The sequence below is a fragment of the Calidris pugnax genome, unplaced genomic scaffold, assembly GCF_001431845.1.
Source record: "Calidris pugnax isolate Ruff unplaced genomic scaffold, ASM143184v1 scaffold55, whole genome shotgun sequence".
Lineage (NCBI taxonomy): Eukaryota > Metazoa > Chordata > Aves > Charadriiformes > Scolopacidae > Calidris > Calidris pugnax.
Window position 1 is genome coordinate 4235263 of NW_015090832.1, and position 62299 is coordinate 4297561.

General features: G+C 49.2%; 2 protein-coding genes across 2 annotated transcripts; both read left to right on the forward strand.

Annotated features, from left to right (window-relative positions):
- The first annotated feature begins 3604 nt into the window (after positions 1-3604).
- On the forward strand, positions 3605-26261 carry ZNF341 (zinc finger protein 341). The gene is made up of 14 exons (XM_014941224.1): positions 3605-3717; positions 5445-5632; positions 7089-7241; positions 7873-8112; positions 10302-10497; positions 12272-12356; positions 13380-13570; positions 15186-15379; positions 16781-16989; positions 18931-19027; positions 20605-20737; positions 22991-23102; positions 23986-24056; positions 25172-26261. The coding sequence occupies exons 1-14, from the start codon at positions 3609-3611 to the stop codon at positions 25684-25686; spliced, it is 2493 nt and encodes an 830-aa protein (XP_014796710.1). The 5' UTR covers positions 3605-3608; the 3' UTR covers positions 25687-26261.
- Positions 26262-32052: 5791 nt separating this feature from the next.
- Positions 32053-60503, forward strand: CHMP4B (charged multivesicular body protein 4B). The gene is made up of 5 exons (XM_014941298.1): positions 32053-32248; positions 54351-54528; positions 55265-55379; positions 55934-56060; positions 59673-60503. The coding sequence occupies exons 1-5, from the start codon at positions 32053-32055 to the stop codon at positions 59738-59740; spliced, it is 684 nt and encodes a 227-aa protein (XP_014796784.1). The 3' UTR covers positions 59741-60503.
- Positions 60504-62299: the final 1796 nt, after the last annotated feature.

Here is a 62299-nt window from a genome sequence, read left to right on the forward strand (position 1 = left end):
AAAGGACACTGTAGAGAGGTTGGTGCTGGTCTCTTCTCACAGGTAATTAACAATAGAATGAGAGGGAACGGCTTCAAGCTCCAACAGGGGAGGTTTAGATTGAACATTAGGAAAGAATTTTTCACCGAAAGAGTGGTCGGGCATTGGAACAGGCTGCCCAGGGAGGGGGTGGAGTCACCATCCCTGGCTGTGTTTAAGGGCCGTTTAGATGCAGTGCTGAGGGACATGGTGTAGGGGAGGACTTTGTAGAGTAGGGGAGATGGTTGGACTCGATGATCCCAAGGGTCTCTTCCAACCTCAATTATTCTATGATTCTATGATTCTATGACACTGAGCTCAGGGTCACCCCCTTTGGAGAAAAAAACAATTTCACAAGGCATTTCTTTCCTAAATTGGATCCCACCTATTTTCCTTTCCGTGGGGGAACAGCACTGGCTGGGGAAGGCCTTGCATCAGGCTCGTCGCTTCGTAAGCAGCACCCGCCAGCGCAGCGGTGGAAAGAAGAGCAAAGAAGAACTGTTTCTCTCTATTTTGTCAGGTTCCTCGGTGCATTTGACAGCACCCTGTGTGTTATCAGGTTCCCTTGTTTCCTCTTTGCAATCAGCTCCTATTGTGTGGGTTTCCTCGCAGAATTCAGGAGAGCAAAAAACATTTTAGCAAATTAAGAAAAAAATACGTGTTTTTTTTTTTCCTTTAAGCCCATGATAATTGGCAGCTTCCAGTAGCTGAGTTTGTTTGTTTTGCCTTGTTGATTTGATTACAAGTCGATGGGGACTTGGGGTTTGTGTGTGGTGCTGAGAACAGCCGTGTCCTCTGTGGGGGCTGTGGGGCAGAGGTGTATTTTTGCCCGTCACTAAAGCACCTCATGTCAGCAGAAAAAAAGACTCAGTGCATGAAAATCAGGGCACCAGCGAATAGTAGCATCTGGGTGAAAGGGACAGTTGTGATTCCTTCTCTAAAATGAGAGAAATGTGAAAGGGGGGAAAAAAAAGCCCAAATCAGTTGTCTTGTACTTTCTTCCTGGCTTCCCCAAATTGCCTTGTTTTTGTCATGTTCTGGGGAAAAACTCCTGCCACCAGGAGAGAAGAAATGGCTTTTTTTTTAGGTTTCATGACTGTGAAGAACATCCTGCTGGCTGTAATCTGTGCAGGATCGATCCAAAGCTTTCTCCTGGTGTCCGTGGATGGTCAGGAACGCCATCTGTGTAACCAAGTCACTCTGCAGCTTGTCTCCATGGCTTACTGAACCTTCAACTTGGTCATTTCCCTGGCTTGGTGCCACACATTTACCTTCTGAAACTGCAGGGACTTGCCAAATGAATGAAGAGCCACATGTTTCTGTTGTCCCGGGCCACTGTTCTCTGGCAGAAGGCTGAATGTCACACCAACGTCGCTGCTGCGTCCTTGTCACCTGTCCCTGGTCCACCTGGCCACCTGGCCTCTCCTCAAGCTTCTTGCTGCTGTTGGGATCAAGGCAATCACCTGGCTCTTTTCCTTGGAAGATCTGGCTGTGGGAAACCTAGTTGTCCAGTGCTGGACACACGGAGTGTGGCATTCCTGATGCAAGCTGTTCTTAATTATCCCCATAATCTACTAAACCTGAATTTTTGATCTTTTTTTTTGTGCGTGTGTGTCCTGCTGGCTTTCTTCTGCCGGAGAAGGGCTGCTCCATTTCACTCTCTGGTTTAGATGTGCCAAGGAGAGCCTGCAGCGCTGCCTTTGCGCTCCACCAGGAGGTTGTTTGTAGAAGAGGAGGTGTATTTGAAAGCAGGGCTTCTGTTGGTGGGAGCAGATCCAGGCAGGAGCAGGAGTTTCTGCTGGCGGGGCTGTCCTGCGGGGCTGGTTGCAGCTCTCCATGCGAGCGAAGGCTTGTGGAACAGGACCTGCAGCTTGGCTCTTGCCTCCGTGGGATTTATGTGATTTATGCCCATAGGCACGGTGGTAATTCCATGGTAGTGTGTGAACTGGTGGGATCTGCTGCTTTCCAGTAGCTCCTTGTGCCCTCCACTCCCCAGCTCTCCCGGGCGGCACATTTGCAACCTCTTCTTGGGTTCGTGGAGTTGTTGCGTTGTTTGTTTCACTCTAGAGATGCAGGAGAAAGGAGTATTTCGAATATCTTTGAGGTGCTGGGCGTTACACGGGTTCTCGATGGTTGGACTCGATGATCTCAGAGGTCCCTTTGGTGGGATCTGCTGCTTTCCAGCAGCTCCTTGTGCCTTCCACTCCCCAGCTCTCCCGGGGGGCACATTTGCAACCTCTTCTTGGGTTCGTGGAGTTGTTGTGTTGTTTGCTTCACTCTAGAGATGCAGGAGAAAGGAGTATTTCGAATATCTTTGAGGTGCTGGGCGTTACACGGGTTCTCGATGGTTGGACTCGATGATCTCAGAGGTCCCTTCCAACCACTAAGATTCTGTGATTCTGTGATTCTCCCCGTTGGGAATGCAGCGTCCTGGTTGTCCGGGAGAAATTTGAAGACAAGAGGAGCTTGGAATGGGAAGATGAGGTGGTTGGTTCTGCTGCGCTGTTCCTCTTACGGCATTTCACTGTCCTTCTTGGTGCCATTTGCTGAGTGACCTCTGCTCAGGAAGTGTCCTCATCCCTGCAGGGGTTCAAGGCCAGGTTGGACGGGACTTTGAGCAACCTGGTGTGGTGGGAGGTGTCCCTGCCCAGGGCAGGGGGTGGGACTAGGTTGTCTTTAAGGTCCCTTCCAACCCAGACTATTCTATGATTCTCTGATCTCACTGCTTGGAAATGATCAGACCAATAGATTTTCTTTCTGCTGTGGCACAGAATTCTGAGTTCAGACTTTGACGCTTTTGTTTTGCACGGATCTTGAAGAAAAGTGAAAAGCAACCCAGGAACCCCCCACTTTTTTTTCCTCCCTTAATCCACAAAATAAAACATCCAACCTTGGCATATCATTTGTGTTATTTGAGGTTCCCTTGTCATAAAGGAATGGTGGGGAGGAGTGGTGCATAAAAATCACCCCTTTTTGTTATTTTTTCCCCGTAATCTGATTCTTCTACATGTCTTTATGTCTGATTTCTAACAAGAAAGAGTGTATTGGGCTTGATCTGCTGGTTGTGTGCTGCTGGCCAGGTTGTTTCCCTAGAGGAGCAGTCCCCATCTCCTGTATTTATCTGGAATATTTCAGAACATTTTAGCTGTAGGGAAAATTATTTGTGCCAAAGCAAGTGAGCTGATTCTGAGAACAGATCTGGCTGGGTGTGTGTGCTCTCCTGGAGTCCCCAGGGAAATGGAGCTGAGAGAGAGCAACCGGCAACTCTTCCTTCAGAGGAGCCCGTGGAGGAGCAGAGTCCTGGCAGTGAGGGAGACCATGGTCTTGTTCTCCCACATGTTCGGGGTGGCAACTGATGGCTGAGCAGGTCACCCCAAAACATCTCTCCCAGGAACCCACGCTTCATATTTCCTACTTCAAGCTGTATCTAAATCCACCTGTAGTTCACCCTTGTGTGGGTGACTATTTTTGTCAGTTAGTGCTTCATATTTCCTTCTTAAAGCTGTATCTAAATCCACCTGTAGTTCATAGCCCCGTGTCTGTTTGAGCTGTGCTTGATGTCCTACCCACGCTTGTATCTCCTTTCAGGAATGGACAATCAGACGGTGCTGGCTGTGCAGTCCTTACTGGATGGGCAAGGAGGGGTGACTGATCCGTCTGCTCAAAATGTCAACTCTTCCACTGCCATCCAGCCCATGGGTGAGTCCTGGTAGCACCGGGAGAGAGGGAAGAGGGGCAGGGACTGTGAATTTCTTCCTACAGTGTGCACTTGTGACTGTTGGAACAGCCAGCAGAGCAGCTGTACTTGTAGGGCTGTGTGTCTAGGGTGCTGCTGCAGGTGTTGTGAGCCCTCAGAAGGAGCAGGAAGGAGGAGTGCATCAAGAAGAGTGTGGCCAGCAGCTCAAGGGAGGTCACCCTCCCCCTCTACTCTGCCCTGGTGAGGCCCCATCAGGAGCACTGGGTTCAGTTCTGGGCTCCCCACATCAAGAAGGACAGGGAACTGCTGGAGAGGGGACAGCAGAGGACCACAGAGATGATGAGGGGCCTGGAGCATCTCTCTTAGATGGAAGGGCTGAGGGACTTGGGTCTTAGTTGTCTGGAGAAGAGAAGGCTGAGGGGGGATCTGACCAACACCTGTCAATACTGAAAGGGTGGGTGTCAGGAGGATGGGGCCAGGCTTTTTTCAGTGGTGCCCAGGGACAGGACAAGAGGGAACGGGCACAAACTTGAACACAGGAAGTTCCACCTAAACATGAGGAGGAACTTCTTTCCTGTGAGGGTGGCAGAGCCCTGGCAGAGGCTGCCCAGGGAGGTGGTGGAGTCTCCTTCTCTGGAGACATTCAAACCCACCTGGACACATTCCTGTGGGACCTGCTCTGGGTGGCCCTGCTCTGGCAGGGGGTTGGAGGAGATGATCTCCAGAGGTCCCTTCCAACTCCAGATCATTCTGTGATTCTGTGAGAGAAGTGTCCAAGCGAGCAGAGATGCTTTTGGAGATAGTAATAAGAAGAGACTCAACTGTGCATTTCCAATAAAGGCACGAAGGGAGGGAGCAGTCTCTAGTGCTTGTTACTGTTCACATTTTTAATTTAATGAGCCATTCCTCATGCTCTGGGGATGTCCAACTGCTCCAGTCACTGAGTATCTCACCTGTGTGAATGAATACGGGAACTGGTCATTCTTGAACACTCACAGTGCTTTACTGGGACTCGCTGGGTGGACACCGAATTATTCCCTGGAGAAGTTATAGTCTTTGTGTCCCCAAAAACGTTCTCCTTCAGGCTGTGAGTCAGACGGGAGGTGCAGCCTTTGAGTCCATCTGGATTGAGGGCAAAATGGCGTGTACTTGTGTGGTTTGCTCACGCTGCAAATTTCATTTAGGATGTGGTAACTGGGTTGTCTTCTTTCTGCTTCTAACACCGAGCAGAGGCGCCAGAAACCAGCAGTCTTGTGGGTGGGTGGCTTTTGGACTCAAGCTGTTGTTGTCTCTGTGCCCTGACCCAAGTTACTTCTCTTCCTTTGTGCAACCTGACTAATAAAATCTGCCCCAGCTGGCATAATGCAGGTCCTTTGGAGGAGGCTGCTCTGACTAAAAGCAGAGGGTGCTACAAGAGCAAAGCTGGGTTGCTTGTTCGTGTCTTTGGGATGAGGATGTGACAACGGGATTCAGTTTGTCACAGGAAAATGGGGTTTGTACACGGGAGCAGGGCTGAGATGGGCTCAGTCCCATCAGCTGGCTTTAAGGAGAGCATGGGATTGGGAAAGAGGGACAGTTTGGCTCTTGCAGCTGATCTCTCCTGATGATGATGTCCTTGAGGTGTTGAGATCCAAAAGGTGTCTGTTTCCCTGCGGCTGTGGTTTTTAGGAGTAGCACTGGGGGATGCAGAAGAAAGCCTGGAGCAGTGATCTGGTCCTTTTGTTTGCAGATGACGAAGACGTGTTCCTCTGCGGGAAGTGTAAGAAGCAGTTCAACTCACTGCCTGCCTTCATGACCCACAAGAGAGAGCAGTGCCAGGGGAACACCCCTTCCCTCTCCACGGTCTCACTGGCCACCAACAGTGTGTACACCCCCTCCATCACGTCGGTGCAGCAGGCTCCGAGTGCCAGCCGGCAGGTACCGGGCTGCGGGCACGGGCTCTACTGCCCTGTCACCATGGGTTTGGGAATGGGGGGACCTCCGGGTGATGCTTTTGGATCCAGGACTGCCTCCTGACTGACCTCTCTTCTAGGAGGCTCAGTTGTGGTCCTGTTGGGTTTTGACCAGGTGCTCTCTACAACTCCCTGAAAGGAGGGTGTAGAGAGGTGGGGGTCGGTCTCTTCTCTCAAGTCACAGGTGACAGGACGAGAGGAAATGGCCTCAAGTTGCGCCAGGGGAGGTTCAGGCTGGATATTAGGAAAAAATTTTTCACTGGAAGGGTTATCAGGCATTGGAATGGGCTGCCCAGGGAGGGGGTTGAGGCCCCATCCCTGGAGGTGTTCAAAAGAGGGGTTGATGTAGTGCTGGGAGGTATGGCTTAGTGATGATGCTCCTTGTTTGTTGTGTGGGTGTCTATTTTTGTCAGTTAGGTTGACGGTTGGACAAGATGATCTTTAAGGTCCCTTCCAACCTAGAAGATTCTGTGATTCTGTGACCTCTTGGTTAAAGCTGCCCGGTCCCCTGCAGTGAGGTCTGGGTAGCACGAGTGTCAGAGAGCTGGTTTTTTCAGGACAGAAGGGGTTTCATATCATATTGACAGTTCTGCTGAAGACCCCTGGTGTCACAGCCTGGGTACGCACTGTGTGGGGCTTGGGGTCAAGTGGCTCTTGCTGTTCCACTGGCTGTGGTCCATCTCGTGGGCAGAAGAGGAGGGCAGTGTCTGGCAGCTTCATCCCTGCATCCCTCCTCTCGGTCTCCTGCCGACGAGCCCATGTAATGTGGTGTGATGAGCGTTAAGGGAATATTCTCTCTGGAGTAATTCTCCTTCCCAACAGACTTCTTGGGAGCAAATCCCTTGTGTGTGATGTGTACTATGACTGCAGTCATGGTGGTTTCTGACGTGCTTTCAAACCAAGTGCTTTTTTCAAGTTAACACAGTGCCAGTGGATGGTGCTGCCCAGGGCTGCAAACATGGGTTGTTTCCACCCGGAAAACGGGACAGTGTCCCTCCCCTCCTAGAATCCAACTCCAGAGACAAGCCTGACGTTCATCATCTGCAGCCAGAGCAGCCTTCCTCGGTTCTCCACCTTTCCTAGCTGGGGGAAGCACCCAGGAAAGGCCTGAGCTTGTCTGCGAGCAGTTTGTCCTGTGGTTCTCCTTTAATAACCCCTGATTTGAATTGGAGGCAGTGGCCGCTTTCCCGAGCCACTGGGGGATTTTTTACCTCCTTTTCTGAAGAAGGTTTCTGGAGCTGCCTTAATGTTACAGCTCGAAACCACCATGGACTCAGCAGGAAGCTGTAGATAATTACTGTGGCCCATCTGACCAGAGGCTGTGAAAGCAGAGACTCCAAGGTTCAGTAAAAAGCAGCGTCATCATTTTTTTGTCCTGTTGCTGGTCCACAGAGCATCCTTTTTTCTTTTTTCCCTTTCAGCAAATTTCTACGTACATCACTGTTCCCCCATCACCCTTGATTCAGACGCTGGTGCAGGGGAACATCTTGGTGAGTGATGAGGTGCTGATGTCGGCCATGTCTGCTTTTACATCCTTGGACCAGCCCATGCCCACGGTGCAGCCCCCGGCACAGGTAAGGGGCATTTGTGGGCCTGGGGGGGTCCCACTGCATGGGACTCTGGCTCCTGCACAGCAGGAGAGTCCTGTTGGTCCATCAGAGTCTGGAGATCTGCTTTGATGCTGAATCTTGGGCACCTTCCCAAAGTGACAGCCAGGCTTGGGAAGGAGGGATGGATAAATGATGGGATAGCTCCAGGGCTTGCCCTCTCCCGGTGTCCTCATTGCTGGATGCCCAAATATTTGTAACGTGGTCTCTCCAGCTTTTTGTTGAGCCCCTGTATAATGGTTGTCTTCTAGAGCACTCATCAGTTTGCCCCCTGGATCCCTCTCCTCCTGGGCTGGTTGTTCTGGGCTGTCCCCAGGGCCGGCCAAGCTGGATACATTCTCCATCCTCTGAAAATGTTCTTTGTAACAGAAGGATTAAAAGCTTTAAAAACAAAGCGAGAAAAGCAGTGGGGTTTTGGAGGAGACAATCCCTATGGACAGGTCATGCTAGCCCTCTGCAAGGCAGCACAGTCTGGTCCAACCTGACAGTTGAACAGGTTGAATCGGGATTGGGAACGCGTTTGAGGGAGCAGCCTTTCCAACGCAGTGCTGCATTTTCAACCTCTTCTCTGTCTGTCTCTCCCTGTTTTTGGTTTTAGAGCAGCTTGAGTATGCACGCTGGGGCTGGCTACCTCTCCCAGCCCCCTCCGCCTCCCCCTCCCCCTCCACCACCTCCTCCTCAGCCTCCCCCACCTCCCCCTGGCAGCCTGGGGGCTCCGGGGCAGCCCAGCGCCGGCGGCAGCGGGGGGGTGGAGGTGTACAGTGCTCCTGCTCCCATGGCACCAACCAGCACGGTGGAGATCCAGACACTGGGGATGCAGCCCTACCCCCCCATGGAGGTAAGGTCAGGGGGCTCTGTCCTCCTCTAACGAGCCAGGCTTGGAATGAAACGCCAAATTGGAAATTGGAAATGCAGAATTAAGAGTCTGGGAAAGATGTGTTAGGTTATTTGACGATGATTGTTTCCTATAGGAGAAGGTACCCAAGGGAGGGTTGAAGGAGGAGGGAGCCAGACTCTTTTCAGTGGTTCCCAGTGAGAGGACGAGGGGCAACGGGCACAAGTTGGAACATAAGAGGTTCCACTCAAATATGAGGAGAAACTTCTTCACGGTGAGGGTGGCAGAGCCCTGGAACAGGCTGCCCAGGGAGGGTGTGGAGTCCCCTTCTTTGGAGATTTTCAAGACCCACCTGGATGCTCCTGAGTAACATGCTCTAGCTCTAGGCAATCCTGCTTCAGCAGGGGAGTTGGACTAGATGATCTCTATGGTCCCTTCCAACTCTAAAATTCAGTGAAATTCAGTGAAATTCAGTACTGAACAGAAGGTGGTTGGAAAGATGACAGGGATTCTGAGAACAAGAAAAACAATTAAGAGGAGCTGGCGTGGGTTTAGGAGACCCGAGTATCTGCTGTGGTTGAGGGATACCTGCAGGTGTTGGGAGTGAGAGTGGCCTGAGGTGAGGGGGTTATGTCCCAAAGGGGTACAGAGCAGCAGCCTGTGCTCTGCAGGCTTAAGTGGAGAGAAAAAGTTAATCTGAGTCTCAATAAGCAAACTTGTCACGGCAGCTTCTCCTCCAGAGAGGCACAGGCAGGGCTGGATGTGCTGGTGGGTCAGCTATTCACAGCCTCCACGTTAGCATTGCCATTCACAATGGAAACTACTGGGTGTAACAGAGGTTTGCTGGTCTTATCTTTGTAGCTGGCATCTACTCTGGAAGTGTCAGTGGTCAGAAATAGATGGGGATGTTGGATACTTAGTGCTCTGTGTTAATTTATCAGGGTAGGCAACAGAAATGCCCTCAAACCATGTCACCCCAGACTGATGCCTCTGTTGTCTTCTCTAAGCATACTTTTCATAGAATCATGGAATGGTTAGAGTTGGAAGGGACCTTAAAGACCATCCACTTCTGACCCTCGTGCCCTGGGCAGGGACACCTCCACCAGAGCAGGTTGCTCCAAGCCCCATCCAACTTGACCTTGAACCCCTCCAGGGATGGGGCAGCCACAGCTTCTCTGGGCAACCTGGGCCAGGCTCTCACCACCCTCACAGCAAAGAAGTTCTTCCCCAGATCTCATCTCAATCTCCCCTCTTTTCGTTTAAAACCATTACTACTCATCCTATTGCTACACTCCCCGATCCAGAGTCCCTCCCCATCTCTCCTGGAGCCCCTTGAGGGACTGGAAGGGGCTCTAAGGTCTCCCCGAAGCCTTCTCTTCTCCAGGCTGAGCCCCCCAACTCTCTCAGCCCCCCCTCCCAGCAGAGGGGCTCCAGCCCTCTCATCATCTTTTTGGCCTCTTCTGGCCCCGCTCCAACAGGCCCATGCCCTTCCTGTGCTGAGGACTCCAGAGCTGGACACAGTGCTCCAGGTGGGGTCTCATGAGAGCGGAGTGAGGGGCGGAATCCCCCCTCCTCACCCTGCTGCCACCCTTCTTTTGATGCAGCCCAGGATGTGGTTGGCTTTCCGGGCTGTCAGTGCACATTGCCGGCTCGTGTCGAGCTTCTCATCCATCAGAATATTCTAATATTAGAATATTCTGTTCTAATATTCTAATACTTAAACAGCTGTGTGTTGCCACCTGGAATTTTTCTTGTGCTTTCCTTCTCTTCTGCAGTCCTGCTGGCACAGGCAGGGCCTGGAGATCCCTGTCTTCAGGGGTGGTGTGAACCCACAGGGTCAGCGGTGATCGTCCTGATAACCTGTACAGAGGGGTGAAAACTCTTCCAGGTATAAGACATGGATGAGGGATTAGGTGGCTCTTTCCTAGTGTTTCTTTGCTGTCCTGTTCCTGCTGCAATAACTCCTGGAGACTTTGTGATGTTCAGCAAGGGAGTTGCACGCTGTGCAGGGTGTTAGTTTTAGTTAGAGACACGTTGTCGGACTGGAGAACCAAAAATTTGATCCAGTTTGGCCAGAGGGAGAAAACCCAGCCCGATTAACAGCCTGGTACAGCGAGTCTTCTGGAGCTGGACGTTAGGGCACAGCGTGACTGTAGTGAACCTATTTCCTCTGATAAATTGCCCTCTTGCAGGTACCGAGCCAGTGCGTGGAAAGTCCTGTGTACCCTTCTCCTCCTGTGTACAGCCCCGGCAAGCAGGGCTTCAAGTCCAAGAGCACCAGTGCTCCCAGTCCTTTGACCAGCGGGGGAGGAGGTGGGGTGGTTGGTTTTGATGCCACCTCCGCTGCCAAAAGTCGGCGCTGCAAAAACGAGAGCGGGCTGCAGGAAGGTGAGTGTCCTTAAGCCCTGCACTGGCCTGTGGGCCAGCCTTCTTATCCTCTAGTGGTCAAACCATGGGCTCTCCAGCCCTGTGGGGTGGCTCTGGCTGTGCAGGTAGCTCCTGAGGAGGAACACGAGGAACACATGAAGCTACCAAGAGCAGGTTGAAGCGTGGACATGCTTATTGTCTGTCACCTCTGAGCGCACGTGAAAGGACTGTCACTGTGCTGCTGCCTGGGTGAGCTAAATCTGCTGCAGCTACATGCTTTTTGGATCACACCTGAAATGGGGAGATCCTACAAAGTAAGATGTTAGAGCTCGGTCCATTTTCACCCAAGGAAAACTGCCCAGATGTGGCCTGGCCCTGAAGACTCTCTTCTCGAGGGCCCAGCTGCCCTGTCCCTGCCATGTCTTGCAATGCCTGTGAAGAAAAAATGCCTGTCCCCAGGTGACACAGGACAGGGACGTGCCCCACGACAGGCTGGAGGAGTGTTAGATCCCCCACTGGTGAGCCTGCCCATCGCTGGTGTAATTCAAGTACACCAGAAGAGTGACAAGGGAGGTCCCAGGAGTGAGGTGGAGGAGAGCCATGTGGCCTTCCTCCCCAGAAAGGCTTGGGCTCTGGAGTTAGAGCCACACAGATGCTAGGGTTTAGTGGGATTTGCAGAGGTGTGAGTGACCGTGCAGGCTGCAGCTCTCAGTCCAAAATTTCCTGGAGCAGCCCACGGTTCTGCTGTTTTCCACTGGTTTATGCCCCATCATAATAGATAGAAGATGTGACTGACTGATCTTCTGGATGGGAGAAATGCGTGTACTCTGGCTGATGGCTGACCTTGGTGAGTTCATAGGAGATAGACAGAACTGGGGCCCTTTCCTCTCACTAATCCCGTGTCTTTCCCCAATGCCCAACGTGCCTTTGAAGTAGTGTGGCCAGCTGATCAAGGGAGGTCACCCTCCTCCTCTGTTCTGCCCTGGTGAGGCCACATCTGGAGTCCTATGTGCAGTTCTGAGTTCCCCAGTTGAAGAAGGACAGGGAACTGCTGGAGCGGGGACAGCAGAGGGCTACGAAGATGATCAGGGGCCTGGAGCATCTCTCTTAGATGGAAGGGCTGAGGGACTTGGGTCTTTTTAGTCTGGAGAAGAGAAGGCTGAGGGGGGATCTGATCAAAACCTGTCAATACTGAAAGGGTGGGTGTCAGGAGGATGGGGCCAGTCTTGTTTCAGTGGTGCCCAGAGACAGGACAAGAGGGAACGGGCACAAACTAGAACACAGGAAGTTCCACCTAAACATGAGGAGGAAGTTCTTTGCTGTGAGGGTGGCAGCGCCCTGGCAGAGGCTGCCCAGAGAGGTGGTGGAGTCTCCTTCTCTGGAGACATTCAAACCCACCTGGACACGTTCCTGTGCAGCCTGCTCTGGGTGACCCTGCTCTGGCAGGGGGTTGGACTGGATGATCTCCAGAGGTCCCTTCCAACCCCATATCATTCTGTGATTCTGTAGGTGCTTTGTAGCCCAGCTGCAAGGGTCTCTGGAGAGGTTCATGCCTGGAGGGGATGTCTTGCTGCCTCCACTACTCCTCTGTACTTCTAGAGTTAGCTCAGGCTATGTTAAATAAATTTGTGCCCATAACCTCTCCTCAGTCTTGCCAGGCAGATCTTACCCTTTCATAAGCCCTTTATTCTTGGTCCTGAGCAGATGTTCTTGGGGTGAGGGCCCTGTGGTGCAGGGGTGGGGGACAGGGCTGTCCCCTGTGGTCTCATTCCTGTGTGTGCTCTTGCTCTTTCAGGCAAACCCAAGTCCCCCAAGCTGAAATGCACTTACTGCGACAAGGCCTTCACCAAGAACTTCGACCTGCAGCAGCACATCAGAAGGTAATGGTGCCACTAGTCCCAACGTGGCAGTGTGGCTGGGGGGCAGGTGGCCACAGCCCTGCTGGGGGAGTCTGTGCAGTCCAGTGGGTGTTGTGTTTGTCCTGACCCAGAGTCTGTGCTGGGAGATGATCCTTCATCCCCCTTCCCCCAGGACACCCTCTCCCCCATGGCTGGGGTAAAGGTTGCATCATGGATGTAATCTTCTTGCTGATTACGGGCTGGGACTGGAGACTTGTTTTCCTTGCTGAGGAGACCTTGAAAGCCAAACCTGTTGTCACCTCGTCACTGGAGCCAGCAGCACCTCCACTGCTTGCCTCTGCCCTTTCCTCTTCTCTACCTCCCTAGGAAGCTGCAGCCTTTGTGTTTGCTAGTGGTGGCAAACTGCAAGCCAAGCTCAGTGTCTGCACAGGGAACTCTTCTCCGGGAGGAAGCAGTTGAAATATTCACAGTTTCCCCCAGATAATCTGCTGGACTCAGGACAGATGAGAAGGAACAAGTGGTGGTTTTGCTCTCTTTCCCAGCCTCCATATGTTAGACTCTGCTGTTTCTCCTGAACTAGAAGCTTGGGGTAGAAAGACCTTTCTGCTGCAAACAGGGGAGAACAAATTCAGGGAGGTCAAGCTAGAAGAGCTATGTGTGCAGGGGAGAGAGGGGTGACAGGGAAGAGAAGGGTTGTACACCTGGGAAAGTGATGGTGTTCCTGAGGTCCACGTAAAAACCCCGAAAATGAATGACCTGATGTTGCTGCAGAGCTTTTTTCCTCTCCCACTTCTTCCTTTGATCCCTTGTTATCCCCAGACCCCGAGTGCTTTGTCTGTGTGCCAGTCTTGTTTCCCCAGACCTCTCACAATCCATTTTCTCTAGTTAATCAGGTCTCAAAAGTCCTTCTGTGGCCGGTCCAGGTGCTGATCTGGCGAGCAGGGTGCCTAGTGTGGTCCTCCAGCAGCCACCCCCAGCAGGGCCCGTGCCTGGGGGCTGCCCCCTCTCTCTGCTGGCTGCTGACAGGGTGCCTTCTGCCTTCAGTCACACAGGAGAGAAGCCCTTCCAGTGCATCGTCTGCGGCCGAGCCTTTGCCCAGAAGTCCAATGTGAAGAAGCACATGCAAACCCATAAAGTGTGGCCCCCGGGGCTGGGGTGCACCATCTCCCGCAACTCCATCACGGTGCAGGTCATGGCCTTGAACCCCAACCAGCCGGAGGAGGAGGAGAACACAGGTTTGCTGCCTGAGGATGGCATGTGCTGGGGGCAGAGCAGTGGTGTGAGGAGTCTGCACGTCCCTGCACTTCCTCACGGGGAGGGAGGGGGGGGAAAGGAGCTGTGTGTGCTGTTTGCGTTCCTGCCGTGGGGTTTAGCAGCACACACGAGAGAAGGGAGTCACATTTGCTGGATGTCCTGCTGGTGGGCCCATCCTTGGGTACCTCCAGATGTGGTGGATTCAGGAGACGGCGGCTCCAAACGCTGTGCCAGCATCCAGCATGTGCCTGGGGACAGGGTGAGGTGTCTTCCCCCTTCTTCCTCTCTGGCAGGTGAAGCTTTGGCAGCTCATGAGCCCCACTTGGCAGCTCTGGGCTAGTGGCTGGAGGAGCCGGTGGTTTCACATAGCCCAGTGCTCTCTCTTGTTTGCAATGTGCAAGTCATGCCCGGGCTCGCTCTGGCCCTGATGGCCAGCTGAAAATAACTTGAGGTGGAGAAGAGCTCCTTGCTGGCACTGTGTCTGGATACTCTTTTCGGCTGGTGGCCTCGGGAGGGGAGGGAACACCGTGACAATGTCATGGCTAGGACAAGGCCCCACTGGAGCTGCTCCATGCAGACAGAATCACAGAATCTTAGTGGTTGGAAGGGACCTCTGAGATCATCGAGTCCAACCACCAAAAAAAAACCAAAAAAACAAAAAACCACACCAAAAAAATCCACACCTCACCAAACACCCACCAAAAACACCGCACCCACCAACTAAACCCCACACTCAACACCTCACCATAAACCAATAACCTTGGGCACTAGAGCATGCCCTGAAGAGCCATGTCTATACGTTTCTTAAATCCCTCCAGGGATGGTGACTCCACCACCTCCCTGGGCAGGCTGTTCCAGGGCCTGACCACTCTCTCAGTAAAGTAGTTCTTTCTAATATCTAATCTAAATCTCCCCTGCCCCAACTTCAGACCATTTCCTCTGGTCTTGTTGTTCGTCCTTTGGGAGAAGAGGCCAACACCTGCCTCTCTACACCCTCCTTTCAGGGAGTTGTAGAGGGCAATGAGGTCTCCCCTCAGCCTCCTCTTCTCCAAACTAAACATGCCCAGTTCCCTCAGCCTCTCCTCATAGGACTTGTTCTCCAGACCCCTCACCAGCTTGGTGGCTCTCCTCTGGACACGCTCCAGCACTTCAATGTCTTTCCTGTAGTGAGGGGCCCAAAACTGAACCCAGCCCAGGACAGGTACAGACGTCATGGACTGTGAGCTACTGGCTGGATCTTACCTCCCGTCTGCTGCCAGAGGTGGGAGTAAATCTGGCTCTGGTTCCCTGGTGGGACCTGCTGACAGCAGGTTTCCCTGCTCTGCTGACTGCTCTACAGGGCACAATTAGAGCCCTGGAAAAAGAGAATGGGTCAAGGAGAGGAAGATGGAGTAGTCAGAGCCCTTGATAATCTGTAGACAAACTTAAAACTACCCTGTTAGAGACTGAGATTCATCTGATCTAAAGAATCTGTCTTTGAAAGAAAGAGCCTGGTCCGAGAGCCAGGCCTGGTGTGTCTCAGCAGTGTGGTGCTTATGTAGCAGCTTTGAGAGCTCTCTCATCGCAGCCTGTGACTTTCTCTCTCCCTGTCTCCAGGTTTGACTCAGCCCTTGAGAAACCCTTCAGAACCACCCCAAGAGATGAGCCCCTTGGAGGAGAGCGAGACGGGCAAACTGGAAGCCAAGCAGGTTGTCTTGATCGATAGCTCTTACCAGTGCCAGTTCTGCCCCAGCAAATTCAACACCTATTTCCAGCTCAAATCGCACATGACGCAGCACAAGAACGAGCAGGTAGGGGACAGGAGGTTCCCCGGGGCAGTGGTGAGGGAGGGATGGGCTTCAGATAGGTCCTAGGGTCTGTCCTGAGCCTCTTGATCTGTCAAGCTGCCAGCGCTTTGCATGCAGCTCGGCTCTCTGCGAGGCTGGGTTGCAGCTGGGTGGTCTGGGGGGGGCTTTGAAAAGCTCCTTCTGCTGGGTGAGAAATCAGCTGAGCAGGTTTGGGTGGCTGGAGAAGAAACACAAGAAGTGAAGGGCAAAGTTTTGCAGTTTTTCAGTGTAGGTGGCAGCTCTCGGGTGGTGGGACGGTCAGGATGTTGTGGTCTCATTCACTCGAGTGGTTTTGGGTGCTGACACCAGCACCCCTTTCTCCCACCTTGCTTTTGTGGGAGTGCCCTGACAAATATGCACTTGCAGAATGTTCAGCTCCCAGCAGGTTCTGCCCGTTGTCTTCACCTGGAGCTGTCAGCCACGTTTTGATGCTGAGCTGCTCTTCACTGTTAAGGACCCTTCCTCTGAGGAAGACAGCGGAGGAAGGGGATGTTTGATCACCATGTTGTGTCCTGCTGCAGTGCAGGGCAGGGTTTCACTGCTGTGCCCTGCCTGAGTGCTGTCACCCCGTGGGCCTGGGCATGGTGGGATGCTCTGGGAACTTCAGTGCTGCTTTGTTCACAAGGATGTGGACCTGTTGGAATGGGTCCAAAGGAGGCCACGGAGATGCTGGGAGGGCTGGAGCCCCTCTGCTGGGAGGGGGGGCTGAGAGAGTTGGGGGGTTCAGCCTGGAGAAGAGAAGGCTCCGGGGAGACCTTAGAGCCCCTTCCAGTCCCTAAAGGGGCTCCAGGAGAGATGGGGAGGGACTCTGGATCAGGGAGGGGAGCTATAGGACGAGGGGGGAGGGTTTTACTCTGAAAGAGGGGAGACTGAGATGAGATGTGGGGAAGAACTTCTTTGCTGTGAGGGTGGTGAGAGCCTGGCACAGGCTGGCCAGAGAAGCTGTGGCTGCCCCATCCCTGGAGGGGTTCAAGGCCAGGTTGGAGGGGGCTTGGAGCAACCTGGTGTGGTGGGAGGTGTCCCTGCCCAGGGCAGGGGGGTTAGAACTGGATGATCTTTAAGGTCCCTTCTAACCTGAACCATTCTGTGATTCTGTAACATCAGCTGTTTTCCAGCACAGTGCGTCAAGGGGCAGTGGCCCCTTTCTGGAAATGACCCAGTGGCAACTATTTCCAAAAAGAAAGGCCACTCCGGTAACATCAGCTGTTCTCCAGCACAGTGCGTCAAGGGGCAGTGGCCCCTTTCTGGAAATGACCCAGTGGCAACTATTTCCAAAAAGAAAGGCCACTCCGTCGGTTGGCAGAGGATTTTTCCCTGTTTGTTTCCGTGATGGGCCACCCCAGTGACTCTCCCTTCTTCATCCAGGTGTACAAGTGTGTGGTGAAGACCTGCGCTCAGACCTTCCAGAAGCTGGAGTCCTTCCTCGAGCACATCAAGAGCCACCAGGAGGAGCTGAGTTATCGCTGCCACCTCTGCAGCAAGGACTTCCCCTCCCTGTACGAGCTGGGCGTCCACCAGTATTCCCACAGCCTGCTGCCCCAGCACAGCCCCAAGAAGGATGTGGCCGTGTACAAGTACAGTAGCAATCGATGCTCACAAGGCTTGTAGGAGTGAGTGGGTGCAGAGTGTGTTTGGCTGAGAGCGGTGGGGACATTAGAGGGGAGAGGGGGACACATCTTCAGGAGCCACGGTTCTTTTGGGCACCCAGGTGGTAAATGGGGGGCCCCTCCACCAGGCTGCTGGGGTGAAGCACTTTGAATGCACTGGTGAGGCCACAACTGGAGTACTGCGTCCAGTTCTGGGCTCCCCAGTTCAAGAGGGACAGGGAACTACTGGAAAGAGTCCAGCGTAGGGCAACAAAGATGATTCAAGGATTGGAGCATCTCCCTTATGAGGAGAGACTGAGAGAGCTGGGACTCTTTAGCCTGGAGAAGAGAAGGCTGAGGGGAGACCTTATTAATGCTGACAAGTATCTCAAGGGTGGGTTGAAGGAGGAGGGAGCCAGACTCTTTTCAGTGGTTCCCAGTGACAGGACGAGGGGCAACGGGCACAAGCTGGAACATAAGAGGTTCCACTCAAATATGAGGAGAAACTTCTTCACAGTGAGGGTGACAGAGCCCTGGAACAGGCTGCCCAGGGAGGGTGTGGAGTCCCCTTCCTTGGAGATTTTCAAGACCCACCTGGATGCTCCTGAGTAACATGCTCTGACAAGCTCTAGGCAATCCTGCTTCAGCAGGGGAGTTGGACTAGATGATCTCTATGGTCCCTTCCAACTCTAAAAAATTCAGTGAAATTCAGTGAACGCAAAGAACCTTCCAGAAAGGCAGTGAAAGGCTGGGTTTGGTTATGTGGGAAGATCCCATCACTTCAAATCCTTTTATCACCAGTCAAGAATGAGATGGGCACAGCTGAACCTACACTGGGCTGGGGGAGAGACCCATGGAAGCCCCTTCCCAGCCTGGCTTCTGTGATTCTTAAATACCTGCAGCAAAAGGAGTGTGGGCTGTAGAAGCTGTGCCTGGGTACAGTGAGGTATTTCTTCTATCCCTTTGCTGCGAAGGGCTTTATTACCTGGAAAACCTTTCTATTAGTGTAGAGAGAAAGAGTGAGGGATTCCACAAAGAGCTCTCTGGAGCTTTTGAAATGCCTGTAGAAACATTCAGGAAGAGTAGGAAGCCCAGAGGGTGCTGAAGTCACCTGGGAGCTTTGTGGAATAAATAATCTGCTACTTCTTGCATAGATCATCATTTCTAGTTATCCCTTGCACTGTAAAGCATCATCCTGCAGCTTCCTGGTGGGAATCCTTGAGATGAGAGCCCTGCTTATGTTTGAGGAGGTTTTAGTCTGGAAAGGGGGTTTCACAGCAGATATGTGATGTGTCTCTGTATTTATTGTCGATGGTGCATGTCCCCGTTGCCCATGATCAGTCAGCTTTGGCAAAGGGCTCCTGCAAAAATACTGCCAGGCTGTGTGAGAGCAGGAGAATGGGATGGAGAGGGCCCAGGAGGTGTGGGAGAGGTGGTGGCATGAGCCAAAGCTTCGTTAGATGCCAGAGACCCCACACAGGAGCATGTTGCCTTGTGGCTACCCCAGCCCTGGGTAACCCTGCTCCTGTGCTGTCACCCCACTCTTGGCTCTCTGGGAGCTGCTCTTCATGCCATGAAGGTGGAAGGAGGTGTTTTAAGTAAGGTGAAGTAGTTAGTAAGGGATTATCTCCACGGGGAAGCAGTGCTCGGGTCCCTGGGTGCTCCCATGCGTGTCTGTGTGGAAAAACACTAGGAATTTAAAGGCTTTTCCACCTGGTTTTCCAGCATCTCCCACTCGTGAAGGATGCTCAGTGTGAGTGTGATCTGGCCATGTGGGTTTCTGAGGTTCAGAACACCTGGGTGGTGACGTTATAGTCCAGAAATCCACCTGGAAGGTGGCTGGTGACGGACTGGGCAGCCCTGCTGCGGTGTGGGGTTTGCTGGCTGTGGTTTCATTCACAGGCTCTGTCCTTTTCTCTCCTTATTCAGATGTGTGAAGTGTGTAAATAAGTACTCCACCCCGGAAGCTCTGGAGCACCATCTGCAGACGGCAACGCACAACTTCCCCTGCCCTCACTGCCAGAAGGTGGGTTGGTGACTGCTGCCAGAGCCATCTGGACACGTAGCTGTGGCTCTGGAGGGGACAGGAACCCTTGGCTCCCTTTCCTCTCCCTTCCTACCTCAGGACAGACTGGTGGCTCATGAGGCTTTTTTCAGAGAGGCAGAGGTGACCTCACTGCTGGCCTCCAACTCTCTGACCTCATGCGGAGTGTGTTCCTCCCTGCTGCCTTTTCCCTTGGGTCCCATTTGTTCAACAGAATTTGTCAGGAGAGCTCCCTTATGCTCTGGTCTTCTGTCCTTTTTTCTTACAAACAAGCATATCAGGAGGAGCAAGGCTGGTTTTGGGAAGTCTTAGAGTGGTGGAAGTGCCTTTGTCCCACCATGCCTATGGCTGGAAGGTTGGGCAGGAAAAACCCAAGGTTCTGGGGTAACTTGTTCACCTCCATTGCTGTCCTCATCTCTTGTGGCAACAGAAGCCTCTGGGTTTCCCCTCGTTCCTGTCTTTTGGATGAGTGCTCTATATCCTTGGCAAAGAGAAACACCAGTCAGTGATGTGACTGGCACTGGAACGATGCCTGGGTAGGTTTTGGCTGGAAATACTCTCTTCAGCACAAACTCGGAGGGGGTTTGAGGAACAGAACTTTGTGGGATTTGAGTTCTAAGAAGTTATTTTTTTGAAATCCGGACTAAAATTTGCACCCTTGCTCCCCTGTTTCTAGCAAAGGAAATGAAAATCCCGCAGTGGGGGCAGGGACAATGTGAAAGGAGTCACCACTCTGTGCTGAGGTGGCTCGGGAAGGGGAAACGTTCTCCTCCATGGGTAGTAACCCAGCCTTCTCGACCTGTCTTCTCCCCACTTCCCCCACCAGGTGACAGATGCCTTTCTGAGCCTGGCTGAGACCTTCAGCACAGGGGGCTGGAAGCCCGTTATCTGCAGCAGTATTTTTAACTTTTGTTTGTATTCTTACTAATTTGCTGTTTTCTGGAGATGTGAGAGCACAGTCCTGGGTACCAGACCTCCTGGATGTCCTGTGTGCTGGCAGCATCCTTGTTAGGAATTCACTTCGCTTGGGTATCTCCAGTATCCCCATTAGCCAAAGGAGCCATTCATACTGGCTTGAATGGGCCCCTTTGGTAATAGATGATCAGGAAGCACAAACTGAAGTTAATGCTGTTGGAAGGTAGTAACTACTGGGGGTCCTTGCCCCAGTTGTTGGTTCTGGTGGGAGACTGGACATCCACCTGGGGTGCTGGTCCTCAGCAATAGGGTGTTACAAAATTTTGCAGCAAGGTTTCAGCTTATGTGTTTCTTAAGGATAAAAAGATTTGTGGGGAGATTTTTTTTGTCTGTTTGGGTTTTTTTAAAGCTCTATCTGTATTTTCCTTACGTGGGGATTTTTTTTTTGTCTGTTTGGGTTTTTTTTAAAGCTCTATCTGTATTTTCCTTACACATACTGAAGGTTTCCTCAGTGCATCCTTTCCAAGACAGCAGTTCACCACGAGCTCCTCGTGCTTTCTGTGCAGGCCACATGTCCCGTGCTGGCTCGGTGACGTGTCCTTTGTGTGCTGCTGGCTCTTAGCCCTGTGTTTGTGTGTCACCAGGTGTTCCCCTGCGAGAGGTACCTGCGCCGCCACATCCCCACGCACGGTGGGGGCAGCAAGTTCAAGTGCCAGATCTGCAAGAAGTTCTTTCGCCGGGAGCACTACCTCAAGCTGCACGCCCACATCCACTCGGGTACGGGCTCCCCCGGCGCCGCTGGCTCTGTGTCACAGTCCCTGCCACCCTCTGTACTGCCCCGGCTGTTTTTTCTGATAACCAGAGTAACAGAGGGGACTGTGAGTCATTTGTAGTAACGTGGATTTGGGGAAATCATAGAATCATAGAATCATTCATGTTGGAAGAGACCCTTGGGATCATTGAGTCCAACCATCTCCCCTACTCTACAAAGTCCTCCCCTACACCATGTCCCTCAGGCGCTGGCTGGCTCTGTGTCATAGTCCCTGCCACCCTCTGTACTGCCCCGGCTGTTTTTCTGATAACCAGAGTAACAGAGGGGACTGTGAGTCATTTGTAGTAACGTGGATTTGGGGAAATTATAGAATCATAGAATCGTCTAGGTTGGAAGAGACCCTTGGGATCATTGAGTCCAACCATCTCCCCTACTCTACAAAGTCCTCCCCTACACCATGTCCCTCAGCACTGCATCTAAACGGCCCTTAAACACAGCCAGGGATGGGGACTCAACCCCCTCCCTGGGCAGCCTGTTCCAATGCCCGACCACTCTTTCAGTGAAAAATTCTTTCCTAATGTTCAATCTAAACCTGCCCTGTTGGAGCTTGAAGCCGTTCCCTCTCGTTCTTGGCACTGGTACTGGGCACTGGTGAGGCCTCACCTCAACACTGGTACTCGGCACTGGGGAGGCCCCACCTCGAGTACTGTTTCCAGTTTTGGGCCCCCTACCACAAGAGGGACATTGAGGTGCTGGAGCGGGTCCAGAGAATCAAAGATGCACTTGCTAAGCTTGGATTCATGATTTTTCCTGTTAATGCAAATGTGGTTTGTTCAAAATTTGGGGAGTGGTTTCAAGGACCATGCCACAAATGTGTTATTGCGACAGGACAAGAGGAAATGGCCTCAAGTTGCGCCAGGGGAGGTTCAGGCTGGATATTAGGAAAAATTTTTTCACTGAAAGGGTTCTCAGCCATTGGAATGGGCTGCCCAGGGAGGGGGTTGAGGCCCCATCCCTGGAGGTGTTCAAAAGACGGGTTGATGTAGTGCTGGGAGGTCTGGTTTAGTGATGATGCTCCTTGTTTGTTGTGTGGGTGTCTATTTTTGTCAGTTATGTTGACGGTTGGACAAGATGATCTTTAAGGTCCCTTCCAACCTAGAAGATTCTGTGATTCTGTGATTCTGCTCTGTCACTAATTACCTGTGAGATGGTATGGTTTTGGTTCAGCCTCGTGCCCAGTACAGCACCAGTTAGAAGTGGGACACAGAAGTGGCTTCCCCACTGCCCACGGTTGCAGAAGGTAAGGAAGCTGGCCCTGGAGAGCAGGAGCAGTGCAGTGGGGATTGTAGCCACCCATTTACTTGCACTTGGGTCACAACAACCCCATGGACGGTCCAGGCTGGGGGCAGAGTGGCTGGAGGTGCCCCATGGAAAAGGACCTGGGAGTGTTGGTCAACAGTGGCTGAATATGAGCCAGCAGTGTGCTCAGGTAGCTGAGAAGGCCAACAGCATCCTGGCCTATATCAGCAATAGTGTGGCCAGCAGGACTGGGGCAGTGACCATTCCCCCTGTACTGGGCACTGGTGAGGCCCCACCTCGAGGGCTGGGTCCAGTTTTGGGGAGGACAGGAAAGACATTGAGGGGCTGGAGCAGGTTCTAGAGAAGGGCAGCGGAGCTGGTGAAGGGTCTGGAGCACAAGTCTCATGAGGAGAGGCAGAGGGAGCTGGGGGTGTTCAGCCTGGAGAAAAGAAGGCTGAGGGGAGACCTTATTGCTCTCTCCAACTCCCTGACAGGAAGGTGTAGCCAGGGAGGGTTGGTCTCTTCTCCCAAGTCACAGGCCATAGGACAAGATAAAATGGCTTCAAGTATCCCAAGGGATGTTTAGGATGGATATTAGGAAAAAAATTTACAGTGAAAAGGTTATTAAGCCTTGGAATGGGCTGCCCAGGGCAGTGGTGGAGTCACCATCCCTGGAGGTATTTAAAAGCTGGGCAGATGTGGTGCTGAGGGACATGGGTTAGTGATGGTTTGTGTCAGTGTTGGGTTGATGGTTGGACTTGGTGATCTGAAAGGTCCCTTCCAACCCAGGCAATTCTATGACTCCTATGATTTACCCATCAGGAAGGGTAGGGAAGCTTCAGAAGTTTCCAGAGAAGCCGAGGGTGGCCCTGCTGCCAAAGTGAATCCTGTGTGTGACTAGAACAGTCCTGTGTGACTGGACTGTCCCTGACTCTCAATGTCTTTTTTTTTTTATCCAGGTGAAAAGCCCTTTAAGTGCTCAGTGTGCGATGCAGCTTTCAATCGGAAAGACAAGCTGAAGCGACACATGCTGATCCACGAGCCTTTTAAGAAATATAAATGTCCCTTCTCGTACGTAGCGTGTCTCCACCGTGGGGGCCGTGTCTTCATGGGGTTGGGATGGGGTTTGGGATGGAAGGAATGTCTCCTGCAGGTCCCTTCTCGTACGTAGCGTGTCTCCATCATGGGGGCCGTGTCTTCATGGGGTTTGGGATGGGGTTTGGGATGGAAGGAATGTCTCCTGCAGGTCCCCTAGGGTACGTGTGTGGTATCTACCAATCCACTGCTGCCTACAATGCTGTGTGCTGTTGAACTGGGAGCCCAGAAGTCCCAGATCTTTGTCCTATGGGGACACATCATTTTATTTCAATTCATCAAACCCTGTAAAATAACGCCTGCCTTCGTGGGAGGCTTGAGGGGTTGCACCTTGGGAGCACTGGGGAAGAGGAGGAGTATTATTTGACCACAAAGCACAGAGTTGTCTCCATGGGCTCTCCCCGACTGCCACGTCTCAAAAAGCACTTGGCAACACAGGAGCTAACGTACGAGCCAGAGAAATGCAGGTTTATCAGGTGCATTCCCAAAGCCATGGCACAGCCATGGGCCTTCTAAGGTAGCCAAGGCTGACCAGCTTCTCCCTGTTCCAGCCACCTTGTAGCTCTTTCCAAAGCATTTCTTTCTCCAGGTGGTACCTGGATGCTGCTGCTTTTTAGAAGCATTCAAAGCGAGACGCAGACCACGTGTGGTCCTACAGAAGCCCCGTGTCCCTGTAGCAACCTTTTCATTTCTTGCCCCTCTCCAGAAGGGCTGAAACAGTCGAGCTCCTGCTGCAACTGCACGGAGGGACCCATCTGGGTGCTGCGAAGGGTTGTGGATCAATTTATGGCGCAGGATCTGTTTCTACATCGATCCTCAGTTGATTCGTGCCGCTCACGAGCGTCTGTTGTCGTTACAGAAACCACACGGGCTGCAATAAAGAGTTCAACAGGCCTGACAAGCTGAAGGCTCACATCCTGTCCCATTCGGGTAAGTCTGGCTCTGCCCTTTGCTGCCAGGGCTTGGGAGTGAAGAGGCTGGGATTTGCTGGTGGTGCTGCAGGAGCGTGTTACAGGAGGAGTGAGGCTGAGGAACAAGAGAGAGCAAACTCTGAAAGTGCTTCTTTCTGTGGAGTGTGCTGCCCACCCCGCCCCACCGCCCTCTCGCACTCAAAAGGAGGTCTCTTGGGATTTGATCCCTTTCTCTCTGTGTTCCAAAAATGATGCTCCCAGTCCTAATAAAGACAAGTCATTGATTCCCATGCCCCAAGGAACGTTCTGACTTTTGTCTCTTGGGGTAAAACTGAAAGGCTTTTCTGGTGCCTGTCGTGTCCAAAGCAGAGCGCGATCAGATGGTGCTGACAGCACAATGGATGGTTTGTGTCAGACTGTAAATTCACATACTTGGGAGGAAAAGAATAGTGACAATTTTTTACTTAGTTTAAGATTGTTTTGCATTGTCATCACAGTTACCTGAGATTTTTTTTTCTGGTGATATTTTAATATTTGAGACAAGACTATGAGTTTAGCCCTTTGTAAAGGCAGAAATCCAAGGTGTAGCCACTCACCCTTTTCTGACTGCAAATTTGCCTGCCGCGATGTCTCCTCCCTTTTAGCAGGGAACATCTCCTTGGAAAACGAGATGAAAGGAATCTTTCTCCCTCGGTGCAGTGCAGGTCTTCCTGAAGGGAGGTGATTATGCCCCTGTACTTGGCACTGGTGAGGCCACACCTCGAGTATTGTGTCCAGTTCTGGGCACCTCAATACAAGAGAGATCTGGAGGTGCTGGAGCGAGTGCAGAGGAGGGCAACGAAACTAGTGAAGGGCCTAGAAGACAAATCATATGAGGAGCGGCTGAAGGAGCTGGGGCTGTTTAGTGTGAGGAAGAGGAGGCTGAGGGGAGACCTCATCACCCTCTACAACTACTTGAAAGGACTGGCCGTTTAGATGCAGTGCTGAGGGACATGGTGTAGGGGAGGACTTTGTAGAGTAGGGGAGATGGTTGGACTCGATGATCCCAAGGGTCTCTTCCAACCTCAATGATTCTATGATTCTATTAGGGTGCAGGGTCTCTAACCGAGCTCTCTCTCCTCTGATGCTCTGCAGGGATGAAGATCCACAAGTGCCAGTACTGTAACAAGTCCTTCAGCCGACGAGCCCACATGGTAGAGCATCAGCGCTCGCACACCGGCAACTACAAATACCGCTGCCCCACCTGCAGCAAGGGCTTCACGCGCCACAAGTACATGAAGGACCACAAATGCCGGTTGGGCTCCCCCAAGGACAAAGACCTGCAACTCAGGAAGCCCCAGAAGAAGCGGGTGGCGCGGGGACGCAAAGCGGGCCTTTCCCTCCCCAACCAGCTGGCTCTGGCGGAGCTGAAGGAGGGTGCTGCTGGGGAAAGCCCCCCCGAAGGTGGCCCTAACAAAGAACCGTTCCAGGAGTCGGACGCGGTCCTGTCCATCGTGGTTGGTGGGTCGGGAGGTGCTGACTCGGACCTTGTTGTTCCTGGGCAACCCAACAGCATCACATCCAATTTGGCGCTGGCAGAATTGCAGGGTGCCTCGGACGGTCCCTGCACCATGTTGGCTGTCCCTGTTTACATCCAAACCACGGAGTGATAATGAGTAGAGCCACTGTGTGGCTGAGGGCTGCTGGTGGGGCTGTCAGACCCAGTAAAAAAAGACCAAAGCTCTTGTGGGAAGCTGGATGGATATGGGAGAGAATGGCTTTCATCTCCACTTCTTCTTCCCGTCCTTGGGCAGAGGACTGATTGCTTGGAAGCCACCGACGGCTACAAGGCACTGAAGAGAATGGCTCCGTTGTTTCTTGCCCCTCTGCAGCGCTGGTCAGCCTTGGGCAAGAAGGACTAAGATCCCTGAATCAGGGTAAGAAAAAGGAGCGTGCAAACTTGCAACAAACAGAGCTGCTGAAATCAAGTGGCTTTGCAAATCACAGCCTGTCCCATCTGTGGTTTTTCTGGCCTAAAAGCTGTATTGCCCAGTATTTGGGTGGCCTTTCCGAGAGCAAACAATTGATCCTTCCTAGTGGAAGCAAGTTCATCCTGAGATCCTTTGGGAACACTGTTCAGAAATACCCCGTTAGGCTTATCTCTGGTATCTTTCTCCGCTCTGTCTCTGTCAGTAGAAAGATCACCTTGTCTGTACTACACGTGTTATAAACACCATGGACCTCCCGTTGCGTGTGGAGTTGGTGGGTGGGAGCACGTCTCTGGTTGGTATTCCTTCCACAGTGTGTGTTCTTTCCATGTTTTTTCTCCATATCCAACGATCTCCAAGTGCCTTAGACATCAGTCCTTAGGACAGTTAAAGGTGACACCTTCTGGGAGATTAAGGTCTGGGTGAAGTGTGACGTGCCCAGGCTCACACAGGAGACCTGTGATGCTCCATGGGCTGGTTTTCTGGCACCAGTTCTGGACTGGGTGCTGCAGGGTGCTTCTGTGTGCTCCTCTGTCAACTGCTTCCCGGCCTGCCCATTCCCTGAGCTCAGTTCTATGGGGTGGTTGTTATGGTTTCTGTGGGTCACTGGCAGGGGGAGTTGGTGTGGTTGGGTAGCAAGAAAATCCGGTGTGACTGGGACAATTTCTGTTGTCCTCTTGGCTTCTCCTCTCTCATGTCCCAAGTAGGAGTCCTGAAGGCAGCATGGGAGCACCAAATCCAGGGACAAAATGACGGTCATGCAATGTTGGTAAAGGAGCTTGCTCTGCTCTCCTGAGCTTTCCTCCTGCTCCATGTAGGCCACCTGAGCTGAGCTTTCCCTAGTAAAATTATGTGATGAGCTGCTAAGGTCTCTGTAGAAGCAAAAAGCTGCCTTTCCAGCCTGTTTTTCAGGGGGTGGTGCAGAGCAGAGCGTGGGTTCTGTCAGTCCTGGGTGCTGAAACTCTGGCTGCAGAGTCCCCTGCCTTGCCATCTGGGAAACGGCGGCTTTTTCTGGCCACTGGAGCTGTCAGCCCAGTGTTACTGGTCTGACTGGCCCCATCCTGACACCTGCCTGCAACCTGCCCGAGTTCCAGCCCATCGCTCGGCCTCAAGGTGCTCTTCCTGCCTCTCAAGGCCAGGCTGGACAGGGCTTGGAGCAACCTGCTCTGGTGGGAGGTGTCCCTGCCCAGGGCAGGGGCTTGGAACTGGATGATCTTTAAGGTCCCTTCAGAGTCTGCCCATTCTATGATTCCTGTCTCCTTGCAATCTATTTAGCTTGAATCTTAAAAGCAGCAGCTTGCAGAGGCAGCGTGCTGGTGCCGTGCCCATCATGGTATCTCCTCCTGGTGGCACGTGCCCCCAGACAGCACCCAAGACCCACACAGTCCCTGTCAGGATGGTTCACTTTCCTCACTCACTTTTCTAACTCGCTTTTTGCCCATTTCCCTTTTTTTTGGTGATGTTTCTGTACCTCCTGCTGCTGGCGGGTGTTGGGAACCAGGGCAGAGGGTTTAGGAGGGGGAGGCTGGGAGAAAGGGGGTTGTTGAGGCTCCAGAAGAGGTGAAGGAGAGGTCCTGCTGCTGCCTAACGGGGTGGGGTGGAGAAGGTGGAGCCAGGCTCTTCAGGGGTGGGACAAGAGGCAATGGGGACATCTTGAACATGACAAATTCTCAGTTGCTATAAAAAGATTTCTACCAAGAGCATGGTCAAAGGCAGGAGGGCACAGAGAGGCCAGGAGATCTCCAAATTCCACAGAGCATCCTGCTCTGAGTGGAAGCCTTGGGAGGAGACGGCTGGACCGGAGACCTCCAGCTGGTCCTTCCTCCTGACGTGTTTCTGTGCTTCTGTGAAATGTCTCGTCTGCTTAGAAAGGGCAGAGTTTATTTGCTTACAGTGTTTGTTTTAAATACTTGGACCTCACAGGAGGGGAAGAGTATCAGGAAATAGTTTTCTAAATATACTTTTCCTATTTTCCTCCCCGCCATACCCAGGCTGGACAGTGTCACTGTGTGGTCTCTGGCGCTTGCTGCAGCGCTGCAGTTGGGTCTATTTTGAGCAGAAGATGCGTGGGGGCAGTGCTCCTTCAGCTCAGAGGCACTGTCTGGAGACCTGGCCCTCCCTTTTCTGGCCCCTGCTTTCCACCAGCCAGTCTAAATGAGAGGCTGGAAGCTGGTTTCCACTGGCTACACTGGGTGTAATTCAAGGGGTGGAAGCAGAGCCCCGAAATAGCCCCGTAGGTGACTGTGGGATGTGGGGGCTGGAAGATTTCACTGAATTTCACTGAATTTCTAGAGTTGGAAGGGACCATAGAGATCATCTAGTCCAACTCCCCTGCTGAAGCAGGATTGCCTAGAGCTTGTCAGAGCATGTTACTCAGGAGCATCCAGGCGGGTCTTGAAAATCTCCAAGGAAGGGGACTCCACACCCTCCCTGGGCAGCCTGTTCCAGGGCTCTGTCACCCTCACTGTGAAGAAGTTTCTCCTCATATTTGAGTGGAACCTCTTCTGTTCCAACTTGTGCCTGTTGCCCCTCGTCCTCTCAGTGGGAACCACTGAAAAGAGTCTGGCTCCCTCCTCCTTCAACCCACCCTTGAGATACTTGTCAGCGTTGATAAGGTCTCCCCTCAGCCTTCTCTTCTCCAGACTAAAGAGTCCCAGCTCTCTCAGTCTCTCCTCATAAGTGAGATGCTCCAATCCTTGAATCATCTTTGTTGCCCTTCGCTGGACTCTTTCTAGTAGTTCCCTGTCCCTCTTGAACTGGGGAGCCCAGAACTGGACACAGGACCAGTACCAAGATGCCACGCTGTTTGCTTGATAGGTGTCTGTGTGTGTGGTAGTGTTCAACTGAAGTAAGTTTTATCAAGTTTTATCTTAAGCATAATGATTGTCCTCTTAGAGTAAACCTCAGAGCGATTACACGTAGGATAATATAACAGAGATCCCTGCTGAGAATCACAGAATCATAGAATGGTTTAAGTTGGAAGGGACCTTAAAGATCATGGAGTTCCAAGCCCCTGCCCTGGGCAGGGACACCTCCCACCAGACCAGCTTGCTCAGAGAAGAGAGGCCGGGCTGGCTGGTTGTGGAGCTCTTGCCTTTGGAAGCTCTGCAGATCCAAGTCCAATGGCTACTGGAGCCCCAGGGGGACCAGCAGAGGAAAGGATGGGCGACTGCAAGCAAGAGTGGTGGCCCTTGTGTCCTGCTTCCCAGCTGGGCTGGCTCCACTGGGGCAGAGGCAGGTCCTGGCAGCCCCTGCAGAGCTGCTCCAGGAGCCTCACTGCCCTTTTTGTGGAAAGGAAAAGATGCAGTTACTTAAAATAACAACAACAAAAACCAACCCTCTCCTCTGTAGCCGTACTGCCCGCAGGTTAAATTTTGCCATGGAAGGAAACGTCATGGGAAGGAGAACTGAATGAGCTGACTAAATGCTGTCACTGAGACCTGAGTTACACATGGTCGTGGGTACTACCCAGTACGTGGGAAGGTGCCTCATCACAGTAGGCCACCAACTTCAGAAACCCACTTTCTTCCTCAATCCTGTCCAGCTGCAAACCTGGAGTCAGTTGAGATGTCTACAAGCTGTTCTATTTCCCCCTGGCCAAAAGGGAAGAATTCTACCCAGTATTTTACCTGGTTTCTGTTTCTGTGGTGGAGACCTGCCCACTGTTCAGCTGCGAGGAAAGGATGGGCGACTGCAAGCAAGAGTGGTGGCCCTTGTGTCCTGCTTCCCAGCTGGGCTGGCTCCACTGGGGCAGAGGCAGGTCCTGGCAGCCCCTGCAGAGCTGCTCCAGGAGCCTCACTGCCCTTTTTGTGGAAAGGAAAAGATGCAGTTACTTAAAATAACAACAAAAACCAACCCTCTCTTCTGTAGCCGTACTGCCCGCAGGTTAAATTTCAAAAACCAACCCTCTCCTCTGTAGCCGTACTGCCCGCAGGTTAAATTTTGCCATGGAAGGAAACGTCATGGGAAGGAGAACTGAATGAGCTGACTAAATGCTGTCACTGAGACCTGAGTTACACACGGTCGTTGGTACTACCCAGTACGTGGGAAGGTGCCTCATCACAGTAGGCCACCAACTTCAGAAACCCACTTTCTTCCTCAATCCTGTCCAGCTGCAAACCTGGAGTCAGTTGAGATGTCTACAAGCTGTTCTATTTCCCCCTGGCCAAAAGGGAAGAATTCTACCCAGTATTTTACCTGGTTTCTGTTTCTGTGGTGGAGACCTGCCCACTGTTCAGCTGCAGCGTGAGTCAAGGTGAATCTAAGCTGCTCAGGTCACTGATTTTGTCCCGGCACCTTTCCACAGGACCGGTTCCATCCTGCGTCCTGGGTATAAATTGTTTTCTTTACAAAACCACTGTCAGAAGCATCTTGGCATTTTCTGGAAGTTCCCTGGAGTACCCCAGGGTCAGAACCATCCCCTGGGAGAACAGGAGCTGATACTGGATCAGAACAAAGGTCCGTGGTGCTCAAACATCCGCTTCTGACGGCAGGTGTTTAGGTGAGAGTAAGGAAAGGGCAGGTAAAAGCTCTGCCTCCCCTTGAATTCTTCCGGCCTCTGATATCATCAGCTGGGGAGGCTTCCCTGCCCTGGGAGTGGTTCCTAGAGGCCTCTGTGGATTTTTCTTGTGGATTTTTTAATCTTTCTTCTGCTATTAACGATGTTAACAGGGTAGAATGAGGCAGGATCCACCACGCAGCTTTGTCGCTAAACTCTACCTGGTACTTCTTTCATTACAATGCCCAACACGCTGCTTTTTCCCACTTGCGGAGGGAACAGAAAGGCTCTTCTTGCCCAATAAGCAGCTGTTTGGTTCATTTTTCTTCTTTGCCATTTGGTGTTTTATAGAGCCCCAACTAGTCCAACCCTGCTTAAAAGCAACCATTTATTTTCTTGGGTGATTTCCAGTGGTAAACACTACTATCGTCGTCTGAGGCTGTTATTAACTTGTTTTCACAACACCACTGTGAGGGGGCAGGGGGGTGTTTATGACTTTTACAGAAGACAGAGGCCAACCACAATGAAACAAAAGTGAGAAGTATCCAGTAAAGGTGGGCATCAGGCTGAGGCACTTTAAGACTTGATTTCTTGGCTGGACTTTGGACTCTGTAGGTAGGCTCCGTGGTCACACGGCTCGGAATTATGGCCAGACTGCCTCCACCTACCAGAATGTGTGACTCAGGTGTCCAAGGAAGCAAGGAGCTCACAATTAGTCACTGCCAATTAAACAACCACGACTCTGGATTTAAATACTCGATACTTGACCTGCACCGGGGCAGGAGGTGACTTTCTGGAACTCCCCCCCCCAGGCCCGCTGCCGGCTCTGGCTGGCTCCCACGGGAATCTCCCCGTTTCTGCCGGGCCGCCTGCCTGGCCCTTCCCCAGCCGCCGTTCCAGCTCCTCCTCCCGCACCGACTCCCGCTCCTCTCGCCCCCGTGGGCCGCCATCCCGCCCCAGCAAGGCCTAGCCGTGGGGGCGCCAGAGGCGGCAGCGGCCTCCTCCCGCCGGGCCGCGGCCCAGGGAGGCGCCTCCCCCCGGCCCGAGGAGGCCGCTGAGGCGGCGGTCCTCCACCAGCTCCCGCCATCGCCCCGGCAGGGCCCGGCGGCGGCGCTGAGGGCCAGGCCTGCCATGGCGCCGGTTCCCCCTTCCCCCCCCAGAGCCCCTGACGCCGCTTCCGGGTTCCGCTCGGCTGACCTCACCTTCCCGGCGTGCCCCGCGCCTCTCTCCCGCTTAGACTACATCTCCCAGCAGCCCTCGCGGGAGGCCCCCTACCCACCGGCGTGGCGCGACGCCGTGGGGCACGCCGGGAGCCGTAGGCGGTGCGGAGGCGACGGGGCGGCGGCGGCGGCGGGGCGCTGAGGCGGGGGGGGTGCGGGGAGTCCTGCGAGAGGACCGGGCGGAGCGGCGGCCGGTCGGGTGTGTGAGGGGGAGCACGGAGTGAAGGCAACACGGAGTGAGGGGAAGCGGGTACCGGCTCTCTACTGCCGTCCTCATCACCTTCCGCCTCACAGCGCGGCCTCGGCGGCCCGGCCCGGCCCAGCGCAACCATGTCGGGGCTCTTGGGGAAGCTGTTCGGGACGGGGGCCGGCGGGAAGGGCGCCGGGAAGGGCCCGTCCCCTCAGGAGGCGATCCAGCGGCTCCGGGAGACGGAGGAGATGCTCAGCAAGAAGCAGGAATTCCTGGAGAAGAAGATCGAGCAGGAGCTGGCGGCCGCCCGCAAGCACGGCACCAAGAACAAGCGCGGTGAGCGGCCGGGCCGGGCCTCCCCTTCCCCCGGCAACAGGTCGGCCGGGCCCGGCTGCCCGGAGCTGGGGGGGGGGAAGCCTTTTGGGGGGGCTGGCTGTGCGCCGTGTACAGCACAGACGCGTACGTGTAGCTGTATTTTATAGCTTGTCGCCCTTATGTTGTAGGGGCGCTGCCTGGGAGCGGCGGCAGCCCCCTCCCCAGGGCCTGGGGCCTTCCCCGGTGGGGTTTGTCCCGGCCCCGGCTGTCCCCCCGGCGGGCAGGGCAGCCTTTCCCTGCTTGGGGCCGTGTAACGTGGGTGCCGCGTCACCCCCGCGTGATAACCCCGTCACACCGTCGCTCGGCTCTTCTCTTGGGTTCCTGAGCCCATCAGTTCAGGGGGAGTTTAGGAAAACCCCGCAGAGCAGAAGCTGGCCGTGTTGCTGGTTCCACACAGGAGTTGCTGGGAAAGCAGTGTCTCCACCTGGAAAAAGGCCTGGATTAACTGCCTTGTTGGTTTTGGTTTTTTTTTTTCCTTCTAACAAACAAAACTCTGTGCCCAAACCCCGCTTACTTTGAGGATTTGGTTAAAAACGTTTGTATTGTTGCCAGGGTGTCCTCGAGCTATAAATGGACATTTTAAACTGGTGTTCACTGGGTGGAACTCCCGGGGAGGTCTCGCTGTGCCTCTGCAAGCAGTGATTGATGCACCTTAATGGACTGTCAGCCTGGAGATAAGAAGGGGGTTGTCAGCTTACGTATTTCGGTGCTCTGATCAGCTTCGTGCTTCTTTTACAACGGTCACAAAAAGTGGCGTTTTCAGGACAGCACGTTTAGATTTTGGTGTTGGCGTTGCCCTTTCTGTGCTGGGTTACAGCCAGGCAGCAGAGTTTGAAGCAGGAGGTGCGGCTCCTTCTGTGGCCAAGTAGCAAGGGTTCATTTACAGTAATTACCAAGAACAACTTCTGCTTCATATCACTCTTTTAGTCAGCGTTTTAAGCCTCCTTTTGCGCTTCAGAACAGTGTGCCTTGTCAGGGTTTCTCTCTTGTGCTGCATTTGGGTGATGGAGGGACTGGTGAAGGCTGGGAAGTGTTTGCTGGGTGTGTGGGCAGCAGTGTCTCCTGAAGGCCCTCAACAGAGCCAGACTTCAGGCTGGACTAAGTTTCTAAAGCAAATTTATTGCAACTTTTTGATAAGCCCTGAGCTTGTTGTGCAGTTTTTTGGCCTAGTTTGGTAGTGAGCTTAAAAGGAGAACTTAAACAGATTTTTTTTTCTAGCCTTTCCCGTCTTCCGCAGTTCCTGCATCATCTCTCTTACTCTGTTCCTGTTTAACTTCTCCTAAACTTTCTGCCGCTGGTTGTTGAGGTCTTTGCCTTCCCCTACTGTAATGTCATCTCTCTCCACGCCTTCCCTGCGCGCGTCGGTGTGCTCTGCAGCACTTTGGGGAGTGGAGGCATTAAATTTCTTCTGAGGTGGAGGAAGGAGAAAAACCTGCCCATGCACTAGCGGGATTCTGGGTCAGACTAATTGAGGTCTTGCAGAAGGACAAGATCCTGATGAGTAATTAAGGAGCCGTGAAAAGGAGAAGGGCTAGGGATGGCTTTCTAGTGGAAAACAAATCCTCTTTTTATTTTTTTTCCAGAGGACTTCTGAAACTAAGAGGCCAACTTTTATTACTGGGCTGCTGGGAAAGACAGCGGGTTATCTGCTAGCTCGCTGTGAGGGGAGTTACCCTCAGGACAGACTAAGGGACTGCTCATTTATTCTGGGTTCAAGACATCAGTCATCAGCCGAGCTCCAACAAATTGAAGTTTTTTTTATTTGTATGCAGTTGTTTGGATTTTTCCCTCTGTGCCTTCTGGCTGTTTTATAATCCAGGAATTATGTAATTTTGATGCAGGGTCACTTAAATCCATCATTTCCGTGAAAATGAAAAATTTGTTGGTTTTGTATATGAAAGTCTTTTTTTTAAGGGAAATACTTTGCTGTAGTTGGATGTTTTAAGTAAAATTGAACAAAAGCTAATTAATTAAGTTTTTTTTTTTTAAAAAGCGTTGCATCAACTTTTAAAAACACCCAACTTTAAGAATCCCTAATCTTTCTTAGCTCTCCAAGAGTTAAGCATTTTTCTTTGGGTATTTGTGTTTATGCCTGCTGTTTAGAGAGGAGCCTACCATGGATGGTGCCTGCGCTCAGCGGGACGGTGGCGCTGACATTGATGGATTTGTCACTGCTGTGATAAATAAAAGCCAGAGGAGAATAGACGTGTCTTCAGGAGTGGAGCAGGGAGCTTACCTGAAAGCTTAAAGCCACCTCAGATGATATTTTTGTGTTCCCAGAGGAGAGCCAGGCGTTGGGCACGCCGGGGGTAACAAAAGCTCTCAGCACACTGTGGGGATTGTTCGGGTGCCAAGGGAGCGGGGTTTCTAAAGGCTCATTGACTAATTCCGGCCGCGCTTCTGGAGTCTTAACGAAAGCAGAGAAACTTAGAGACCTTCTGGTTCTTGGGCCTGCCCCAAGCACATGCAGGTTTTTATTAATTTATAAGCTTTACATGTATATTTTTCATGACCTGCCTTTATGATATCCAGGCTATATAACTCCTGATGAAATTCTGCAGCTCAAAGGAGTAACTAACTAGTATACATTTCCTTAGTCTGTGTTATTTCTTAGCATGGGAGGCTTTTCAGCTTTTAATTTAAAGCTTTTTTTCAAGGTCTTTCTGTTTTCTGACTGCACAGATGTGGCTATTTTATGATCTGTGCCTCCTGAAAGAACTCAAGCCATTTTAATAAGTAGTAACTTATTATTTGTTTTCTGCCTTCACTCTACCAATTCCTTCTCGTTAGTCCACGATATCGCAATAGCTCCTGGGGGAGGGAGAGGACAATGATCTCCAAGTGTCAGGTTGGTGCAAAGGCACCCACACAGCTTCTGGAGCGTGTCGGGGAGACCAGCAGTTCCGGCGTTAATATACATGTCATTTTTTGTCCATGGGATGAAAACCTGCTGAGGAGAAGCTTGATCACCTTCCAAAGCCTGTCTTGAAAAGATGCGAGTTAATATTCCCTCTTCTGGCAAGAAAGAAGTTGGGTTGGACTTGTATTTTGTTTTGTGTTCTCTCATGGAAATATTCAACCTATTCTTTAGAAAACAGCATGTGTTCTGCTGTTTATCTTTTTTTATCTTTTTCTTTTTTTCCTTTTTCCCCCCTTTTTTTCTTTATTTTTTTTTTTTCCTCAAGAGGCTCTTCACTGCTTTTGCTATCGCTCACGAGTAGTGGGCTTACCCCTCTCTGTGAAGTTAACAGAAACAGCAGTAGTACAGCGTGGTTTGAACGCCAGTCAGCCAGTATCTTACTGGATTCTAAATCTGTCCTTAAAATAACTCCTGCTTTAACAAAAGAAGTGCGTGGCTGGGAGCTTGGTGGTTTGGAAGTGCTGCTGCTGGATCCCTTTATTCCGCTCCAGTTTGTCGATACGGCGTGGTTGCATCCAATCCGGGACATTTTATCAGGCACTCAAATTCATGAAACCAATCAAACTGCTAGATCCTGCCAGGGGTTATGAAGTTGTGGTGCTCGATATTCGTGGTTTGGAAGTGCTGCTGCTGGATCCCTTTATTCCGCTCCAGTTTGTCGATACGGCGTGGTTGCATCCAATCCGGGACATTTTATCAGGCACTCAAATTCATGAAACCAATCAAACTGCTAGATCCTGCCAGGGGTTATGAAGTTGTGGTGCTCGATATTCAGTTTGAGGAGAGCTCAAGCTGATCTGAATCGCTTCTGCTCCCGGTTTTACTCCTTCCCTTGTGGCCTGATCCTACAGGAGCTGTCTCACAAAGCCAAGCTGCTGGAGAAATACACGCACACCAAGAAAGGGTTATTTCCTTCATCTCTGACCCCAAATCCCAGAATCTGTTTCTGCGTTGTCTTTTTTTCTGATGGAAACCCAAAGCTCAAGTTCTTTCTCTATGTGGAGATTACAGCAGGGAGATAACCTGACGCTCTGCTGGGTGCTGCTTTTAGAAGTAACTCCAGAGTTTAGATCCAGGGTGAATCTATGCAGTTATGTTCCTGCCTGCCACTAGACTTAACGTTTTTATTAATAAGCACTAGATTCACAAACACTGGAATGGGTGAAGAGCTAACATTGTGGAGGGAGTCTTGAATGGGGAGTGGAGCGATAGGATGAGGGAGAATGGTTTTAAACTAAAAGAGGGGAGATTTAGGTGAGATCTCAGAAAGAAATCCTCTGCTGTGAGGGTGGTGAGAGCCCGGCCCAGGTTGCCCAGAGAAGCTGTGGCTGCCCCATCCCTGGAGGGGTTCAAGGGCAGGTTGGAAGGGGCTTGGAGTCAACCTGGTGTGGTGGGAGGTGTCCCTGCCCAGGGCAGGGGGTTGGAACTTGATGATATTTAAGGTCCCTTCAAAGTCTGCCCATTCTATGATTCTATAATATGCAGTGAAACTACTCAGGCTTTAGCAGGAGACTGACATTTCATGGATTTTCCATCAACTCAGACTTCTCTTAGTTAGCGTTTTTTTCTTCCCTGATGTCCAGGTTTTTCTTTCACTGTAAAAGAAATATAATGCTGTTTTTTTCAGCACTGGTGACTGAGTACAAAATGGATGCAAAACCACTGCTGGGTTCCTGCTCTATAATTCAGGCTTTTCCTGGAAAGAGAACACCCCTAAGCTCCACCCCACACATAAAAAAAACCCAACAAACAAGAAAGCTGGGTGTAGGCTGAAGCCAAAAGCCATAATTTTGTGCCCACCTCTGGCTTGCAATAGATCACAGCGTGCCACAGGTAAGTCAGCTCAGCGGCTGATCGGAGGGAAAATTAACTGTTTACCTGCCTTTTCCCTCTGTTGTGTCACCCAGCTGATGTGATTTGCCTGTTGCTGGAGGGGCAGTGGAGAGACAGAGCTGTCCCTTTCAGCAGGAGCTCAGTGAGCCAAGCTGAGAGGTCCAACTGGTGCGTGCTGGTGTGGCTGTGGAGCTGGCACTGGTCTCCAGTGGTGTGGCTGCCAGAAGCCATCATGCCTGGTACCGCCTCGTTTCTCTCTGTGCTGGCGTTAGCATTTGTGTGGGCAGCGTGGGAGATGGGTTAGTTTGCTGATCCAGCCAAAGACTAACTCTTAATAAAAAAAAAATAGAAAATAAGTCAATTGTTTTCCTCACTTAACCGGTGAAACGCTAGAGCAGGCAGGAGAGGGATCAGGAATGCGACTGGAAGGAGGAGGGCAATTCTGCCTCTCCTGGCACCAGTCCCCTGCTTGGGCAGCTTTAGATGTGATTAGTTGTGATAAAATCAGTGTGACGTGCTGTCTCTCAGCAAGGGGGGCAGCTGATCCTTCCTGAGAAAACAGAAGCGAGCCTGCGTGGTGACGTGGACGTTTTTTTATTTAGACGTTTGAGGGGTTCAAAATGTTGCAATAATCTGGGATTGCAGGAAGAGAAGGCTGCAGCCTCAGGCCTGGGTATGGGCAGAGACTCCAATGAACTGTGGCCGTGTGTGTCAGGTCTTAAGACATTAATGCATTGTTTGCGACGGTGTTTTTAAGGTTCTGCTTGACATTTGGCAGGAGATGCTATCTCTGCTCCCAGAATCAAATAACATGAGCCTGGTTTTGTTTCCTTGAATGCAGGGAAAGCAGCAAATGCTCTCCAGCCCTTCTTGTGGTACTTCAGTCTGGTTTTTTGTGTTTTAAGTCATAGTCTAATGTAAAGTGCATTTTGAGTTCCAGGTGCTTAACCCTAAACCATGGCTTCGGCAAGAGCACTGATAGCAATGCTGGCCTGGGTCCTTCATCTCCCCTGAGGCTGAGGAGTTCAGGATTAACCATCTACCTTGGTAAAAGTGTGATAATTACTCTCTTTAAATAGGTGTTTATAAACAAGGAAACTACTAGTTTCTAATTCTCTCCTACCTATATTTAACAGAGGCTTTTGGCGACAGGTTGCTGTAGTATAGAACAGTTTGGAAGGAATGGGGGGGTGTTTACAAACACCTTTTAAAACAGCTTTAGAAAGTGGCATAAACCCAAAAAAACCTCTTGTGTTTCTGCCAGAGGTGTTTTGGTAACTGTATTTCCTGCAATATGTCCTTCCTCGGTTCCTCTTCTCTGTCAAGCCCCGTGAAAAGGGGAACCTGGGATGTTTGCAGCCATTTCTGTTGTTTCTCTTAGTTTTTTTTCTCCAATGTATTAGAAGTTGGATTCCAGTGTCTTATTAAGCTGCAGCCCTGGTTATACTGAATCCTGCTTAAGGGCTCCTAGTGCTACTTCAAAACTGTAATTTGCAGGTGATGCGAATTGTTAATTTGGTTTAACCCTCTTTTACTTACTCAGACTTGTGCAGAAAGCCGCCAGCTTGTTTCTCACTGGCACAGGTTGTGCTGGGTTGTGCAATGGTCTGTACTGGGATGTTGTTAGGACTCCCCTCTTGTATCCTTCAGGCCTCTCTCAATCCCCTCTTGCTCCTTCTGACTGGATTCTGGTGAGAACCACGTGCTTGTGCTTGAACATCATCTGGGCCATGCAGCAGGACCTCCTGGGATGTTTGGGATAGCCAGGTGCTGTGTGCTCAGCTACACTCCATGGTACAATCGTAGCAGCCAGATCAGCGAGGGAACGGTGCTGGACTGGGCCTTGGAAGTAAAAGTGGTCACTGCTCCTTACCTGGCAATCTTCGTGCTTCCAGGCCTGAGGTGATGGTGAAGAACACGGCCACGCTTCATTACCAAGCAGGGGATTAATTTAAAACGGTGGAGGCATGGTGTCACATCGAGGAGTCTGCAGCCAGTGCTGTCCAGGAGGATCTTTTTGTTGCCCAAACTTTTTGTTTGCAGTTCCTCTTTGGCATTCATGAATGATGTGAGTTAGGAGGGTACCACCACCTCTACGCTCTTCTAGGGCTCAGGCAGCCCTATGTGTTGGCTGTGCTGCTGGACTGAGTGGACACCCTTGCCGCGGCTGTGTGTGCCCATGTGCCTCTCTGTCTTCTCTGGTAGCCCAGCCTCTCCTGCCTGTGCACAGTGGATCTCCTGCCTGCACACCATGGGCCTCCTGCCTGCACACCGTGCTGCTCCTGGGCATCTCTACTTGCTGGGAGCAGCAGCAGATTGACAGAGGATGTCACTCTGAGTCTGGCTGGAAAAATATGATTTTGGCACCTTTCTGCTCTCCTCTGTGAAATGCCCATCTGTTTTGGAAAAAACCCAAAGCTTTTAACGCTGTCCTTTCTTGTTTTTTGGGGTATTATGTGCTGCTTCTGCCAGAGACTTTCCATGGGATGTGGTGTGAGTGGGGAGGATGTGGCCTGACCTCCTGCAACCAGCAAGGCTCTGAAAGAGTGTGTGTGTTTGGGGAGTGGGGTGTGAAGTAGAATCTTACCGTTTACTCACACCACTTAAAAATGGATGATTTTTGCAAAAGTAAATAGTTGGAGCAGCTCACGTGCTTTAACATGCTTCCTGTGAAGTTTGTAACTGAAACTCCTGGCATGAAGTGCCTGAAACCAAAAAGGATGCAGTTGGAGAATCCTAAACAGGTTGCGCGTGAGATGTTGATAGACCTTTGCGTGTCCCGCAGCTGACCCAAGGCCGCAGCACCAGGCTGGTGATAAGGAGGTCAGTTCTGCTCGTAATCACCCTGGTTGAGTCTTTGAGCAGGAAATGGTGTTGCAGTTGCTGAAGATGTTGGCAGATGCAGGTAAATCTGCTCGCAAGGATGTGGTCAGGTTGCAGGTGAGGAACCTGGGGGCTCTGTTGACCTTCCCTGTGGCCAATATCGAGGGCAGTGAAATGTCCCCACTGGTGGGAGACCGCTATGGCTATTGTAGGACAGAAGTTGATTAGGGGAGTAGAACATCTCTCTGACGAGGAAAGGCTGAGGGACTTGGGTCTTATTAGTCTGGAGAAGGCTGAGGGGGGATCTGACCAATGCTTATAAATATTAAAGGATGGGTGTCAGGAGGATGGGGCCAGTCTTTTTTCAGTGGTGCCCAGGGACAGGAGAAGGGGGAACGGGCACAAACTTGAACATAGGAAGTTCCATCTGAACATGAGGAGGAACTTCTTTCCTGTGAGGGTGGCAGAGCCCTGGAAGAGGCTGCCCAGGGAGGTGGTGGAGTCTCCTTCTCTGGAGATGTTCAAACCTGCCTGGACACGTTCCTGTGCAACCTGCTCTAGGAGGACCTGCTCTGGCAGAGGGTTGGATGAGATGATCTCCCGAGGTTCCTTCCAACTCCATAATGTTCTGTGAAGCTTCCCCTTGGTGAAGCTCTGTGACAAAGAGCTGTAATGTTCTAGCAGGTGGAAGCCCAGTTGGGAAAGGTCTGCTTATGGCTTCCTCTGAGTTAATCATTTAAATGAAGCTCTGCCAATAACCATTTTTATAGGAGCTAATGCAAATATAGGGTAATTATTAAGTAACTCTCAACTGACTGGCAGTGAATGATGGAAGTTTGGAGTTGTTCTGTTCCCACTTGTAGGAGGGTATCTGGAGTGCTAACCAGGTAGTACCGCCTTCCACCGCAGCTGCTTTCCAGGCAGAAATTACATCAAAACAGAATAAGAGATGAGCAGGTCTCTGTCCCCATGTCCCTCATCCAGTAGGTCTGACGTGTTAAAGTCAAGAGTTGGTTTAGGCACAAGGTAAACTGTGAGACTTGGTAACGTGGTCACCATCCTGCTGGCACGGAGCCCTTGAGGTTAACCTGATAATAAACGTTAGGGAATTTGGCCACGGAGCTGCATCTTGAGCTATTTTGGTACCTGCTGCCGGGTTACTCTGTGCATGCAAAGACTTGCAACATCTTTCACTGTAAAACCTGTCTTTTTGGGGTCCCTCATTCTGATAAGGCTGTTTGTTACTGGTCGTTTCACTAATGTGGTGGCATGTTGGTACCAACCAACCATGCTGTGTGTGCTCTTCATGGCTTGGCAGGAGCTTTTTCAGGTTTAAGGCTGTCAGGTTTACTGTCAGGTGACTGCGCAGAGATTGCTTGGATGGAGTGGAATTGAAAAGAAACATTAATGTCAGGGTGACAGGAGCATCAACCAATGACACTCAGAAATTTGCAGGTGATTTTTGGTAGTTGTGAAATAAAACAGGTTGATATCAAGCAAACTTCACAATGGGTTAAACTAGGAACCGTGCACAGTCATTACATGTCCCCAGAAGGTGGTACCCGACTGAAATGTCTTGACAGCATCCCCATGGTGGGCTCAGCACATGCAGAGTCCTGAGAGAAAACCCAGTGGGAGAAAAACCTCTTTTGGTAAGTGCTTCCCTGGCAGCACCATGGATTTGTGCCGCGAGGGCTGTTGTGAGGATGCTCATTGCTGAACCTGGCTCCTGGAGCTGGGACTCACTGCCAGCGTGTGGGAATGCCATTAAAGAAATGAAATTCGGCTCTGGCCTCAAGAGACTTACTGATGTGTTGCCAGCAAAATGTTCAGGGGCTAATTCAAGAAGTACAATCTTTTCCCTTTGAAAATAAACATGGTTTGTTTTATTTGCTTTATAACTTCTGGGTTTCTAAAAGTTTGTGTTTTCAACTCTTTTCCCCCTTAGTGTTGGGATCTGAGCTTTCACCAAAAAAAGTTGATTTTTCACGTCTAAAAATAGCGTAACTGCAGCAGATGAGAGGTCAAAAGAAATGCTAAATATTATGACAGTCCCAACAGGATTCTTACAGTTCGCAGCACTCTAATAAAAATTGCCCAAAGCTGGAAAATACACAACAGATTACCCAGGCAGCCACTCGTTTCTTTCCCCAGGAAGAGAAGGTCTCAAAATGGGCCACTTCAGGGTAGGATCTTCTCAGTTTTGTGACTTAATCGCAAAAATCTTGTTAAGTGTAGGGAATTTGGTTTTTTGGTGTTGTGGGTTTTTTTTTTTCCCCCCTATGAGAAAAGAACATTTTGAGATACTGAAGAAGAGCTACTTCTGTTCTTGTAAAGCTGAACCTTGAAGCGATGCATTTCTGGCAGGGATTTAGAGGAAGGTGATAGTTTTTTACTGGAATTCTCCTTAACCAGGTATCTTCAACAATCACAAACTAAAGAAGAAAACCCATAAAGAGTATTTGCATAGGCTGTGAGAATCCCATGGACTCCTTAAGGAACATACTTTTCTCATCCTAAAAGTTTAAACATTTGTTGAATTCTGAATAATTATCTCCTTCCATATACATATATACATACATACATATAAATCTTTCATGTGAATTAAGGGGCAGATTTTTAACAGCAAAGTTATTGGCTGGTTTAAGAGGGTAAAGGAGGATAATTCACCTGAGCAGCTTTAGAAAATATGTAGTTTTATTTGGAAAGAAGAAATGTGGTTTGGGTCAATAAGTTTTGGAGGTGCCTTGCAATCCCCTGCCACCATCCATTGACGTGGAGGACTGCAAGAAGTGAAACACTGGACATTGGGAAATATGGTATGTTTTCCTCCCAGAGGGTGGTTCAGATTTAATGTGATGGTTGGAAGCTTTAGCCGGGATGATCTTGGCCAGGCTGGTGTTTGTTATTTCTTTGTTCCAGCTCCTGGGTGGAACAAACCCGTTGGCTACTTCCCTGTAGTTGGAATCTGTGTTTTTCCCCGATTCTCTCATTGGGCTGTAAACCTCACTGTAGTTGACATTGTCTTTCCTTTTTTTTTTTTTTTTTTTTTTTTTTAGACAAAATTGTCCCAGACTCACCTGGAGATTATTTTCCAGAGGATTATTGCTCAGAGCATCATTGCCTTGATGTTGAAGGGGCAGAGGGATCACCTCCAAGGCAGAAGGCTGGCTTGCTTTCTGGGCTGGGAGGAGGTTACTCACCTTGCTGGTTCTGCACCCACAACTACAGTATGTTCCCATCTCTAACTTCCAGCCTGAGTGAATTATTTGCTGTTTCAGGAAAAATAGCACTGTCATTGTGGATTCTGACCTTTACAAACGCTTTCTGCTCTCCGTATGAAAATGACAGCTTGTGATGAACTTGTAATAAGGAAGCGTGATGGGGAAGTGTGTTACGCTTCAAACGTCGCTGCCTTGCACCTTGGCCACGGGCTGTGGGATGACGTGGATGCTCCATGATGTGGGACAACATCAACAGCTCCTGGTGAGGAGGTTGGATGGATGCTGGATGCTGATGGGAGCACTGGGCAGCAGAGCAGGTCGTAGGGTGGTGGTTCCTCTGTTGTTTGGGTAATGCACGTATCAAAGCTTTGATTGCTGTTGTGCAGGATGCTTTTGTCTTTATCTTTTTTTTTTTTTTTTTTTTGGCCTTTAATATATTTATACATTTTTAAACCAGGAACGCTTATTGTTTAGTTTGATCTCTTGCACCATAGACTAAATATTCTGGCGCTGTGTTGCTCCAGGGGAAGTTGTAATCTTGGTTGTTTGAAAAACAGATAGGACAGAAACCTTGTATTCTCTGCCTGGGTTTGGATGCTTTATTGGAATTTTTATTGGAAGTTTTAATGGGTCACCTTGGCTCTGAGCTGGGAATAGTTGCCTGTCTTTGAGGAGAGAGTTCAGGAATGTTATTAGATGTTTAGTGGACAGACACAGAAGGGTAAGTGGAGGATGAAGACTGGACTTGGCTCATGGTTCCTGGCTGAAAGCGCAGCACCTCCTGGCAGAAAGGCACAGGAGGAGCCTGTTCCCCACTCTGGCTGCTCGCTGGAACCCTGGGGGTGATGTTAGAGCCTGGCATTGAGGGGAAAACGTGTGATAATGGCTTCAGACATTCAGCATAAAGTGACTTTTAGGCCCGTGTGTATCCTCTAGACATGATAGATCTCAGCAGGTGATCCTCATGGGAAAGAAAATGCTGCTTTGCACTGTATTAGCCTTGGAGTTGATGGGAATGTATTTTTAACCGTGCTTTGGTACCTCTGTCTCCCACACCCTTTTGTACCATGATGTTTTCTCAAGTCACAGGCGACAGGACAAGAGGAAATGGCCTCAAGTTGCCCCAGGGGAGGTTCAGGCTGGAGATTAGGAAAAATTTTTTCACTGAAAGGGTTCTCAGGTATTGGAATGGGCTGCCCAGGGAGGGGGTTGAGGCACCATCCCTGGAGGTGTTCAAAAGCCGGGTTGATGTAGTGCTGGGAGGTCTGGTTTAGTGATGATGCTCCTTGTTTGTTGTGTGGGTGTCTATTTTTGTCAGTTAGGTTGACGGTTGGACAAGATGATCTTTAAGGTCCCTTCCAACCTAGAAGATTCTGTGATTCTGTTTAAAATCAAACCTGAGTTCTTGACCCTCAGACACATCATGCTGTGCCATCAGTGCAATCAGGTATTTCATGGGACACCAGTTCGGCTCGGTGGCTGGGCTTTGCTTTCTTCCTCTTCAGGCCTTTCTGAGGCCTGTGCCTTACTGTCTCTGAAAAGCTTTGTGTTTGCTTCCACGTAGAGAAGTCACTGGCCTGCAGGATGTGGGCGATGCCGTGCTGGAGCACAGGAGGGGCAGGAGGTGTTCCCTGATGCAGCACCAAAGCAAAAATGCTGAGGCAGGAGAGTGCAAGGCAAGGGTGCTCTCTGGCTGTTACGTCTCGAGTGGTTGCACGGGTTTGGAAATATCCTGAAAGGTTTCGGAAATACCCCAAAAAGGTCTGACCTCGAGGACCCTGAATAGAGAATTAAGAATCAGCAGTTTCTGTGTCTGGTAAGAATCACCTGGTCTGGGATGAGTGTTCCTAGGTCTGTTCTGGCAAGATACTGCCCGGATCTGTTTATTCTGGGTTAAGTTTGAGCCAACATGACTATTTTTCATCTGGGTGACAGTTTCTCGAGCCAGCACATCCCTGCAGAAGGCATGGACTCAAAGGGATGAAAGAAGTTTGGTGAGACTCTAGTGGGATTTATCACTATTGGATTTATATCTGCCTTTTTATCTGTTTGTAGCATTGGAGGATATTTTGTGAAATTACCTTTTTTTCAGGAATTTCTTTTAGGATGCTGTAGGCAGTTTGCTAATTCTCAGCAGAATGAGATGAGCAATCTAAGATTAAGCTACTCTACTGTAGGCAAGGCAGCCCATTGCTTCTTAAACCTACTGGTGCCTCTTGTTTGTTCCATTTCAAGGACAGCAAGGATGTTGTTGGTGATTAAATTTGCTGCCGAGGCAAGTGCCAGGAAGATGGAATGGCATTTCCAGAAGCAGCAAAAATAATGACACTTCTTTGTGAGCAAATTATAGATGGATACGCATTATAATGTTCAAGACAGTCACCCGGTATGAAGTTGATAATCTCCATTATCTCTAGGGTCTGGGCTTTCTGCTGGAAGGGCCAAGACCCCCAGGTTTGGGCAGCTCCTCTGCAGGTATTTTGCACTATTTATTTTTGATGTGACTGTCATTTGGGGGACATTATTTTTGAGACTGCTGTGGAAGTGTTTCATTCCATATTAGTACATCTGGTGACCTTTTGCGGCAGTATCTCTGCTGCCGCCGTTTCTTCCCTCGTTTGCCAGAGAGAATGTAAAAATTAGATGTGAGATTACTCCAGTCGAGGGAAAAGTAATTCAATCAGAGCTATGAACCCATGTGTCAGCCTCTGGATGAAAAGCCCTCTCTGTTTTAGGTGTGGGTGTTTTTAATTTTTTTTTTTTTTTTTTTTTTAGCAGATTTTTGCAGAGGCAGGAGTTCAATGGGCAGGAAACACACATGTTGGTGGGACCACTTCCTCAGGTTCACAGGTGTGTGGACCTTGATGCAAGTGTGGGTTTGAATTCGGGGAAACTCTTGAATTATATTCTGTTTGAAGTAGCTGTTGCTCCTGCTCTTCTCAAGTTGAGACGTGGTTTTGCCAGTAAAATTTGGAGTTGCAAGTACGTAGAAAAAGAAGCCTTAGGTTCTTCCTTATTTTCTATCCACTAATCTATACTTTTCTACTAATGATATATAAAAGCATTAATTTGATACACTTGCTGTATGTATAAATATCCCATTAGCACTACTTGTCCTACAAGTATTTATTTGCATGAGTGCTTTCGATTTTTGACTAAATCACTGACACGTTCATAGGTAATTTTTCCTCGCTGAACGCTGTTCTGTGTAGCAAAACTGTATTTTTATTGTCCTGCTGACGTTTTTCTTGTTCCACTAACAAGAAAAACTCAACTGCTGGAAAGATTGCAAGGCAAATCGTAAGATTTACACCAGCTCTGTTAATAAATTGCTTATATACAGGTTGAAATACTTTAAAATATGTAAAATGAAATTCTTACAGAGAGCATTTCCCGAGAACAAACAGAAATGATTTGGGTGAGCAGTGATGTTTCTCCGGCTGCGAGTGCTGCCGGGGGAGGATAGTCTGGGTAAATAACTCGGCTCTTTTCACTTCAGAGTGTTCATTAGTCAGAAGAATTAGTGACTGAACCCCTACCAGGAGTTCCCGTTTATCAGCGGTGTCAGAGGGCAGGGTGCTACCCTGGCATTCGTCATAATGAAACCCAGGGTTGCTTGTTATTCCCCGTGCTCAAATTGTAAGTGTAAAGACTTCAGCTGGAATTTCCAAGGGGAAGATGTCACAGAAATTCAAATAAATAAGAAATTAAAAATAGCATTTTGCAGCTCATCAATTGAAGACGGAAACTCAAACAAACCAACCCCCAAAAACCAAAGGAAGGAGTGGCTTTTTATGTATTAATGAAACTCAAACAAACCCCCCCCCAAAGGAAGGAGTGGCTTTTTATGTATTAAAAGTTTGATTTTTTTTTTTTTTTTTCTAAAAGCTGTAAAATCTTCTACACAAGTTTTTACATTCACATAATTGCTTTGATCAGTCCAGCTGTAATTATTTTTGACTCAGCTGCTGTTTTACCGGACTCACCTTCCTCTCTGGAATCTAACTCTTTGTGAGGAGTACTGTGCAAAAATAAACTTCAGAGATTAGAGGCTGATGCTCATTAACACTGAGACATTTTATTTTGCTTACGCCAAGAGGTCATAAACTATTTATATCTGTTTTAACTGGTCAGGACTCTGGTGAAACTTTTATGAATAAAAATTCGCTTCCATGCCCCAGTCATCGCTGGTAATAAAGGCAATGAATATATCAAAATGTCATATGGAGAAGATAATTTAGAGTCTGCTCACCATTCCTAATGGATGGCAGGAGTCACCCAGTTAATTTTAAATGTATTACCTTTAATTTAATTATAATAATATATATAACTGCTTTTTCCCCAGTGCATACTTCTTTATGTAATCTGCTGAAAACTTTACTAAAATTCAAAGAAAGTACAACTATGATTTTTTTTATATGCTGTGACTTTTTTAGAGGGTGTCTTAAGTGCATGCAATTCATTGTGCACATTGGACTTTACAAGGTAAACACACCCTGCGCTTGTTACGGATAAGGTACGGGTTGTAAAGGTTGTCTAAAATGCTCTTTATTGGCAGGTTCTTGCTGTTGCCTCATGGAAGCTTGACTTCCCATGTAATGATCCAGTAGTTTGGCTGTCACTGGGTCTGCATTGATTCCTTAAGTGAAGTTTATCTTAAATGTTGAGAATGTTGAGCTTTTTTTTTTTTTTTTTTTTTTCTTTATAATAGTAAATTCTAAGTCTCTCAATAGCTTTCTTGCATAGGTTTATTTCATCCATGGCCCTTCAGGAGGGTAATCTGTCATCTGCCCCTTTGTTCTTGGAAAATGCTTCAGCCTCTGCTGTCTTTTCCTAATGTGCAACCGATGGGACATTGGAGCCAAAAAGGGGAAAAATAAAAAAAGTGAGTGGGGGGGGGGGGGCAAGAAAAAAATCCTCTCCCAAACCAGCCAGTGATTTGAACTGGTCCTGCTGGTTTTATAAGGAATAGGGATATTTCAGGAGTGAGTTAAGGCAAGATGCTCCAGGAGGAGAAATGTAGAGTGTTATTGAGCGACTTCAGTGGAAAGTCGCTACTCACGGGGGGGAGGGCTGCTCATGGGGACTCACTCAGTGAGTGCTCATCAGGGACACTGCCTGCCATTTTTCCAGCCCTATTCTATCATCCTTCCTTGTGAGCCCCTTCCTGAAGAGTTGTTTTTTTTTGTCTGGAGCTGTTTCCTTTAGCTCCGTGCAAGAGGAGCGCCAGGCTGAGGGATCCTGTGAGAGCTGCACCTGGTTCCCTGCCCACTGCCTGCAACACGCCGGCCTTCCCAGGCTGTTTTTACCAGGCTCAAGTAATCAGTAACAAGTAGAAATCATTGTCAGGATCTTTATGTGCTTTATTCTGTATAAGGGCAGGTATTTCTGTAAGAAATACACAGCCACACCGTGGTGAGAGCAGAAAAATCTGCTGGTGATCTCTCTCCAGCAACAGGTTCTGGGTTGTCAGTGAAGTCTGGCTACGTTAGAGAAGAAATGCTTTAAAATGCTTTATGGTTACAGGTCCTGCTGAAGCAACTCCACAGCAATTAAAGCAGGGTATTAATTTACATTGCCTGCCAATGTAATTAGTATCTTGGAAGCAGTAAAGGCATAATTAGGGGTGTGGGTCCCGAGGACTGCGTCCTCCACAGCTGCCTAACATGATAGCAATCTTTGTGCAGAGTAGAGATGGGCTGTGATACACTTTGACTTCAAAGGCACATCCGTTCTTTGCATGTGTATAAAATAACGTGGTGCTAGAGGACATATTTCTAGCCTCCTGTCTCTTTTTCATACTTCTTTCAAATTATGGAAACTGATTTTTTTTTTTTTTTTCCTTTTTGGAGGAAAAAGAGCCGATGTCCTTTCCTACAGATTAGCATTCATAGCTTCGACTTCAATGAAAACTTAATAAAAATGTATTAGTCTGGTACATAATTTTTCAGTAGTACATAAGATTTCAGTAGATATTTATGCAGATGGGAAAGACTGTTGGGGGGGGGGGGGGGAAAGTACCAGAACTGCTCGTTGCTTTTCAGAAATCGATGCTGAAATAGGAGAGTGGAGATAAAGCAGCTGAGGATGGGAACAGAATCACCCCCTTGGATCTATACCCTCTATACCACCGCTCTGCCAAGTGTGTAAAGTGTGATACAACATCTGGAGAAGTTGCAGACCCTTTATTTGCATTAACAGAGGCTCTCGCTGGTCCTGCACTGGAAGGAGGAATTTGGGGCTCCCCCCACTGCCTGTGCCCGGCTCTGTAATCCAGGCTGTCGGTCTTTTTTTTTTCTCCAAAGGGACCTTTACTCCAGAAATTCCCTGTGACCTCTGAGCTGTGGGGATTGATGTTCCTCCCGAAATACCTGAACGTTGAGAAATGGCTGCTGAGAGATGGAAAACCAACTTAACTGTAACGATCTTCAACAAGCAAACGTGGTTTTAAGTATTTCTCTTAAAGAAATGAGATGAGATGCAGAGAAACGATCAGCTGGTGATCAGGTCTTGGAGCTGCCACTGATTGCCACTGAAGCAGGGAATGGTTTGCCCTGGACCCTGGCACGGTCTCTGCCAGGCTGTGTGGAGGGCAGATATGCAGGAAGGTGGCACCCAGCCCTCTCTGAGTGGTGTTTGTGTCCAGAGGTGGGCACATCTGTGGAAGGGGCACTGGTAATTACAAAAAAGGGCTGCGCCACTAATTGCAACAAGGAGAATCCTGAATATCAAGTGCAAAGTCTCTTCTTGGGGGAGGGTGGGGGGAGAGGAATGTGGGAAATGAATTGCCAAAGCTTGCAGGATGCAGTGAATACAAGTGACTTATATTAACATGGCATTTTTTATTTTTTCAGCTTAATAAAATCCTCTAGTTCTAAACAATGATATTACATGAAAAGATATTTAAGCAAGGAAACACAGACGGAAATAAATTACAGGAAGTTGTGATCATCTAATTTGAGGCACTGAATACCTCGTTCTACATTCCTTACTGCTTCTAGCTGCAAAAAAATTGCAATCTCTTGTGCAGGGTTTTCTTCATTGCAGGAACTCATTTATCACATTGAAGTTAATCAACCTGTGCTGAATATTTATGCTGAACTGCCCTGGCACCTTTGTGCCTGGGCCCTGTGTTTGTGAGGACTGATACATGGTCCCAGCAATTCCTTTCAGGCTCCTGAAGTAGGAATTTCTACCTGTTGGTCTTCAAGTAGGTAGAGATGGGCACTGGGGCCAGGGAGACTCTGTCCTTGCCGTGGCCTTACTGGAGAGAGGGGAAAATATGAATATCTTCCTTGGCTGCTCTTGGTTGGAAGGAGCTGGAAGCGTTTCTAGAAAAGATCACAAATCCATTTTGAGTTTTCACGTGACACAAGGCAAGTTTTAAATGAATGTATTAAGGTGCTGGAGTGGGTTCCAGAGAGGGGCAACGGAGCTGGTGAGGGGTCTGGAGCACAAGTCTTTTGAGTAGTGGCTGAGGGAGCTGGGGGTGTTCAGCCTGGAGAAGAGGAGGCTGAGGGGAGACCTTCTGGCTCTCTCCAACTCCCTGAAAGGAGGGTGTAGCCAGCAGAGGTCGGTCTCTTCTCCCAAGGAACAGGCGATGGGACAAGAGGAAATGGCCTCAAGTTGTGCCAGGGGAGGTTTAGGATGGACATTAGGAAAAATTCTTCACTGAAAGGGTTGTGAGGCCTTGGAAGAGGCTGCCCAAGGCAGTGGTGGAGTCACCATCCCTGGAGGTATTTAAAAGCCGGGCAGACGTGGTGCTGAGGGACGTGGGTTAGTGATGGTTTGTGTCGGTGTTAGCTGATGGTTGGACTTGGTGATCTGAAAGGTCCCTTCCAGCCCAGGCAATTCTATGATTGTATATTTCTGTTCCCGTCCCAGGCAGGGGTGTGTGTTCCAGGGGGATCCCAGCGGGTCGGAGCGTGGCTGAGAGCCCGTTGGGAACGTGAGGAGGTTCAGCAGGAGCTCGGCAGGTAGCAGCGCTGGGAGATGTGTGTGCCATCTTCTGGGGCTTGGGGGGGAAACCCCGCTCAGATCTGTGGGCTAGAAGATTACATACCTCACTTTTGTAAAAGTAGGAGCCTAGATTTGTGTATACAAGTGAGAAATTAATCAAGGAAATGATTAATAAACCAGAGTGAAGAGAGTGCAGCTCTAGTGCAGTGAGCTGGGGGGCAAGGGAGCAGGAGAGCTAGGGTTACCCAACAGCCCTGATAAAAACCCTGATCGTGAGATCTTTCCCAGTGATGCTCGTGATGTTTGGGGTCTGAGCAGCTTGTTTCAAAAGTACATAAGCAGGAAAAAAAGCTAAACTGTAGCTATTCTCAGAGAAAGTATAGTGGGGAACCATATGGAAATTATAATACTTGGGTTTGTGTAATGGTTATAAAACCTCTGGTTTTGCCAATAGTTCTCCATGATGCACAGAATCCTCAATAAAGGATGTCACTGTCTGACACCTTCCCAGCATCTGTCACTCTATAAACACAGCCTGGTAATAGTTTTATCTTTCTGAGTAAAAAAACTTTATATATCCTTAATTAAACCACTAGTGCAAAATTAACCAGACTAAATACACCAGGAACATGTTGCTCGTTACTTTATGATCTGGCATAAAGCTGGAATGTTTCAGGTGATACTTATGATGTGCTTGATGGTGCAGAGCAAATATCGTCAGCAAAAACCCAGTCCTGTTCCCACTCCTCTCCAATGAGAATGAACATCGGACTAGCCCCAGAGGAGATTTACTGGTCCTTGCTCCTCTCAAATGAGAATGAACATTGACTAGCCCCAGAGGAGATTTACTGGTCCTTGGACTGAAAAAGAGGCTCGTTGTGGGTTTTTGGCTTGTATTGGAACAGTTGAGGTGACCTGTGTATTTGGTCTCTGCTGCTAAATCAAGCCGTGCTACTTTGGGTTCTTGGCAACCTTAGCTGTCCCTTCCCAAAGGACTTTTTTTTTTTTAATTCTCTAGTACATCAGTGTCATTTGAAAGTCATCAAATACAGCCCTATTCATATCCAGGTGTGGAACTGAAGGTATGTGTGGGGCTTCTGGAGACCAGGACGTTATCTTGCAGGGCTGTCAGGCTTCTCAAGATGGCATCTGACAAAATCTGCGGGGTGACGGCAGCCTTAATCCGCTTTTAGGAGGGGAGCTGTTTTGCTCGTGTTGCAGGAACACGCTCATCATGTCACAAAGTTATTGTCCCTCTAGCAGGGAGATAAGGGAAGCTGTCTGCTGGCGGCATTTCTTCTTGTCCCCCATAGCCCTCCACCCCCAAGTCTGCTGTAGAATATGTGAATGCGTCTGCAAAGGATTGAAAGAACATCTTAAAGATATAAAGCCTTTATTTGCCTCTGTTCCTGATGCGCTGGGAGGTGCGGGATGTTGGTTTTTAGCAGATTCCAAGACAATTCTTGTATTGGAAGAATTCATCCTGGGTCACGTTAACAGCTTTCTGCTGTGAGTCTCACACAGGTTAGAGCATGGAAGAACTGAAGTGTGCCCATGGCTGAGCTCAGAAACCATTAGGTACAGCCCTTAGGACAGCAGCGTGTGGCCAAGCTGAGGTTTTAAAGTAGGTGGGTGATTTATGGTATGGCCAAATCTGTCCATCTCGGGAGGGGAAGAGGAATGCCATGAAGGGAAGCTCTAGTCATACGTCTTACTCTGTGTGATACCTGGTGTTTGTTCCTCAGTCAATGGTGCTCAGGGCTCGGTAAGTTTTCATAGAATGATAGAATGGTTTGGGTGGGAAGGGACCTTAAAGACCACCCAGTCCCACCCCCTGCCCTGGGCAGGGACACCTCCCACCACACCAGGTTGCTCCAAGCCCCCTCCAACCTGCCCTTGAACCCCTCCAGGGATGGGGCAGCCACAGCTTCTCTGGGCAACCTGGGCTGGGGTCTTGCCACCCTTAGAGTGAAAAATTTCTTCCTGAAGAGCTCTGCCTGCACTGCAGCCAAAACTTTTAGCCACATACAGGCAAGATTTACATACAATCTGATCTTTATTCGCAGTCAAAGTTTCGGGAACAAACGCCCACGTGGCTGTTGTATGTCCAGGTGTCTCAGGAGGAGCTGGCTGTTGATGGTTGTCACCAGTTGGGCGCATTCCTGTCTGGGTGGGGTGGAGCTGAGTGATGCAGAAGGAGCTGGAGAAGCTCAGCTGTGCAGCGAGTTGGACCAGTCCTCCTACATGGGGTGTGGAGCTCCCTGTGGGAGCTGTCATGGGCTCCTCTTGCAGTGAGCAGGCATTGGACAAGTGCTTATGAGCAGCTGATTGCTCAAACCAGTTTAGAATCATAGAATGGTTTGGGTTGGAAGGGACCTTAAAGATCATCTCATTCCCACCCCCGCTGCCCTGGGCAGGGACACCTCCCACCACACCAGGTTGCTCCAAGCCCCCTCCAACCTGCCCTTGAACCCCTCCAGGGATGGGGCAGCCACAGCTTCTCTGGGCAACCTGGGCCAGGCTCTCACCACCCTCACAGCAGATCTCATATCAATCTCTCCTCTTTCAGTGTCAAACCCTTCCCCCTTGTCCTATGGCTCCCCTCCCTGATCCAGAGTCCCTCCCCATCTCTCCTGGAGCCTCTTGAGGGACTGGAAGGGGCTCGAAGGTCTCCCCGGAGCCTTCTCTTCTCCAGGCTGAATCCCCCTGACTCTTTCAGCCTATCCTCACAGCAGAGGGGCTCCAGCCCTCCCAGCATCTAATTTAGGTGATGGCATCTCTCTTCTCATGTCTACCAGAGACTATTGCACTGACAGTACCCCGTCATAGGAGTAATTGTTTTTGAAGGAGCTGCTTTTCCCAGCAGAGGAGTTGAGCTGGTTGGTAGGGACCCTGCAGCAGCATCATCACCTCATCTGCCAGGGGCTACACAAACAACTGTACCTTGATGTGTTAGGGGTGATGGTCACCAACGCTGGTTTCAAGAGGATCAGCTTGAATATTGAAGCCTGCTGATCATTGTAGCGTAGTCTCTGGTTTGTGGTGTGTTAACGAGCAACTGAACTCCTGCTCCTCAAGTCGCCTCTTGGCTTGCATCCCTCATGTGGCAGGGGATGGACAGCAGGCATCTGACCGCCTTGAAACAATTAAACACAAGAGTTAGGCAACGTAGTTTATCTAGGAAGAAAAGTGGATGACAACCAATCAAAAGTGCTAAATATTTCTCTGCACGGAGTGGCATTTGGTACAAAACGAGTGGCTGTTTGGGGCGTAAATCTCACAAATTCTACTCTTTGTTGTTCAGCTGCTCTTCAGGCCCTGAAGCGTAAGAAGAGGTACGAGAAGCAGCTTGCACAGATAGATGGCACGTTATCCACGATTGAATTTCAGAGGGAAGCCCTGGAGAATGCCAACACTAACACTGAAGTGCTTAAGAACATGGGTTTCGCTGCTAAAGCGATGAAAGCTGCTCATGACAACATGTAAGTTATTCCTTTCTGCATCTTTCTGTAGGACCTTTAGTTTGTCGTTGGCTTGATCTTCTAAACATTAGGTGTTTCATAACCAAAGGTAGAGCTAGGATAGCAAAATCTTCTTTTAAAGGGCTGTAACTTAAATAAAAATACTAGATATACTTTCATATTGAGCAAAATGCACAAAGTATCGATGCTTTCTCAGCTTTTTAATGTAACACACAGCCGCTGCCTTTGTCTGGAAGAGGGCTGACACCAGTGAGCTCTAAGGCAAATGGGAGGGTGCACCAGTTCCAGCAAGAATTTTAAGCCTTGAGGGGAGACTTAAACTTATTTCTGTGCAGTGGGGTTTGTGTACGTAGCAATAATTAAAGGTAAACTGTGCATTATGGGAATGTTGTACTTGCTCTGAAAGCAAATATTGTAGGTGTAATGGAATAATGCTGGAGCGGGGAACAGAGCAAATTGTTATTAATGCTAGTAATGTAGAACAAAACTTCTTCATGTGAAATCTGGGGACAGAACTGCTGGGAGCTAAGCTTTTACGGGAGAATAAAAAACACATGTATAATTTTGTTGAGACCAGGGGGATAAAATTCAGACTTGAATGCAAAGAACGTTTTGGAAAAGGACCTTGTGAAATGTCACTGTGGTGTGGCATTTCTGCAGAGACCAAGAAATAACAGTCTTAAACGCTGATTGGGAAAGTGCCTGATTATATTGAACTCTTTCCTTTCTTTTACAGGGATATTGATAAAGTAGATGAATTAATGCAGGACATTGCAGAACAGCAAGAGCTGGCAGATGAGATTTCCACAGCCATCTCAAAGCCAGTAGGATTTGGGGAAGAATTTGATGAGGTACGCTTGAAATTTGCCACTCTTTCTATCATAAAATCATTGAATCATTTTGGTTGGACTCCATGATCTTAAGGGTCTTTTCCAACTGTTAACCCGACACTACGAAGTCCACACCTAAGCCATGTCCCTAAATGCCATGTCTACGTGTCTTTTAAATCCCTCCAGGGGTGCTGACTCATGTGAGATCTTTCTTTTAAGATCTGCATATTGCATGTGTCAGGTGCAGTACTAGGATATCAAAGCTGTCCTAGAAGTTGTTAGTAGCTGTTCCTGCCAGTGCAGGCAGCAGCTGAGACCCTGACTTTATGCTGAGAATGTTTGGATTTAGATTTCCTCTCTTCGCTGCTTTCCCCTCCCTCCTCACCCTCCAAGAGATCACAGACAGGAATTCATGTGAAGATTTAGACTCCTCGTCTCCCCAGTTTGCTCTGATCCTATGCCTTTAAGCTATTTTCTTTAATAATATGACCAGCTCAATGTACTTGCTAATAAATATGACTTAAAGTATCTTTTTTTTTTTTTTTTTTTTTTTTTCTCTCCTTTAAAAAAACCAGGATGAACTCATGGCAGAACTAGAGGAACTAGAACAAGAAGAACTAGACAAAAACTTGCTGGAAATAAGTGGTCCCGAGACAGTACCACTACCAAACGTGCCCTCAATATCAATACCCTCAAAGCCAGGTATGTACGGACCTTCACCAGAAACATCTTGGATTGTTAAAAAAGTATATTTATCTAACTGTGAGCTCCTCAGATTTGAGAGATCTGGCTGCAGGCAGCGCAGACGTCTCCTTGAAATTGCTTCATGAATCACAAATTACATCTCGTGCCGATTTTTCCGTCGGGGTAACCTGCCTTTCATAAGAAGCCCCAAAAATTAATAGCTGTCGCAGGAGCAGTTATTGTCTGTTCTAGTGCTACCAGTTTATCTCCAGGATGGATAACACTCCGGGGAGAATGGAGACGTGGAAAAATGTAGAAGCCTTTCACCAGTTACTGCTCGCCCAACGGGGAGTGATCTTGACAAACGTACCAAAAAGGAAGAATAAATTACCTCTTGGAATTAGTCCCAGGCTGGCTCAGATGCCCCCGTTGCTGCCACTTTGGCTTTTAATTTGATCCCTGCTTTTCTGGCTTTTGGGAGGAACTAACCTCGGTGTCCCCTCTTTGGGGACAGCTGTTGCCTCCTTTGAGGTTTGCACATACTCAGGGCAGACGGTACCAAACTCTGGGGCATCCCAGTCTTAGAGCACATATATCTTGGAAATTCCAGTGAGTGGGATGGTTTTATGTGGAAAATGGGCAAGAAATATTCCTATTTACACAGTTCAAAGCTGCTGTTAAATTTGAACCGATCACTCTTCAATGAACTAGAAGCGATACCTCTTGAAATACAGTTAAGTTGGAATACTTCTGGTGTGCATTAATGAAGCTTTCCTAGCCTAATTTGCCAAATCTGCATTAATGCAGTATGAATAAATTGTAGACTCTGCGGCTCTGTTTCATGTGCTTACTTAGGAAGGAAAGATGAGGGTGAAAATAGTCCCCGTTGGTCAGTGTATCTGTAATTGTCTTGCTGTCTTTCCAGGCTTGAAAGGACCTGGGGAAGCAGCAGATGCTGCCAAACAAGAAGGTTCTGCTTAAGGTGGCACAAAATGAAGTTTGCTCCTTGTGCATTATAGTTCTTTTATTTTAACATAATTGATTTTGGGGTTTTCTAGTCCTATTTCAGTAGGCAGAATTGCTGATGAGTGTTGATGAGAGGAGAGTGAGTTATATCAAAATATCTTAAATCTGTGACTTTGTCCAGATTCAGATCCAACAGCAGGAGAAATAATTGAAATAATGGTGTGCATTACCTATTTATTCCCTAGCTGCCTTAATAGGGTTTGTTCTTTAAATATTCTTTAGGTATGGACTTTAAAACATACTGACCTGAACCCAAATATACTTTCTGCATTATATTAGGTGGTAGTGACTGCAGACTAGTAAGAGGCATCGTAATTATGCACATATTTAAGTTAACTATACAGCATGAGACCTACCTAGACATAGCACTTCATAAAATAATCAAAATGAAAATTGCAAACTTTTTTTGTAGTAAAAACTATGAGTCTAAAACTCGGGGTTTTATAGGATTAATGTTAAGCTGCTTCTGGATGGAAAATAGAATTCCATTAATGGATTTAAATAGCACGCTACTTAAATAAAACTGCTTCCAAGAACGGCATTTGGGAAACCTGGGGATTCTGGGGTGGTGGTGGGTGGGGATTTTGTGTGGTTTTTTTTAACCTAAATTGTTTTTCACTTAAAATTGACTTAATACACACTGTTATTAAAAAAGTTTACTTTTGATCATCCTGGGTGGGAGTTTCAAAGGGACTAGTTCACCTTCACAAGGCAGGTACACGCTCAGGGTGTGTTATAGGAATCACTTCTCTCCTGCCGTGGAGCTGACTCTTGTTACCTCCTTTTTATTCACTGGATGGAAAATGAGTGAGAGTTTTCCAGCTCTGCCAGTTCTCAGGAACTGTCTGGATTTTGACTTAAATGAGTCTGAATGAGAAACGTGGGGCTGTTGCCTGTCAGCTGAATTGATGTCAGAAGAAATTCAGGCAGAAGCTGGTTTTAATGGAGACTGGAAGAGCTTCAGTTAGGAAAACAAATTCCAAACTTGTACCAATGGTCCTGAGTTTGACTTGACTCAGATCTCTCTTACATAAATGTGTCATTTGGAATGACACAAACCATTTTGACTATGAATTATTTGACTCTCTTTTTGTTTTCCCCTTTTAGAGTGAAAATGCTGTCTGAGGAAATGACATCTTGGCTTTTGCTATTTTCCAAAATTATTGCAGCTATTTCTGGGCTAAAGCCTTTTTGCTGAGTTAATGGTTTTCCTCTCCAGAAATGGCACTTGCCACGTTATGACAAATAGCAACATTGGCTCCCCTGGAAGGACCAAAAATGATGTTGGGGGCAGCGTGTAGGTCTCCAAATACAGTAGCTACACAGTAGCTTCATTTGTTGCACTTTGAGGACTTCATGATGGAATAAGGAATTGATATTTTATAGAGGAGAGACTGTAATACTGGATATGTCAGACAAAAAGTTGAAAACTCAGAGTCCTCTGCTTGGAGGCTTGGGAAACATTAGGCAGCTTTGATGCACACATCTCAGCCTTCGTGCATGTGTACACTCTTCCTGTGAGAGTTATTGTCTCTTTCCACTGCAAAGTGGCAAAATCAGGAAGTTTAGCACATTCTGGCTTTTTCAGAAGGCACCTTTTACTTCAGTTCAAAAAGGTCTTCATAGAGTCAGAGAATGGTTTGGGTTGGAAGGGTGCATGTGTACACTCTTCCTGTGAGAGTTATTGTCTCTTTCCACTGCAAAGTGGCAAAATCAGGAAGTTTAGCACATTCTGGCTTTTTCAGAAGGCACCTTTTACTTCAGTTCAAAAAGGTCTTCATAGAGTCAGAGAATGGTTTGGGTTGGAAGGGACCTTAAAGACCATCCAGTCCCACCCCCTGCCCTGGGCAGGGACACCTCCCACCAGACCAGGTTGCTCCAAGCCCCCTCCAACCTGCCCTTGCTTCTCTGGGCAACCTGGGCCAGGCTCTCACCACCCTCACACCAAACAAGTTCTTCCTCAGATCTCACCTAAATCTCCCCTCTTTCAGTGTCAAACCGTTCCCCTTGGGAACCCCTGTGGGCTCCCCTCCCTGATCAAGGGTCCCTCCCCATCTCTCCTGGAGCCCCTTTAGGGACTGGAAGGGGCTCTAAGGTCTCCCTGGAGCCTTCTCTTCTCCAGGCTGAACCCCCCCAACTCTCTCAGCCCCCCCTCCCAGCAGAGGGGCTCCAGCCCTCCCAGCATCTCCGTGGCCTCCTCTGGCCCCGCTCCAACAGCTCCATGTCCTTCTGCTGTTGGTGGCCCCAGAGCTGGAGGCAGCAGTGGGGGGGGGTCTCCCCAGAGTGGGGCAGAGGGGCATTATCTCCCCCCTTGCCCTGCTGGCCACATTTCTGATTCAGCCCGGGATGTGGGGGGATTTGTGGGATGCAAGCACACGTTGCTGGCTCATGTTGTTCTTGTCTACGAACACCCCCAAGTCCTTGTCCTCAGGACTGCTGTCCAGCCCTGCTCCAATGCAATCTGCTGTATTTGTTTTCCTCTGCCGGCGTTTGGGGCTTCATTTATTGGTTAGGTCAGCAGCAAAGAGGCTTCTCTCCTGCAAAGAATGGAGACAGGATTCTGTTAAGATTCCCACTCATTTGTTTTCTTTTGATATTTTGCAGCCAAGAAGAAAGAGGAGGAAGAGGATGATGACATGAAAGAGCTGGAAGCTTGGGCAGGAACCATGTAACCACAGCAGTAACCGGCTGGAAAAAAGACTTTGATTACCTATTCTGGGTGCAAATGTGTTGTGTTGAGAAGAAGCATAAGCAAAATGTCTTTATCTTTAATTTTAACCCAAAGCAGTGGGAACTGCATCGCTGTTTTCTGCATAGCATGGTCTGCCCAAAGGAAGGAAGGGGGAGCAGGGGGAATCGCCTGCAGTTTGTGTGGTTGAATTTCTGTAAAAAAGGTATTTGCAAAATCAAACATTCAGCTTTCGGACTGTGCTGCTGCCACTGCTGGATCTTCATCTTCAAAAGTTTGGGCCATATTGAATTGAAATAAGCTGAAAAAACACTCTGTAATTTTAAGTCAAGTTTTAGTGTGTCTAGAAGTCTTGTAAGGCATTTAAAACCAGGAAAAGTCGTTAAAGCCACCATTGGCTTCTTATTGTGTTTAGGTGCAAGAATGCTTTAGGTTTTTAGTTCTTTGCAAGTTTCTATTTATATCCCTGAACTGATGTGTGACCAGCCTTGTGTTTGTCACCGCAGCCGTGTAGTCACTATTCCCATTTTAATTGGTGATAATGATTTGCAATTGACAGACGCTGTTTCTTGGAAATAGGGAAGATTTAAATTTTCAGTTGTACATTTTTCTACATAGCACTACAATGTTTATTGCTTTTTTTTTTTTTGGTGATAATTGATAACCCATTCAGATACATGCACACAATTATTTTAATTAAGAAACTACTATGGATTGCACTGTATTAAATATCTTGATTAATTTTCCTCTGTGGCTGCTGGTGTGGATTCTTTGTGATGTTTAAGTAACCTGACTATAATTTTGGGGCAGTTTGGCCTCTTTCTACACGAGTCACATACGCTCTTTAAATCTAGTGGAACTTGGGTTGAATGGCTGTAGCTGAGTTTTACACAACTACAATTTTAGCTGAGCAGAGCTACTGGAGGGACGTTATAGCTGTTTTCTTGTTGTAATAATATTCTGGTTCACCCTGTCAAAATCCTTGAATTAATAGTAGAAGCAACAGGTTTAGGGACAGAGCTGGGAGAGCTGGCTTTATTTTTTTTTTTGTTGTAGGAATGATTCCTATTGTGCACTGTGCTGACAAATACTGTCTTTTTTAAAAGATATTAAAGGAGTTCTGGGCGAGCATCCCGAGTGCGGCAGAGTCTTAACAGAAGTGTTCAGGTGTAGCTGGGAGAGGAAGAAGAAATCCTGTAAGCACCGTTCATGCTTTTAAGGTTAGTGATGGAGAGGCTCAGAAAGGAAGTGGCAGAGGCAGCACCTGCCAGCCCAGCTGTGTCCTGGGTTGTGTTTCCTTTCCTGTTCATTTACCCAGTTGCTTTAACTAAAAGAAGAAATTAGTCTGCGCAGTGAGAGGAAAACACCACAGTGAGTGTGTGTCATGATTCCTGTTTGCTTTTAGCCAGACAGCTAGGATAGCTGTTCTTACAGCCTATTTTTTCTTGACTATTTTAATAAACGATGGGGTGATTTTTTTAATCCTACAATTTATCAGTATGTCTGAGGACTGGTCACCTTTCTGCTTTGAATATCCCTGAATTCCTTGATATTTTGTATTTAATAAATGATGGGGTGATTTTTTAATCCTACAATTTATCAGTATGTCTGAGGACTGGTCACCTTTCTGCTTTGAATATCCCTGAATTCCTTGATATTTTGTATAATTCCTTGATATTTTAGCTAAAATCCTTTAAAAAACATTTTTCAGGCTCATTCTGTGGGCAGAAATGACGTGAGGGAGCCCCGAGATGCAGTGGGAAAGGGAGCAGCTCTCAGCTGCCAGGCTTTTTGTAGCTGAGCACTCGCTGCCCAGGATTTCCCCTGGGAAGGGCAGTCTAGTTCCTTTTGGGAAACTATTCTCAATTAACTTGCCTTCACTGGGCAACTGAATGTGCAGCTGCGTCGTTTTCCTGTAGAGCTGCTGTTGGGGGTTAGAGGAGGCCAGCAGAAACTGAGGATGCAGGTGTTACCACTTTGTAGCTAATCTTTATTTTTTCCTGTAGGGAAGGTGAAAAGCATTGCCCACGTTCCACACGTGTCCGAGACCGACACATTTAATGCAGGGTGAAAATGCAATCCAGGCTGATAGACCTTGTGAGTGCTTGTCCCTGCTGGTGCTCCCAGCCTTAGGCAGAGGGGATGGCTGTTATCTCCGTGAAACCAGGATGTCATCACAGAATCACAGAATCTTCTAGGTCTGAAACCAGGATGTCATCACAGAATCCCAGAATCACAGAATCTTCTAGGTTGGAAGGGACCTTAAAGATCATCTTGTCCAACCGTCAACCTAACTGACAAAAATAGACACCCACACAACAAACAAGGAGCATCATCACTAAACCAGACCTCCCAGCACTACATCAACCCCTCTTTTGAACACCTCCAGGGATGGGGCCTCAACCACCTCCCTGGGCAGCCTATTCCAAGGGCTGAGAACCCTTTCAGTGAAAAAATTTTTCCTAATCTCCAGCCTGAACCTCCCCTGGCGTAACTTGAGGCCATTTCCTCTCGTCCTGTCGCCTGTGACTTGAGAGAAGAG

Bases quoted from the DNA above. Each gene is read 5' to 3' on its own strand.
- ZNF341 (XM_014941224.1), top strand. From the start codon at position 3,609: ATGGACAATCAGACGGTGCTGGCTGTGCAGTCCTTACTGGATGGGCAA. The intron at 16,990-18,930 runs GTACAGTAGCAA...CTCCTTATTCAG, and splicing joins AAGGATGTGGCCGTGTACAA to ATGTGTGAAGTGTGTAAATA. The intron at 19,028-20,604 runs GTGGGTTGGTGA...GTGTGTCACCAG, and splicing joins CCTGCCCTCACTGCCAGAAG to GTGTTCCCCTGCGAGAGGTA.
- CHMP4B (XM_014941298.1), top strand. From the start codon at position 32,053: ATGTCGGGGCTCTTGGGGAAGCTGTTCGGGACGGGGGCCGGCGGGAAG. The intron at 55,380-55,933 runs GTACGCTTGAAA...TAAAAAAACCAG, and splicing joins TTGGGGAAGAATTTGATGAG to GATGAACTCATGGCAGAACT. The intron at 56,061-59,672 runs GTATGTACGGAC...GATATTTTGCAG, and splicing joins ATCAATACCCTCAAAGCCAG to CCAAGAAGAAAGAGGAGGAA.